The 72,089-nt window shown below is 37.6% G+C and overlaps 4 protein-coding genes across 9 annotated transcripts in view; 2 read left to right on the top strand and 2 right to left on the bottom strand.

Annotated features, from left to right (window-relative positions):
• The first annotated feature begins 37 nt into the window (after positions 1 to 37).
• On the top strand, positions 38 to 460 carry LOC138897793 (uncharacterized). Its single transcript, XM_070183808.1, has one exon. It carries the CDS (start codon positions 38 to 40, stop codon positions 458 to 460), a length of 423 nt encoding a protein of 140 aa, XP_070039909.1.
• A 24,453-nt stretch (positions 461 to 24,913) lies between these two features.
• On the top strand, positions 24,914 to 34,515 carry LOC104110817 (peptidyl-prolyl cis-trans isomerase CYP95). Of its 5 annotated transcripts, none has more exons than XM_033659874.2 (14): positions 24,914 to 25,054; positions 25,901 to 26,020; positions 26,126 to 26,180; positions 27,155 to 27,243; positions 27,551 to 27,575; positions 27,825 to 27,863; positions 28,939 to 29,056; positions 29,168 to 29,295; positions 29,441 to 29,753; positions 29,959 to 30,068; positions 32,582 to 32,789; positions 32,886 to 33,758; positions 33,857 to 33,922; positions 34,002 to 34,515. In XM_033659874.2, exons 2-14 carry the CDS (start codon positions 25,946 to 25,948, stop codon positions 34,294 to 34,296), a joined length of 2,394 nt encoding a protein of 797 aa, XP_033515765.1. In that variant the 5' UTR covers positions 24,914 to 25,054; positions 25,901 to 25,945; the 3' UTR covers positions 34,297 to 34,515. The 5 variants fall into 5 exon arrangements, with proteins under 5 accessions (XP_033515765.1, XP_009618666.1, XP_033515768.1 ...); XM_009620371.4 differs by having other exon boundaries at positions 32,880 to 33,758; XM_033659877.2 differs by lacking the exons at positions 24,914 to 25,054; positions 25,901 to 26,020; positions 26,126 to 26,180 and adding exons at positions 27,385 to 27,433; positions 28,085 to 28,167 and having other exon boundaries at positions 27,149 to 27,243; positions 32,880 to 33,758.
• Positions 34,516 to 53,763: 19,248 nt separating this feature from the next.
• Positions 53,764 to 54,153, bottom strand: LOC104118059 (secreted RxLR effector protein 78-like). Its single transcript, XM_009629233.2, has one exon. It carries the CDS (start codon positions 54,151 to 54,153, stop codon positions 53,764 to 53,766), a length of 390 nt encoding a protein of 129 aa, XP_009627528.2.
• A 12,833-nt stretch (positions 54,154 to 66,986) lies between these two features.
• Positions 66,987 to 72,089, bottom strand: part of LOC104118058 (syntaxin-61) — a 5,774-nt gene continuing 671 nt past the window's right edge. For both annotated transcript variants that reach the window (XM_009629232.4, XM_018778227.3), the window contains exons 3-8: positions 70,098 to 70,211; positions 69,668 to 69,781; positions 69,385 to 69,578; positions 67,532 to 67,622; positions 67,340 to 67,405; positions 66,987 to 67,225 (exon numbers count right to left, since the gene is read on the bottom strand). In XM_009629232.4, coding sequence (XP_009627527.1) covers positions 67,115 to 67,225; positions 67,340 to 67,405; positions 67,532 to 67,622; positions 69,385 to 69,578; positions 69,668 to 69,781; positions 70,098 to 70,211 — 690 coding nt within the window. In that variant the 3' untranslated portion in view covers positions 66,987 to 67,114. The remainder of the gene's footprint in view (positions 67,226 to 67,339; positions 67,406 to 67,531; positions 67,623 to 69,384; positions 69,579 to 69,667; positions 69,782 to 70,097; positions 70,212 to 72,089) is intronic.

Below are 72,089 nucleotides of genomic sequence, written 5' to 3'. Positions count from 1 at the left end.
ACAGGTCGAACAAGAGGAGCCTTAACATGTGATCAACATGATCATTGGGGGAGTAGATATATCCCAAGGGCCAATGATGAAATGCACTAAAGTGTCTATTACGAGGGAAAAATGCACCCGGGATTACGTTCCGGAGGGAGCTATCTCGTTCAGCAATGAAGATGCTGAGGGCATCGTACAACCTCACAATGACGCACTAGTAATATCTGTACTTATCAATAAATCTCAAGTTAAACGTGTGTTGATTGATCCAGGTAGCTTGGCTAACATCATCAGATCGAGGGTTGTAGAGCAACTGGGGTTACAAGATCAAATTGTACCGGCGGTCCAAGTATTGAATGGATTCAACATGGCGTGTGAGACCACGAAAGAAGAGATTACTTTGGTGGTAAACACTGCTGGGACAACCCGAGAAATGAAGTTCTACGTGATTGAAGCAGATATGAGGTACAATGCTTAGTTCGTACGGCCATAGATCCACAACATGAGGGCGGTACCTTCGACTTTACACCAAGCGCTAAAAATTCCCACGTCGAGGGGAGTCAAAATGGTTTACGGAGAATAGCCGACCGCAAGTGAAATGTTTTCTATCGATGAAGTGATTCTGGTGCCCGCGGTCTCAGTATCAAGAAATGCATAACCGACTAAAAGAGAAGAAACTAAATAGCAATCAATGATACTGGCCTCAGTCGAACCGGAGAAACAAAAAGAATAAGGAGCGAATGATGAGGACGATTACAATGTCTTGAGATCATTCATAGCGCCCGATGACATTAACGCCACCAAATCAATGGCGGATGAGTTGGAGCAAGTTATATAATCGAGCATCTACCAGATCGAAAGGTATACCCGGGCACAGGGTTAACACTAGTGCTTAGGAAAAAACTTATTGACTTTCTTAAAGCTAACGACATTTGTTTTCCATGGTCCCATCTAGACATGATAGAGATCCCACCGGAGGTAACCACTTACAAATTGAGTTTGGATCCGAAGTTCCATCTGATCAAGCAAAAGTAAAGGCCACAGTCCAAGATCAAACATGCGTTCATCAAGGATAAGGTATCAAAACTTCTAAAAATAGGTTATATCCGGGAAGTTAAATAACCAGATTGGTTAGCTAATGTAGTGGTAGTACCTAAAAAAGGAAATAAACTAAGGGTGTGTGTAGATTATAAGGACCTAAACAAGGTATGTCCAAATGATTCTTTCCCTTTGCCTAACATCGATCAAATTATTGACGCAACGACCGGACACGAGATACTCAGTTTTCTCGACGACCGCTCCGGGTACAACCAAAGTCGGATGGACCAGGACGATCAAGAAAAGACTTCTTTCATAACAAAGTTTGACACCTATTGCTATAACGTAATGCTGTTTGGATTAGAGAATGTTGATGCCACATACCAATGCCTAGTAAAACGGATGTTCGACGAGCAAATAGGAAAATCAATGGAAGTTTATATTGACGATATGTTGGTCAAGTCCCTACGATCAAAAGACCATTTGAATCATTTGCAGGAAACCTTCAACATATTAAGGATGTATAACATGAAGCTAAACCTAGAGAAGTGTGAATTTGGGGTCAGCTCAGGCAAATTTCTCGGGTTCATGGTATCTAATCGAGGGATAGAGTTCAACCCCGACAAAATAAAGGCCATAGAGGACATCACCGTAGTCGACAACTTGGGGTCGTCTGTCAACTCCGATGAATTCAACTCGTGGGCAGTGGCACAGCTGATGAACTCGGTGGTAGAAGAAGGTCACGCCAAAGTAAACTTGACAAATTTGACTTGGGAGTGGAGAAAAAAAATACATAGACTACCTAAAGACAGGAAAATTGACATCAAATCCCAAGGAATCAAAAGTTCTGCGCACCAAAGCTGTCAGGTTTAGTTTAGTCGAAGGGAAATTGTTCAAAAGATCCTTCTTTGGCCCACTGGCTAGGTGCTTAGGTCATAGAGAGACCGAATACGCCATGAGAGAAATCCATGAGGGCACTGGAACCATTCGAGGGCAGAATCCTTGGTTCAAAAGCTGATTAGAGCCAGCTACTACTGCAATGAAATGAAGAAAGATGCAAAAGACATCTTACGAAAATGCAACGAATGACAAATACACTCCCCGATGATTCATCAACCAGGAAAGATATTTCGCCCAGTCCTGTCGCCATGGCCGTTTATGAAGTGGGTAATATATATCGTCGGTCCCCTGCCATGGGCGCCCGGTAAGGCCAATTACATACCAATTATGTTTCCAAATGGGTCGAGGCTCATGCGTTTTAGGAGGTCCGGGAGAAGGAAGTCATCGACTTCATCTGGGATCACATAATATGTCAATTTGGGATACCGCCCGATATTGTTTGCGATAATGGAAAATAATTCGTCGGCAGCAAGGTAAGTAAGTTTTTTGAAAACCACAAGATCAAGAAGATATTATCAACGCCTTACTACCCTAGTGGGAATGGACAAGCAGAATAGACGAACAAAACTATACTCAAAAACCTGAAAAATAGATTGACTGATTCAAAGGGAAAGTGGAAGGAAACCATTCCCGAAGTCTTGTGGGCATACTGTACTACTTCTTAGTCGAGTACCAGATTAACCCTGTTCTCTCTAGTCTATGGAGCGAAAGTCTTAATACCAATCGAGGTAGGGTAATCGAGCCTCAGGTCCATGACCACGAGCCTAGAAATATTGGATGAAAGGCGGGAAGACGCCTTGGTCCGGTTGGCCGCCCAGTAGTAGCGAGTAGGGAGGTACTAAAACCGAAGAGCCAACCTTCGACATTTTCAAATCGGAAACTTGGTATTGAGAAAAGTAACGCTACACACCAGGAACCCAAACGACAGGAAGCTGGGATCGAATTGGGAAGGACCATATAGAATTACCGGAATAACCGATAAAGGCTAGTATAAATTCGAGTCGGAAAATGATATACAACTACAAAAAAACTGGAACACGACACACTTAAATTGGTACTACTGCTAAGGTATGAACTCAATTCCCTTTTTAATTTCATTATATTACAGACTAACTTATACAGGTACTCGGCCAAGGAGAAATTGTCACGCCCCGAACCTGGGGGACGAGACCGTCACCCGGTGCCTCACCTATCCTTGCATACCAACCTACGACTAAAGGACTCTGAACATATAATGTCATACTTTGGCCATGGGACATATTGCAATGCAATTTGCAAACGCTGACTAAACATCAATATAAAGCCGGGCCGACAAGGTCGTCATAACTACTACAGCAGGCAAACCAACAAAATATACATACAAGGCATACAAGCCCAACATACTGCATTAACTGATAGGATATATCTACAAGTCTCTACTGATGGATGTACTGTGATCGGAACAGGGACCCGACCTATCAATAACATATATATACATATATACACAAGATGTACATAAAACTCTAGACCCGGCAACTCCGAAGGACGCAGAGCTTACCGATCAAACTGAACTCGGGCAACACCTACCAAGGAGATCTACTCGTCTGTCTGTCTGAACCCGCATGCATGAAATGCAGTATTTCCGGCAAAAGAGACATCAATACGAAATAACGTACCGAGTATGTAAGGCAACAGAAAAACTGAAGGCTGAAACTGAACTGATAATATAATAACTAAAAGTAACTGGGAGTCGAAAGATAATTTGAAGATATGCTTAGCTGCTAATACTGACTCACCTCTCTCAATATAGTAAGTAAAATAGATGTCCGACCTTATAGGGCTCGGTATATATAACTTGTCTACCATAGTAGGCTTGCTCATAGGTGTTCGGCCATACTAGGCTCTATATATCGGCCATTCTGGGCTCGCTCATAGGCGCTCGGCCATAGTAGGCTCGGTATATAACTTGCCATCTGATCAGAGATTGCCCAATATAGGCTTGCCCATCGATTATAGCTCGATGGTAATGAAAATACTGTAATACTGTATATATAGGCTCTTTGCTCTCTTGACTGGAAAAAGATAATACTCAATTAAATATGAAGTCCTGATAAGCAGAATACTATAATTTATGAGACTAGGATAATGTATATAAATTTGGGAGTATGAACTTCTCTTTATGCCTCGTTATCAAACATATGTAATTACGAGATCATGCCAAAATGAAGGAAGGGCTTAGCCTTAACATACCTGGGGTAGGAAAAATCAGTATGATATTCTTGAGAAAGATTGCACCGTACTCCCTTAGAATCGCAAAATCACGTTGCCATAACATTACATAGTCTCGTATGAATTTTTTATTGAAGAACTCACGTTACATGTATATACATTTTCTTGTATGAACTTGCTGAAGCAAACTCATGTTAATCTATCTTACTCTGTAAAAGAGTCATATGAATCTTGTTTGAGATTTTCCATCCATAAGTGTCTCACTTAAAGATATATGAAAGTCCTTTACATTTAAGATTTGTGGGCCCCATTTGCATAATGACTAAGCCACCTAAAATCCACCTAACTTTGCCATTTTGCAACATAATTTACGAGTCACTAATTATAGTGATGGGCTGCCACGTTGGGGAAGGATCTAATCTTATCCAATTTCTCTAATTAATCACCCAACAATTCCTTAATTAACTAGGTATTCCCCATTATCCAATAATTAACTAATTACTCACATAGTTAAGAATTATCTCAACTTACTTAAAATACTACTTACTTTTAATATACCTTATACACCATACTATCATAGTCATGTAGTTCCTTGTATGACACTAGTCCATAAGTACCAGGTATTATAGCTTGGACCGTATTTTATCCCTAAATTGCCAAACTTCGACGAAACTCATTTTCTTCGATTCGCTTACCCTCTCTCCTTCACGAATTTACTTATCACTTGTTTGAAATAGCGTAATACTTATAATCTCAAAATAATCTCATTCCCGAGCTTACATCAATTTATTTTATGGCGTACTTTCACGTACGAAGGCATGGGATGTAACATCATTCCCCCCTTTGGAACATTCGTCCTCGAATGTTGATTGACGCATTTATTATTTTCATAACTTATGTCTTCCGAATACTTTAATATTCTCCTTGCCATTTAGGCAACTGTTCTTTGAATAAATCCAAAGTCTAGGGCATTCTCCCCTTTAAGCCTCTTTCTTACACTACGACTTGTAGTCGGAATCCTTCTAATCTCGTACTGTTGCTATCTTCTATCATGCAACCTGTACGACTCTAACTTTGTATGTGCGCCTATGTGACTCTTCTCTTCTCTTTCCTCCAGCTTTTAGCCAATCTCTAGGCTTCACTTTGTGTTCATATATAAAATTATGTCAAGCTGTCCCTCTGGGCATCATCAACTTTACTTCATCTAAGTAGGCCATACTATACCATAATTCTTACTTCGATTTATCGTTACTGAGGTCTGCTACCAAACTCCAGGTTACTCTTGTTGCTTATCCTATATGTATAAATCTAAGTCCTTTAATGCTTCTTCATTACTGTTCATCTTAATAATGATGGCCTAATCTCATCTCGTACTTTGCAGCTTTTACCCATCCATTGTTGATTTACCTCAATTTTGATCTACAATATTCCATTGATAACTTGAAACTTCTTACGTAATATATTGCCACTAGGGTTTACGCTGCATCATGGAACATTTGAAGTGATTTTCCTGATCCACTTGGGGGCGATACTATACTTTCATAACCATCTTTCATAGCATCCCAATGTTATTTTCCTCACGTGAGTATTTTAATCCCGTACAACTCATGAAATCATTACTCAATCGAAGTCCCAAACGTCATCCTTCATTTATCACAATTACACCCTCATTCTACTACCAAGGAAATATTTCATATCTTCTAAATGCTACTAGTCTTAGACTCTTTTGAGTTCACTCAGGCTATACTGAGCTTTCTATAACTTAGAGAGACCATTAGCTCCCTTGTTTTCATGGGCTTAATCCAGAGGACTTATCCATTCTCGTTACCTTCTCACTTGCCCTTTCTTATCCTTACCCCTGCCTTCCTAAAACCTTATCGCTTTACCATACTTTAGCTTGCGACCTCCATATATCTATTTATACTACTCGCAACCTTCCTTCAACTTGCTTGCACCATAGATTCCCTCGTGTTATTATGGAATATCAAGTGAGACACCACATCGTCTCTAACTCTTCTTTACTTTTTTAACTAGACCTCTCGATACATAGAAACCATAGGCTGGAAGGTATGCCACTGACGACGCTGCTATCATTCTGGATACTGAATCCCAGCGCTTCTAGCCTTCTATCTGAAGTATGGACTATTATCGCATCTTTTATCTCTTTCATAAACTTCCTTCTACATAGGTATAATTCACATCTACAACTTGAAGCTCTATTATAATACTTGCATACACAATTCGGTGGGAGCTTCATACTGACTTCTTACGAGGCTGGTACTTCTTCTAACTGGCTTTATCGTAAATCCATTATAGAATATGGTTGTTGTACTATCTCTCTTGTACCTATGATATTAGAGTAATACTGCAATGTTCTTAATCACAATTTCTATAATTTTTTGGGTCTAATAATCAGACTCCTGATTTATTTGATTGATGTAACTCTTTATTTTCCTCTTCCTTCTGATCAGCCTTTATGTAGGCTTGAGATATCTTCCGATTTGTGGCTCCTGGTATTAGTTATTACTTTAGCCTTCCATGGGCGCTATAGAATATCCATGATACAATCTTCTAACAATTCAATTCTTTGTTTATACCCTGGGCTCAATTCTTTCTTTTACCTTATGCCAGAGTCTTCAACGGCTGTATAAATGTCAGTATATATGTTGCATGGATAATATTCCGAAACCGTAAGTGCGTTCATAACTTAACTAACTTTGGATCACTGATCGAATAATTCCTTTCGCTCTTTCTCAACTTTCTTTAAATGTAGGCAATTACTTTTCTTGGTCTTTCTGCCCCTTGTTGCGTGCATACTTAACTTATCTTAGTGACCATACATATTGGAATTCCATACCACTCATATGATCTTGAATCTCACTTCTGATTTTTACTTCCTGTCCGTTAGCCACGGTAGGTGCCACTTTTTTATGGAGTGCATACAACGTTATTGTGAGACTATTGTTATAAGATCATTTACTCTTTAGGTCACTGATCTTAGGTCGAAGCCTTCTTCCTTACTTCCTCAGCTAGTCTTTCATTGTAGTACTTAGGGAGGACTCTCTGATTCTTGCAAGGCTGCGAGCTTATTACATCGCTTACGCAGCGGAATTTTTGATGTTCTTTCTTACTTGTAATTATCTGCTTACTTACCTTCATGCCTTTGTGCTCATAGGGTTGCTTCTGAGCTGATACTTTGATTGTCTTCCCAGTGGCACTCTCTTTTTCCTTCGTAACACTCATACGGTACCTTTAACTACCCCAAATCCTATCTTAATATTTCTCAAGGTTACGATGTCATATCTGCGAGACTGAATTCACTATATTGGGTTTTACTATGTTTATCTTGCACGATCTGCTGATTCGTCTGTAACCACCTGTCTATCCATAACTAGGCTCTTCCTGAGTTAACTACTAACTACTCTTTGGCCCATTTTCATATCAATATTCCACGTAATCTTTCTTGGGTTATTCTTTTTGTCTTAACTCACCTCTCGCATTGGCTCTTTATTTATCAAAAACATCCTGGGCCGGAACCCTTACTTCTTCTCCTTGACATCGTTCTTGCATAATGTTCTAGAATCGTAGCATATCTGTAGGATTTGAATAAGTTCAATCTCATCCTTTTATCATTTTTATCGCATTCTTCCTTTACCATTCCATAGTTACTAGAACCACTTAATTCTAACTTAGTGCCACATCACTCCGTATTCCCCCCTTTAGGGGAGTACTAAGATTTAGTGCTACGATGATCTACATATAGATGTTTTACCTCTTCATCTTTGGCGTCTTTTCACATCATCGATGACCCTTACTCACCTTGCGGTAATCCTTATGTACCAAGGATAATAAATTTCCTTACTCGCGAGAGTGACACTTAGTATAACTGGCACATCCAACCCCTTAAGCTGAACTTTGCTCACATTGCTTGCTTTAGGGAAGTGCCTTCCTGAATGACCATTCTCTGAATTTCTCATGAATCTTCTTCTGTTGTCCATTCTATTATAGCCGGAACGAAATCTGAAATTCTCATGACATCGACCATTATCAAATCATTCAGTCCCTAATTCATGTTTAGTTTATCTTTTTCACCAGCCCATACTGATTTCTATTACTCGGGGTCTAACTTTTCCTTTCTGATAGTCGCGTTGGAGTCACAAACTTATTTCTCGAAATAAGGATATGACTTTATGGCCTATACTCTTTTATTGCCTTCAGGCCTGTCACCTCTTGTCTTTTCCTTCACTTGACTATAGACTCTGTAATACTGTTATCTTTTGATCTACCGTTGTCATGCATGTATCATATCTCACTCATAATGCTTCATTAACTCTTTTCTTATTTCCCGCTAACATTTATGTCTATCACTTCATTCTGAAAACTCGAACAAGACATTCTTTTGCTTTTAGCTCCCCTTTGCTCCATCCAGTGGCTCTTCGGGTTGCTTAACATTCTCGCTCTACTAGGGACGCGAGCCATACTAAGGTAATATTTATCCCTTCCAGAGTGCACCATCTGGGTAACTCTAGAGTGCACCATCTGGGTAACTCGTAATATTCTAGAGTGCACCATCTGGGTAACTCGTAAGGAGATCTATTGGCACCTTTGTAATATCCTTCGGAAATGTCAACTAACACAAACAATACATTCACCATTTTGGGTTACTCTAACCCCAGCAGGATCCTAATTTCCCGTCCTTTTCTTAAACTACACCTATTAGCCCCCAATAGGGTATAACTGAGATGGGTGGGGCCAATTCTACAAACCTCTGTTACTGTTGAATTTAATTCACAATGCTTATATTTTTCTGCCGGAGTTGAAAATACCGATAATCTTCATTAACTGGGTACCTCGTACCCTTCTCATCTTGCTCCTTTTACTTGTTGAAGCTTGTATCTATCTTCTGAATCTCTCATTGCCTTTCACCATATGGGTGGATAGATATTCTTTGCCTTAAGGAACCTTATAAGGAAGCTTACACATCTTAGTATACATATGATCTACTGAAGACCTTACATTTACTCATCATAAGTATTATGCAAAATCGAGTTCCTATGACTCAACTCGTTCACAGCCACTTGCAATCTCTTACCAACCGTCTTTCTAGATGTATGCATCATCGTAGTATGAATAAGATATAGTTTAGGAAATTGAGTTCTTACAACTGAGCTCTACCACACAATCTAGAGTAAGAAGAAAGAGTGACAGTCCTAAATGCTATGTAGCCTCTTGCTTATAAGTGTGGTGCACAACACACCCATAAATAAGACTTTACTAGACACGACTTGTAGGCTCCCTACGACAGAACTGCTCTGATACCACTTCTGTCACGCCCCGAACCTGGGGGACGAGACCGTCACCCGGTGCCTCACCTATCCTTGCGTACCAACTCGCGACTAAAGGACTCTGAACATATAATGTCATACTTTGGCCATGGGCCATATTGCAATGCAATTTGCGAACGCTGACTAAACATCAATATAAAGTTGGGCCGACAAGGTCGTCATAACTACTACAGCTGGCAAACCAACAAAATATACATACAAGGCTTACAAGCCCAACATACTGCACTAACTGATAGGATATGTCTACAAGTCTCTACTGATGGATGTATTGTGATCGGAACAGGGCCCCAACCTATCAATAACATATATATATATATATATATATATATATATATATATATATATATATATATATATATACACACACACACACACACACACACACACACACACACACACACACAAGATGTACATAAAACTCTAGACTCGACAACTTCGAAGGATGCAGAGCTTACCGATCAAACTGAACTCGGGCAACACCTACCGAGGAGGTCTACTCGTCTGTCTGTCTGAACCCGCACGCATGAAATGCAGCGTTCCCGGCAAAAGGGACATCAATACGAAATAACGTACCGAGTATGTAAGGCATCATGATCAATTTTAAAACATAGGGAAGGTACTACACATGCCAAAGCCAAAATATGCTACTATCAAACAAGTCAAGAGCGCCTAGGAATCTCATATTTCTTCCTCCATTTATTTTCTAAATTCTAATCTACTCTAAAAATTGAAAAATTACTACCCGGTTCAAAATACATCCCATGAAAAAGAATTGAGGCTCAAAGAAAAATCACGGGAGATTATTGCTACCTAAGGAAGACTAAAAGGCATATTTTTGTGTCTTTTCTATTTTGCAATTTTTTTGTTTAGACTTTAATCCCTCAAGAAAACTGTCTAGGAGATCCATCGTCAAGAAAGGTACAATATTTTTCATTTTTTTTGTTTTTTTTTAATTTTAAAATTAATCAGATAAAATACTACACTACTATAAAAAACAAAAATATGAAACTAAAAAATAAGATATTAACATGCTAATATAATACTACTAATGATCTAAAGGAATTCTCTCATCCCACACTTAAAAGAATGCAGTGTCCCCAATACACAAATAAAGCAAAAAACATAACGAGGGTGGACAATAAACTCCCTGAAAGGCTAAAGGTTGAAGCAATAGCAGCTCACGGGGCACTCAGACTTCTCCCACGGATGGTCCTTTTTGCAGGTACCTCACACTAGTTCCAACCATCTGGCTCGCTTTTGCACACTTCCAATGGCTTTTCTTCCTATGCTCATAATCATACAAAATAAAAATAAATACTATAAAAATAATATAATAAAAACAAAATCAACAAAAATAAAAGAAAGCAGTAAAGCTGGGTTGCCTCCCAACAAGCGCCTAATTTAACGTCGCGACACGATGTGAACCACTTTTTCCTCCACCTTGAACTTATGAATTGTACCCCTAACATGACATCCAGTCTTCGGCTATGTTCCATTGGAGGGGCTACAAAGATAACTAGGCAAAGTAATAAATTTTTAACTCTGCACTTCTTGGCATTTAGATGAGGAATGTATTTTTTGCTTTTTGGCATGACAAATTCAAGAATATAGGCACTCTCATGCTCGCTCTTTGATTCCTTTATAGGCTCAGATGGCTCGATTACTATCTTACTATCTAAATACAATGTGCAAAAATAATTGGAATGAGGTCTAATGCGCCTTAACTCATGAATTGTACATCTATTTACATCCCCGAATATACACATACTCAATTCTCCAAAAGTAATGTTATTTACTCCCTCATATGACTCTAGAGCACTCTTCTCAATATTGGCATCATCAAGAAAAATATGGTCTAATGATTGGTATTCTTGTTTTAGCTCCTCAATTTGGTCTAGAAGATTTTTTTTTCAGCTTCACACAACTTATCATTAAATTGTTGGATGTTACACGCATCAACCTTTGCACTCAAATATGCTTCTAAGTTATGTATAACCAAGCCAAAATTGTCAATTTTATGTGCAAGCTCAACTCTCTCCTTAGACCAATCATTCACTAATATTGTTAGAAGACAATGTCGTTTCGTATATTCCCATAATCGAGAATATTCGTCTCAATACCATCCCTTACTCCCATATTCAAATTCAGACTTCCCAGAGTTAAGGTCACGACAAGCCCAAAAAGACGGGCCATAAAAGTCTTTCGTCAACTAAGCGTCTTCATCAATAACATTACCTCCGGATATTTCATCCCCAAATGTCATGTTGAGAGAACTAAAAATACACTAAGACAAATATCAAATTGTTATAAAAATAAAAATATTTTAAAAAGGGAAAAAAACTTGTGAAGATAAAAGTAAAAGTCTAATCTAGAAATTAAGCTAATTCTAAGTCCCCGACAACGGCGCCAAAAACTTGTTGAGGCCAAACGCACACGCAAGTATACGCGGTCGTCAAGTAATAAAGTGGCTAACAGTCGGATATCGAACCCATGAGGACTTGTGATTAACTATTAACTAAATTAGACTATCCTAACTATCTAAACAAGAATTAAAACTATAAGTATTTGATTTTAAACTAATTAAAATAAATAAAAACAAATAATGAACTTTGAACAGAGGAAGCTTAGATTTTTATGTTATCAATGTAATGAAAACACGATCCGGGGTTATGGGCTATCTCACATTCCCATTGTATTTTTCAATTGAATTGACTAACTAATTCATCTAGTTCATTGGTTGATAGGGTTAATATTGCCCATAAGAATCTGTCAAGTTCTTACTCGCCTATTCAAGCTAACCTAACACCTATATGTCTATGAAATTAGAACTAACAAGAATGCATTTATAATTCCTCTACATCAACCAAGCGAGGCAATTAGGTATATGTCTATCCTTACTGCGAATATGTTCCCCGATGTCCAGGTTCAAGAACTTGCTCTACTCAATCCTATGTGCAATCTAGAATTCTCACTTTCAAGTTCAATTCTAGATTCGTAAATATTATTCAATATATTGGTGATCAATCAATTAAATAATTAAGCACAAGATTGAATAAATAAACCAATATGATAAATCAAGAAAGCAAAATCAATATCCGAATAACAATATTCATGAAAGAACTACAACCCTAGAACGTGAAGTTTAGCTCCAAATAGACATGGTAGCCAGACAACAACTCATACAAAGAAACATAAAAATTACTATGTTTGGCGGAAGAAAGATGGAATTTGATGAATTTCGGCCTCCACGGCGGCTCTGTTCTTATGTTTTCCTCTCCAAAAACGTTCTCCTCCCTCCAAAATAGGTTTAGGACCCCTTTTATACGAGTTGGGGGTATGTAGAGCCGAAATAACCAAGTCCCAGGCGAAATAGGACAAGTCCTCATCACCAGCGCCCAGGGTAGCATGGGGCGCTAGCCCTGGCGCTGGATATTTTATGCTTCTGGAAACTAGGCCACATGTAGCGCCCCACACTGCATGTGGCGCTCAAATGTGCACTTTTGCCTTTTCCTCCATTTTCGCTCCAATTCGCACACTTTCGTCCCAAATTGCATCTGAATGATTCATACACATAGAAATACCGCAAATTAGCACAAATTATTATATTATACATCCAAAGTCTACTAGACACGAGCACAATGCGAGGCATTATACATAAAAATATGTATACTTTAAGTCGAATATCAACACCCCACACTTAAATGTTGCTCGTCCTCGAGTCAACCAAGAAATTAAGCACTCTACACCAATGACCATGATTGATATCAATAATTAAACTCTAACATATGCAATCACATACACTTCCCTTTATGACGAGCACAAAACACACACTTAAATTGTGCTCGCTAGTCAAAGATAGTATAATATCGTGTCCATAAGGATTGGATTAAAATAGTATTCTTTAAGTTTCTAGCTTGAATGCTATCCGGGAGGATCAACAGTTGAGATTTATATGATTAATAATAAAATTTAACTAAGAATCTAAAAAATCTACAGATATTGGCTAGTGACTATCGAAACAAGGAATACACAATTAAGGTTATCAGTGGAAGAGGATAGGGTTTTGAAAGAATAAGTGCAAGATAATTGTTCGGGATCTAACTCTAGATAATTCACTTCCAATGTTCAAGTGAGTCTCTCGAATTCACTCTATTATTAGTACAAACGTTCAGCAAAAACTCCTCTCTCGATTAAGTCTTAACCTCACGAAATGAACAAATTTAAGCACTATGAATATATTTAAGAATGCGTGGTGGACCGATCTTTAGGAAAACCTCTTTCGATTATTCTCCTAACTAGATTTAATCAGTGATTCAACTAGCCTCTTTCGATTACTTAGAAGAATCTATGAACTCAACCAATAATATAATGCAAAGATATCACAAGTTATGCCTCTTTCGATTACAAGAACAAGTGAATATAGATGCAACAATTAAATCTTCCAAAAACGATTCAAATACATAAAAATAGAGTTATAATCCACAAACAATTATTAATACACCAAATCCATCAAAAACCAAAAGGATCTACTCCATAGACATGGAGAAATTCTTTACAAATGTAACTAAAGTATAGGAAAACATAAATTCAATCCAAAATCGGATCTTGGCTGAGGAAGGAATGATGAAATCTGTGTGCTTGTATTCTTCCAACTCCTCTTTAGCCTCCTTGGCCTCCTTAGGTCAAAATTTTATCAAAAGTAATTCTAAAATAGTGTTTTGATGTATTTAAGCTTCCCCCCAAAATAAACCTCGGACGAAACTACCCTTTCTAGCAGAAATGGGAAGTCACTCTAACATTTTTGTGCTACCGCATCGCGCCCCGCGCCGCCCCATGCGGCGCGCATGTAGGGAATTCCAGAACGTGCCAAAAAATCATTTCTAGCCACTTTTTGCACTATCGCGCCGCCCCATGCGGCGCGGTAGTTTAAATTTTGCCAGAAATTGAATTTTTTTCACTTTGCAGGAACATTGCACCAGCGCTATGACGCCCGCAGAGCTGTAGTGCAATTTCCTTAGAGTGAATTAGCTTTCTCATTTTTTTGATGTCCATACTTAGTTTTCGACCCCCGAACGTGATCCCGGCTTAATTGCTTGGGCTTCTACTCATACTTCAAAGCTCCAAATAGCTCGAATTAGCTCCACAACATCTATATTACTCGAAAATCACTCCTGCACGACATAAAATATATAATAAGTGCAAAACACTTCAAATTGAAACTCAACACAAGTAAAGTGCATTGAATTATAGTAAAATAAGCGACTAAAATACGGGATTATTGTCTACCATCACTTTACTTATGTCATTCTTCAAAAATATTCAAACAAAGACAATACGCTCACAACAATCCTAGCCTCAAAAACTAACTCAATGTCATAATGCACTCATAGCTTGAACACCTAACATCATAGAGAAGTCTAATAACGTTATATATCCCTCGTGAAACCATGTTCCATCACAACAAAAGCATAGAGAGTAAGTATAGGCATGTAATGTGGGTGCAAAATAGAAGTCTATAGGCTCAAAAGAGTTAATTATGGGATAAATTTTATTCGTGGTAAGCAATAAAGTTAAAAAAAATCAAAGAAAGCCTAAAATTATTTTTCAAACCAAACATCACCTAAAATTTCGCTTCAACTCACATACCGGACAAGTTCTAGACACAAGTACAATAGATGGACTAAACAAAACCTCACCACACATGGCACATGACTCACTAAGCACGGTCTCATTCAAACTCTCAATAAATACAAGTATTCACGGAGTCGCAAGATATTAAGCATTAAGCACAAAGTGAGTAATAGTCAAATAAATGAGACATAGGCGTCACAAGACATGCTATCCAATTTATAAAGGCATCATGATCAATTTTAAAACATAGGGAAGGTACTACACATTCCAAGCCTAAATATGCTACTATCAAACAAGTCAAGAGCACCTAGGAATCTCATATTTCTTCCTCTACTTATTTCCTAAATTCTAATCTACTCTAAAAATTGAAAAATTACTACCCGGTTCAAAATACATCCTATGAAAAATAACTGAGGCTCAAAGAAAAACCGCGGGAGATTATTGCTACCTAAGGAAGACTAAAAGGCATATTTTTGTGTTTTTTATATTTTGCAATTTTTTTGTTTAGACTTTAATCCCTCAAGAAAACTGTCTAGGAGATCCATCGTCAGGAAAGGTCCAATATTTTGCATTATTTTTGTTTTTTTTAATTTTAAAATTAATCACAAAAAATACTACACTACTATAAAAAAACAAAAATACGAAACTGAAAAAATAAGAAATTAACATACTAATATAATACTACTAATGATCTAAAGGAATTCTCTCATCCTACACTTAAAAGAGTGCAGTGTCCCCAATACACAAATAAAGCAAAAAAATAACGAGAGTGGACAATAAACTCCCTAAAAGGCTAAAGGTTGAAGCAATAGTAGCTTACGGAACACTCAGACTTCTCCCATGGATGGTCCTTTTTGCAGGTACCTCATACTAGTTCCAACCATCTGGCTCGCTTTTGCACACTTCCAATGGCTTTTCTTCCTATGCTTATAATCATACAAAATAAAAATAAATAATATAAAAATAATATAATAAAAACAAAATCAACAAAAATAAAAGAAAACAGTAAAGCTGGGTTGCCTCCCAACAAGCGCCTAATTTAACGTCGCGGCACGACGTGAACCACTTTTTCCTCCACCTTGAACTTATGAATTGTACCCCTAACATGACATCCAGTCTTCGGCTATGTTCCATTGGAGGAGCTACAAAGATAACTAGGCAAAGTAATAAATTTTTAACTCTGCACTTCTTGGCATTTAGATGAGGAATGTATTTTTTGCTTTTTGGCATGACAAATTCAAGAATATAGGCACTCTCATGCTCGCTCTTTGATTCCTTTATAGGCTCAGATGGCTCGATTACTATCTTACTATCTAAACACAAGCAAAAATGATTGGAATGAGGTCTAATGCGCCTTAACTCATGAATTGTACAACTATTTACATCCCCGAATATACACATACTCAATTCTCCAAAAGTAATGTTATTTACTCCCTCATATGACTCTAGAGCATTCTTCTCAATATTGGCATCATCAAGAAAAATATGGTCTAATGATTGGTATTCTTGTTTTAGCTCCTCAATTTGGTCTAGAAGATTTTTTTTCAGCTTCACACAACTCATCATTAAATTGTTGGACGTTACGCGCATCAATGTAATGAAAACACGATCCAGGGTTATGGGCTATCTAACATTCCTATTGTATTCTTCAATTGAATTGATTAACTAATTCATCTAGTTCATTGGTTGATAGGGTTAATATTGCTCATAAGAATCTGTCGAGTTCTTACTCGCCTATTCAAGCTAACCTAACGCCTATATGTCTATGAAATTAGAACTAACAAGAACGCATTTATAATTCCTCTACATCAACCAAGCAAGGCAATTAGGTATATGTCTATCCTTACTGCGAATATATTCCCCGATGCCCAGGTTCAAAAAACTTGCTCTACTCAATCCTATGTGCAATCTAGAATTCTCACTTTCGAGTTCAATTCTAGATTCGTAAATATTATTCAATATATTGGTGATTCGTATTTTTATTTTATTTTTATTTAATTTTTATTTATTATTTATTTAAAAAAGTTTACTGCTTTAATATTTTTTTCATCTGCCTTTTCAGATCTACAATCATGTTTTTCACTCTAGCTCTAATCACGTTTTTCCAAAATCTAAACCCCTTTTCACTTTTCCCTTATCTCCAAATGCTTTAACTGGTTCCGGCGACCTCCATTTCGTGAAATCACTGGTAGCTTAAAGTTGAGCTCTCTACGTTTTTTTTTTGGTGTGTGTGTGTGTGTGTGTGTGAGAGAGAGAGAGAGAGAGAGAGAGAGAGAGAGAGAGAGAGAGAGAGAATTAGAGGGCGGACCATCTTCTTCTTCCCCTCTCTCTTTCCCTTTCTCTCTCCCCCTCCCTTGTGTGTGTGGGTGCGTTTGTTTCTTTGGACAGGTACAACTTCTTCTCGGCGAGGACAAACTATTTCCTGGTGTGTTCAGATTGCTGATAAGTTTTGTAAATTTCGGCGACTTTCGAACAACTTTCTGGCGTGACACAGCAGGACTTGCCAGTGCTCTTGAGCAGATCCGACACGCTTCAGGAAAACTTGCTCCAGGTTCTTTCGTTATATATCTGGTACTCGTGGTATCAATATTTTTATTGTATTTTTTCTGCTCGCGGGAGTTGGTACCTCTCGTTTTCCAGTTTTCCTTTGTTGTGTGAGTTAAATTGCTAACATCTTACCTCGTACTAGTTTATTTACCGTATTAGTGTGCATGTTGTTGCAACTTGTATTCTTCTGGTTTGGTCTGTTGCCTTGTGTGATAGTGATTTCCCTTACTCTGCCGTAGGTAGAGTGGCTGTGGTCTGGGATGGTCGAGTGAGGTCATGTCCTTAGGGGGAACGGAGGGTGGGGCGGGAGGTAGGGTAGGGTTTAGGGGGTAGGGCGGGAGGCAAGAGAGGTAAAGGGAACAAGGGTGTCTGTAGGTTGAGAATTGGGTCATGAAACGTAGGTACATTAACAGATAAATCTATAGAGTTGGTGAAGATTCTCCAGAAGAGGAGGGTCAATATAGCGTGTGTCCAGGAGACAAGGTGGGTAGGGTCAAGGGCGAGGGATGTGGACGGGTATAAACTTTGGTACTCAGGAGTCCGGAAAGGTAAGAATGGAGTGGGCATCTTGGTGGATAGGGAACTTAGAGAGTCTGTGGTTGAGGTTAGACGAGTGAATGATAGATTGATGATTATTAAGTTGGTGGTTGGAGAGTGCACCCTAAACATCGTTAGCGCCTATGCGCCACATGTGGGCCTAGATGAGGATGTTAAACGACGCTTCTGGGAAGGGTTAGATGAGATTGTGCGTCAGGTTCCGCCTGCTGAGAAGCTATTCATAGGAGGGGATTTCAATAGGCATATTGGGTTGGCCGCAGGTGGTTATGACGAGGTGCATGGAGGCTTTGGTTTTGGGGAGAGTAATAGAGGAGGTACATCGTTGTTGGATTTCGCTAAGGCTTTTGGGTTGGTGATTGCGAACTCTAGCTTTCAGAAGAGGGAGGGGCATTTGGTTACTTTTCAAAATGCAGTGGCGAAGACCCAGATTGACTATATCCTCCTCAGGAGGTGTGGCAGAGGGTTGTGCAAGGATTGCAAGGTGATTCCGGGTGAGATACTCGCGACGCAGCATAGGCTCTTGGTAATGGACGTTGGTATTATGTTAAAGAGAAGGAAAAGGTCTACTCGAGGAAGACCGAGAATCAGGTGGGAAGCCTTAACTAAGGATAAATCCCCAAGCATTGGAGGGGTGGTTGTCGGCTATGGGATCTTGGAGAAGCAGTGGTGACACGAGCATTATGTGGTCAACGACAGCAGACTGTATTAGGGAGGCTGTGAGAGAGGTGTTAGGGGTCTCGACGGGCGTATCTGGTAGGCACAAAGGAGACTGGTGGTGGAATGAAATGGTCCAAGGTAAAGTGGAAGCAAAGAAGGAGGTATACCTGAAGTTAGTGGGGAGCATAGGTGAGGAGGAGAGGCAAGTGTGCATGGATAGGTATAAGCCAGCTAGGAAGGAGGCTAAGGTGGCGATCACAGAGGCTAAGACTGCGGCTTAAGGTCGTATGTACGAGGAATTGGGGGGAAAATGTGGGGAGAAGAAGTTATTCCGGCTGGCCAAGTTGAGAGAGAGGAAGTCTCGGGATTTGGACCAAGTGAGATGCATCAAGGACGAAGATGGTAGAGTATTGATGAAAGATGCATAGATTAAGAGGAGATGGCAGACTTACTTTCATAAACTTCTGAATGAAGAATGGGATCGGGATATTGTGCTAGGCGAATTGGAGCATTCCGAGAGTCACCGTGACTTTGGGTACTGCAGGCGTATCGAGGTTGAGGAGGTCATGGGAGCTATGCGTAAGATGAGTAGGGGAAGAGCGACCGGGCTAGATGAGATTCCGGTGAAATTTTGGAAGTGTGTGGGGAGAGCAGGTTTGGAGTGGTTGACTAGGTTGTTTAATATTATTTTTAAGGGGAAAAAGATGCCGGATGAATGGAGGTGGAGTACGGTAGTTCCATTGTATAAGAACAACGGTGATATCCAGAGTTGTAACAATTATAAGGGTATCAAATTACTGAGTCATACCATAAAAGTGTGGGAGAGGGTGGTTGAAGCGAGGGTGAGGATGACAATGTCTGTATCCAACAACCAGTTCGGGTTCATGCCGGGTCGTTCGACTATAGAAGTTATACACCTTGTTAGAAGGTTGGCGGAACTATACAGAGAGAGGAAGAAGGATCTGCACATGGTGTTTATTGACCTAGAGAAAGTGTATGATAAGGTTCCTAGAGAAATTCTCTGGAGATGCCTGGAGGCAAAAGGTGTATCGGTTCCCTACATTATGGCGATTAAGGACATGTATGATGGGGCCAAGACTCGGGTTAGGACAGTAGGAGGCGACTCTGAGCATTTTTCGGTTGTAATGGGGTTACACCAAGGTTCTGCGCTCAGTCCGTTCTTATTCGCTCTGGTGATGGACGCGTTAACACACCATATTCAAGGGGATGTGCCATGGTGCATGCTATTCGCTGATGACATAGTTCTGATTGATGAGTCGCGAGCCAGTGTTAACGAGAGGCTAGAGGTTTGGAGAGATGCTCTTGAGTCTAAGGGTTTCAAGCTGAGCAGGACGAAGACGGAATACCTGGAGTGTAAGTTCAGCGCTGAGCCACGGGAAGTGGGTGTGGATGTGAGGCTTGATTCGCATGTCATCCCGAATAGAGACAGCTTCAAGTACCTTGGTTCGGTTATCCAGGGGGGAGGGAAGATCGACGAGGATGTCACACATTGTATTGGGGTAGGATGAATAAAGTGGAGGTTAGTATCTGGAGTCTTGTGTGACAAGAGAGTGCCACCGATACTCAAAGGTAAGTTTTATAAAGCGGTGGTTAGACCGGCCATGATGTATTGGGATGAGTGTTGGCCCGTTAAGAACTCACATATCCAAAAGATGAAAGTAGAAGAAATGAGGATGTTGCAGTGGATGTGCGGGCACACTAGGATAGATAAGATTAGGAATGATGATATTCGGGAGAAGGTGCATGTGGCTCCCATTGATGACAAGATGCGGGAATCGAGGCTTAGATGGTTCAGACATGTTCAGAGGAGAAGCCCAGATGCTCCGGTACGGAGGTGTGAAAATCTAGTTACGAAGGGCACGAGAAGAGGTAGAGGGCGGCCTAAGAAGTATTGGGGAGAGGTGATCAGGCAGGATATGGCAAGGCTCAAGATTTCCGAGGACATGACACTTGATAGGAAAATGTGGAGGTCGAGTATTAGGGTTGTAGGTTAGGAGGTAGTTGAGTCGTGCCTTACTTCGTAACATGATGGGACTAGCCATGTAGGATTTTTGTTTAAGATAACTAGTGGGAATGTTGTGGCTTACTATTTTGCTTTTCAGTGCAGGTCCTATTTACTAGCTATCGCTTTTGCTTTACATCTTTCTTCTAGATTTCATGGTGTTCCTATTTTTCTTATGACTGTTGTGGTGATACTAATATTTACTAATATTGTCTCCCTTTACTTTGCGTATTTCTTCTGGATTTCATGGTGTTCCTATTTATCCTATGATTATTGTTGTGATACTAATATTGTCTCCATTTTTGCCCTTTTGTCTTTTTTTTTTAGCCGAGCGTCTTTCGAAAATAACCTCTCTACTCCTTTGGGTAGGGGTAAGGTCTGCGTATACACTACCCTCCCCAGACCCCATTAGTGGAATTTTACTGGGTTGTTGTTATTGTTGTTTATATTGGCGATCAATCAATTAAATAATTAAGCGCAAGATTGAATAAATAAACCAATATGATAAATCAAGAAAATAAAATCAATATCCGAATAACAATATTCATGAAAGAACCACAATCCTAGAACGTGAAGTTTAGCTCCACATAGACATGGTAGCCAAACAACAACTCATACAAAGAAACATAAAAATTACTATGTTTGGCGGAAGAAAGATGGAATTTGATGAATTCCGGCCTCCATGGCAGCTCTGTGCTTATGTTTTCCTCTCCAAAAAGTTTTTCTCCCTCCAAAATAGGTTTAAGGCCCATTTTATACGAGTTGGGGGGGGGGAGGAGGGGTGTACAGCCGAAATAACCAAGTCTTAGGCGAAATAGGACAAGTCCCTATCACCAGTGCCCAGGGTAGCATGAGGCGCTGGATATTTTATGCTTCTGAAAATTGGGCGACAGGTAGCGCCCCACGCTGCCTGTGGCGCTCAAATGTGCACTTTTGCCTTTTTTTCCCATTTTCACTCCAATTCGCACACTTTCATCCCAAATTGCATCCGGATGATTCCTACACATAGAAATACAATAAATTAGCATAAATCATTATATTATACATCCGAAATCTATAAGACATGAGCACAATGCGAGGCAATATACATAAAAATATGTATTCTTTAAGCCGAATATCAACCATACGAGGAGCGATGGGATTTTCCGCAGGTGCGACTAAGCTTGCGAAACTGCAAAAAGGAGGAAGGTCACTGGGTGTCGTAGGCGCAGAAAAGTTTCCGCAGCATCTGCGGGAGGTCAACCAGTGGTGTGTACACTGTCGATGGTCGACCGGCACGAACTAGAGATGCATCTCCAATATACTGCCTAGGCGTTCTATCTTCCTTTTCTTGTTTCCTTTTTCTTTTGACCACTTAAGATAGATAAATATCCAAATTAATTAGCAAGTAGTGTATAATAATAATAATAGAAAAATCTCGAACACACTTGTATAATATTTAAAGAAATGAGAGAAAGAATATTAGTCTATTTCTATAAGCATTTCTTGATATCTTACAATAGAATGAAAGCCTTTATTTATACGCCCCTTAATTATCAATATTAATGTTATAATAAGAGGTAATTAAAAGGTAATAAAGATAAAAAGGTAATAAAGCCTAATAAAGGTTATTGAAGGCTGGAGGAATCATGGAGTCTTGATAACTGGACTAGATCGATTCTTTCATGGGCGAAAGGAAAAATGAGGCGAAACTTCTCAAGTAAAGAGATGAACCTAGCTAATTTAATTACATTCGCGGGATGAATTAGTGTACTTGAAATATTTTATGGAAAAGAAAAATAAATGGGCTAAAATCTACGATACCAATACGATGTGTTTCATCATAATTCACAAAAAAGGATAGAAGGAGACTTGCATACTAGATGAGGCAAGCATTTGTGAGGAGTGATAAAATATGTTTTCTTCTCTTGCTCTAGTTTGCTCGTTTCATGTATATTACAAACTTGCTTGATTTTAGTATTTACGCTCTTTTTTGTCCCTATTCTAAAGTGCATTTTAATTTTTGTTCACACCTTACCCTTATTAGGTATCATGAAAATGTCTAATAATCTTTTCTTCAACTTGGTCCTAAAAAGGGAACTGGTGATGTCTCATGAAAATTTACCCCCGGGAAAGCCTATGATATGATCAACTGCGAGTTTATAGAGGAAGCTTTGAAAGGTTTTGGATTCCTAGACTCTTTCACTAGACTGGTGATGACTTGTGTTACTACCACACAATTTTCTATTAGAGTCAATTAGGAGAGTCGTGGTTATTTTGAAGGGAGAAGGGGACTTAGGCAAGGGGATCCTATATCATCCCTCTTATTTGCTCTAGTTATGGAGTATCTCTCAAGGGTGCTAAGCAAGATGAATGATCTTCCTAACTTCATATATCACCCCACGTGCAAGAATACAAGGCTGACACACTTCGTATTTGCAGTTGATCTCGTGATATTCTACAAAGTGAACTTAAAATCTGTAGCTAGAGTTATGGAAGCACTGCAACATTTCGGTGATGTTACAGGGTTGGAGGCAAATATGAAAAAATCTAGCATATTTATAGTAGGTGTGGATGATATTACTAAATAAAATATTCTTAGTATAACAGGATTCACTCTAGGAACTTTGCCTATAAGGTACATAGGCCTTCCACTTACTTCAAGAAAATGAAACAAGATGGTTTGTAAATAATTAGTTGACAAGATCACAAACAAAATTACTGCATATACAAGGCAACTGTCATATGTTGGGGGATTGAAAATTATCATGGCAATATTGTTCTCTATATATAACTTCTGGAGTGCAGTATTCATACTACCTCAAAGTGTAGTAACGCAAGTTGACAAGAAATGCAGGGATTTTATATGGGGTGCTGCAGAGGATAAAAGAAAAAATTACCTTGTTGTATGGGACAAGGTATGTACTCCAAAGAAAAATGTACGATTAAACATTAAAGGCTGTTGCAATTGGAATACTGCTACTGTTGGTAAGTTACTCTGGAAACTTTATAGAAAAAATATGAGATTGTAGCTGGTATCGGAATAAACTGAATTCCCTCAAAGTTCAAATGACAGGATGGTATAAAAGAGATAAATATTTGTTAACCTCAACAGGAGAATATTCAATGTCCAGAAGCTATCAACACATGCTAGGCTCTCTACCTAGAGTTAAGGAAACTAATCTAATGTGGGGCTTAGTTATGCTCCCTAAGATTTCTAGTGTGGTTAGCATGCCAAAATAAACTGTTAACCAAGGAGAGATTAACTAGAGTTTCTGATTCATGTAGACGATCAACATTTCTGCTTATGTGATTAGACATAGATGGAGACACAGGCTCATATCTTTGGTCAGTGTAAGTGAATTTCAAAACTGAGAGAAAAATTGAGTATTTGGCGGGGCATCAAGATTCATAACAGTGAAGTTAAGTCAGGTGATCAAGTAAATCAAAAGGAGAAATGGAGCCAATTCCAAAAGGAAATGGTTGCTGCAGTATGGGGTGCCATGATATACTACACTTGGCAAGCAAGAAACTCGAGAATTTTTAGGAAAGTAAATGTAGATAGAGAATTTATATTTGCTCAATTTAAGAAAGAGATCTTAGATAGATTGGATATATTGTGTAAGACTAAAAGAGCTAGAAAAAATCAGCTATTGATCAGAAGCTATGTAATTAGATTGTTTAGAGATCTAAAGTCTAGAGCACCCTTCCTAGAAGGTGGCAAAGGACACTAGAAGCTCTTTATGATATAAATTGTTTTGATTGTTATGGTAATATTCACATTTATTACAAAAAAAAAAAAAAATTGGTCCTAAGAATTGGAAATTCATCTAGAACAATTGTGTAGTTTTTTTTGTTTTGTTTTTGTGTGTGAATAAATCACAACAAATTTTTTAGTTTAAAAGATCAATTTAGTTGAGAGAAAAGAAGTGCCTACTTCATACATGGTGTACTTTGTTGTCTTGACAATTATGCCCCTAACAGGAATTGTCGCATCTTCCAAACTGTTTTCTTTTTTTTTCCTCTCGAAGGGCCTATAATTATAAAATCTGATATAGTAAAGAAATTAGAGAAGATAAATTTAGACGAGTGAGAGAGAAACCCTAAAGCTTCATAGCTTTATCGCCGCTCTCCTCCTTACATCTCACTCTAAGCTTCCTTCATCTTCTTGATGTCCAGTTTTCAGGTACACATCTTTCCCTTCTGCTCAATTTTGAGATAATATTGTTTTTTTTTTTTTTGTGACTGCTTTCTATCATTATTTTCTTAATTTCCTTGCTGATTATTGTAAAACTGGGGTGAGTTTGCGGTATTAGCTATTTGGTTATCGGTGTTGGTAGCTGACCCTATTAACTATGAAATTGTGTGAATATGTTTTCTCTTAAAATGCTGTATTTAGTAGTAATTGTCTTTTGTAGTTAATTGGTTGTTGTTAAGTGAAATTAGGGTATGTGAGAGACTGTAGAGTTTTTGGTAGTGAGTAGGATATCCCCGTGATTGAAATTTATGACAGGATGTGATTTCTGTTTGCAGATCCTGTATAATATAACTAACTAGCTAAAGATATTGAATGAACCTGTAGGGATATTCAGGATGCGTTTACTCAAAAGTTTTTCAAGTTTCTGAGTTTTATTGAGAACATGTTTAGTTTTTCATCAATGATGAATTGCTCAAGGTTGTTTTTTGTTTGAGACACTCTCCTTCCACTCACAAATATTAAACAACAGCAACAATAACCCAGTATAATTTCACTAGTAGGCTCTGGGGAGGGTAGTGCGTATGCAGACCTTACCCCTACCCTGGGGTAGAGAGGTTCTCGAACTCACAACCTCTTGGTTGTAAGTAGAGCAACCCACTCTTGTCCACTCACAAATATTAAAGAAAGAAAGAAAAAGCTACAGCTATCCAAGCACATTTATCTGCTACAAACGTCTTGTATCTCCTTAAGTTGTGTCTTTCATTGTCATAGTCAAAGCAGAATTGCAACCTTCTTCATATTTCACGCCTTTACTTATCTCTTTCATTGCTGAAGATATACCTGCCAGCTTGAGGTCGTGAAGCAACAAGTATCATAAACATGAGTAAGAAGAAACAACTGGTGTTCCTTGATGTTTCTATTGATGGCGATCCAGTTGAAAGAATGGTTTTTGAGGTATCAAGCTATCCAATAGCTGAATTTGTTATCCCTAAATATAAGCATTTGAACTCACAAAACGAGATACTTACAGTTAACTCCCGTGAGTTCTCTTATTTGCAGCTTTTCACAGATATTGCTCCAAAAACCGCAGAAAACTTTCGTGCACTTTGTACAGGTGACAACTACAAGAGTGCTGCTTGTGTATCATATTAAAGTCTTAAGCTTTTCAGATTGGTTTTCTAGTTTCATTCTATTGTGTGGCCTCTTGTCCTGTCTGTATTCCGCTGAATTCTTCCCATTAACATACTTCTAACCTGCATTCAGACGTTATTTGTATTTTGATTGTCTTGTGGTTCCATCACATGAAGCACATTTTATATCTATAAAGCTACTCTATGGGGCTTAGTGCTACAAATTGTTGTCCCAAATGTGGAAATTATAAATGGTAAACTTAATCAGATATAGTAGGGATTCACTTTGAGTAGTTGTTAGTTCTCTCTTTTTGAAAGATCCAAAGCCATATATTTTTGGTGCCAAACTGTAACATACCATTACATAGTGAAATCTCTCAACCTTTCTTGCTGTCTTTCAATTCTCTCTTTATTGTGCTAAAAATATATGATGCTTGCTCATGTTAAGGTAACTACCCATGAAAAGAAGGATAGGTACTGTGCTTTATCAAAAGACAAAAAAGGAGGATATATAGTGAACTTACTGGAAGGACATATGTTGTGAACTAACTGGCAACTGCACATAAAACGAAAATGTACAGTGTGTAGCAAACAATTTATGGATCAAGAACTACTCACAATGCACATTACAGGAACAGGTAGATAAGACACCCTCTAGTTCGTCACTTTCTTCCTGGAAGTTTGGCAGCTCAATCGTAATATTTTTGTCTAGGAAAATAAAGTATAGAGAAATGGTTCGGTCACCTTAACAAGTGCTATGTATTGGCTGGTTGCTGTTGGATGTTGGTTCAAGGTGCCTGGGTTATTGATTCCTTATGTTATAGATAATTTCGTGACATGACTAGTCATCTAGTGGGGAAGTGATCTTTATCTTCTTCCTTTTCTTGGATGCTTGTCCATCTCCATGTTAAGTGCTTGGTATCCTCAACTGATATAGGAAGAAATTGTTTCTCTTCAGGGGAGAAAGGAGTCAGCTCTAAGACTGGAAAACCGTTGCATTATAAAGGAACATTTTTCCATCGCATTGTCAAGGGATCTGTGGCTCAGGTATGTTTGTAGGCTCTGGAGGTGCAGGTTCTATTCACATGTAGTTTGAATGTGTTCCACTGCATAGTTCTTAGCTCTGTGGTCGAGCACGGCTAAGAAGTGGCGTTTCATTTTAGTCAGATATCCTTGTTTATGCTGTAGGATGCAGGGCTGATGGTCACGACTGCATATCTTGTGATGTAGTTTTAAGGTTGTGTTAACTGAGTTGTTTGTCCTCTGTATTGATGAGCTTCAGCATATAATAAGGCTCTCCGTTTATGCACTTTAATGGTAGTTAACTAATTGTTTTTTCCCTTATCTATTTCAGGCTGGCGACTTGCTGAGACAAGATGGTATGCCTTTGATCAACATACTGCATTAAGTTTTGTTTATAACTATTGATCAGCAATAATCCAGTGTTTGTTTGACTTATATTAATTGCTTCCTAAGTACTAGTGGGTCAGCTTATCTTTTTGGTTTTAATTTTGAGCTTTACGTGTTAGCCCAGTAAGAATCTCTTGACTCAGTCAAACATGCCAGTCCGAGACTCAGGAACAGGTTCTGGTTAAAATTCCGGAGTTAATATGCCTACTTCTTTGCAGGGAACTATGGGGAAAGTATCTATGGAGGAAAGTTTCCAGGTGAGACCTCTCTTTCATTATTCCGACCTTTATTTTGAAATTTGCCTCAACTTTTATGACCGCTTGATGATTGTCTCATGTATTGAATGCATGGCCTAATTCTTTTGGTAGACTAGGATATAATGAGTAGTAAATCCACGCAAACAACAGTGTGTATTTCTTTTAGCAAAAAATCATTTATCTTGAAAGAAAATGGGTTTCCTTTTGTATTGCCTGTGAAGGTTGGGGCTGACTTTGATCTAATTCTACGCTGCATGGGAGCTTCAATCCATTGATATTGGACATTGTTTCCTCTCAGACAATGGTAGGGGACATGAATGCTATGTTGCCTGTGCTTTTGTTGATATTGTTTTTGGTTTTCTACTTAATGATAGTTTGAGAATTGGAAATTTAATTGAAGTTTGTTTTCTTTCCTAGAGATTAAGCCTTGTTTTGATTGTTCTGTGTGGTTCATTTGTTCAGAAAAATCCCAGGGAACTCTATTATAACTATACTGCAGAACTGAGGTAATTGGTTATCGGTTCAGAACAGTACTCAACTGTGTGGTAGAATTTCTGATTAGTTATCATTACCTAGAAACCTGTCATGAGAGCCAAAATGTGGATTGGCAAAGCTGCAATTTGCTGGGTAATAATACTTGTGTTATCTGTATATTGACATCATATGTTCGCTATATATTGACACCCAAACTATTCTCTCGATCTAGGTAATTGTCTTGGAAAATATCTTTGGGGAAGGTTCATTAATGAATCCCTTTTATCATTTTACGCAAAACCAGAATTTTACAAGCAATTGTAGTATAGGTTATGTTACTTCTGGAAATACTGGCTAGTGAGAGAGCATACGTTGCAAATTACAATTATCTTGTTGGTCTCAGTTTGTAATTCATGGTATAGTGCACTTTCTTCATATGCAATTAGTTGCCTGTCAATTGTAGCATCACCTTTTGGAGGTGCAATATTTGCAATGTCCTGTAGATTTATTACTTTGATGTGATATCCTGAACTAATAAATTACATTTTTGAGAGAAAACAAGACAGGATTTATAACAAGTGTAATCTTTTGAATATTTCAGATGAGGTGCCGAAGCTAAAACATGATGCCCAAGGTCTACTATCTATGGCAATTGCTGATCGTGATGCACGTGGTTCTATATTTTCTATCACCTTTCAGGCTGACCATCATCTTGACAGGTTTGTTATAATTGTAGTTACAAGTATACTGCCGCTTGTGGATGCTGGTTGATATTTTCTGCTCTGCTGGAAGCTTGCTTTTATGAACTGCTTCATTAACTTTCTTAACAGGAAATGCATTGTCTTTGGGATACTTATTGATGGCCTTGAAGTTCTTAAGAAGATTGAGAGTGTGGGAAATGAAGAGGGAAAACCTAATGTAACTGTGAAGATAATCAACTGCGGCGAGTTACCTGATTGTGAGACTTCTGAAGTTTCATTTCTCTTGGCAGCTTGCTTTAAAACATTTCTTTACTGTCATATTGTTTCCCTTCTAGTTTTTGTTAATTGAGTATGCTGTTTGTGTTGTGAGGCTTTATTTGATTTTACTTCTTCTTGGTGCAGATAAGAGAAAATTAAACAAATTGAAAAATGGGAAGCACAAAAAATCCTCCAAAGAAAGAAGAAAAAAGAGAAGGAGATACTACACATCGGAATCAGAGAGCTCTACAGATAGTGATACTGAGTCTTCTGAGTCTGATAGTGATTCTGACTTGGATGTATCTTCTGAATCAGAAATTAGCTCATCCAGTGATGATAGGCGGAGGAAGAGGAAGAGATCTAAAAGAGACAGGCATAGACGTGCTAAAAGAAAGGAGAAGCGACGTGAGAAAAGGCGCAAAAGGCGTGATAAGAAATCAAAACGCAGATCAAAAAGGTTGCTTTTCTGTGTTCTATCTTGTGTCCCATATGTTGTTAAGTTGTAGAATTTTAGATGCCATATGTTCAATAATGGGTGGTAACAGTTGTAATATTTTCATAATTTCCTAAGTTAATGATAACTTGCCATCTCTTAAGTACGTGAGTGAATTTAGGAGGCTGAAGTTCTTTTTCTTCTTTTCTTTCCAATATTCTTTTTCCAGGGCATCAGATAGTCTTTCAGAAAATGAGAATGGACATGATAGTAGTTCTGAAGATGATGGTGTAAAACGAGGTTCTGAAGGGAAGCACAAAAGTATGGAAAAGAAAACTGGTATTTCCTGAACCTTATAATTGCAGGTCTCTACGCCTTCTGTTACACAGACGTGCTCCTTGATCATCTCTGGTATCAGGAGTCAATTGTGTAGTCATATATGTGTCTCAGCATTTACTTTTTTGTATGCATGGAAAACTCTCGTAACTTGGGAGGCATAAAAGACGAGCACCTGAATTTTGCATGCTTTTGAACTCCATAAGATGGTTCCGTCCAGTATAATTGCTGCAATAGGCCATAAAATAGTGGCGAGAGTTGTTAATTAACTGTAAAATAATCTTGTGTATAGTTACGCAATAAGAACAACAATTTGTTACTGATGTTAAGGTTTATCTGTATTATATTGCACATGTGGAATGGGAAGTCTAATATCTATTCAAAGGCAAGCAAGTATAAGGTTACTTCAAATAATAAGCTTAACTGCATGATCCCCCCAGAGCCACTGTATTTTCGAAGTCTTATTCTGTTAAAAATTATTTCAATCTTTTCGTAGTCAGCGTTCTGTGTTAGGTGTGTGCGGTTGCACCCTTGGAGTTTTTTTCACATCAGCCGAGGTTCCAAGCCTATTAGTGAACAATTCTCATTCAGGATGGAGCAGTTAAGGTGTGTTTGGAAACCACTGTGTTGTTACTAGGCTATGTGATTACTAGGGTAGTAATTGCACAACCTAGTAATTATACAATATAGTAATTGCAAAGACTTGTTTGTTTGCATTAATGTAATTATAGTGTAATTCCCAGTGTCATGTTTGGTTGTACAAGTTATAATTACATGTTTAGATATTTTTATTTTAAAATAAAAGTTAATAATAAAAAATTTAAATGAACTTTTTTTAGATGAAGTAAATAAACTTTTATGTGACAAATATGTGTATATAAGAAATATTACATATCATTTATTACTACGTATTTAGAATGAATTATTTTCTTAAAGGTATATTAAATAATTATAAATTGGTAACCTTTAAATTAATTATAAATTGGTAATAATATCATGAAGAATAATCGGTATCTTCCAATTCATGTGAATACAATATGAAATTCATGATTAGTACTTTTTAAAGAGCAAAAATATGTATAGGAGTTTCCAAAGTATTTTTCTATAACAAATATCTATATTAATGAACAAAAAACAAAGCTAGTAAAACATGGAATTATTTTAAGTAAGTGCTCCTCATATATATATATATATTTTGATAACCGTGGTGTCCGGGCCAACTTGCGCTCGACTAATTCCACGGGGTACCTGCCACCTCCCACCAGCAACAGGTACCAGGTAACTCTATCCACTAAGGCTTGGATAGATGGGAAGAAAACACCTTGTATTTGCCTCCGCTGGGATTTGAACCTGAGACCTCATGGTTCTCACCCACTTCATTGACCACTAGGCCACACCCTTGGGTGCAGTGCTCCTCATATATTTGAAATGAAATGGTGTGTAAAAAGAATAATATACTTGAAAAAGAAAAATAGAAGAGAATTGAAAGTTACCTTGTAATTACGACATGTAATTACCAGCAATTCTCACCTCTCCCTTGATAACTGGAAGGTGTAATTGTCCATTCTGACCAAGTAATTAGTTGGCCGGACCACATGCCAAAACAATGTAATTATACCCAATTACAGCCAAATCTAATTACAAGTTGGCCTTCCAAATAGGCTCTCGATAGTTTAAGTGATTGACATTGTTGTTTAGTGTTCTTTTATACACACCAATTATCCCAGAAACTTCACCTGTAATTTCTATTACTGAACTTTGTGATTTTTCATGATAATTAGATATTTTCTTGGGCTCTCCATTTCCCTTTCTTTTTCTCTGTGTATTTCCTTTTCTTCACTTGTTGCTGTCAACTCTTGATCCCTTCTATTTTATAATTTTTTCTAAAATTTCTGGAGTTTTATAACATTGCTTCTGGTTTTCTATAAGTTCTTTTCCGTGATGGTACTTCTGATTCTTCATCTCCATCAAAAAGCTATTGTTGTACACACTTTCTAGTTAAAAGTATTGGATATAGTCTCCTACTCACTCCTTTTCCCTGTTCTACTATTTCAAGATCCTTTTCATCGGGGAGAATTAAGTGTCTGATTGGATATTGGAGAACGAACTAGGGTTTGTGGTTGCCGTTGTTAAGGAAGAAAGTAGAATCATGGTCAGTACGGGTATCAGTGTAATTTGGTGTCCCAAAGGCCACTTGCTGTTTATGCATAATTTCTACTTACTCTGTTTAAATGCATAGGCAGATTTATTTCTAAAAATTTGAGTGAATCCCCATGAAATCCTGTATGGGTTATGAAACATAAGTAGATTCTGCTTCTAACTTTGTTGAACTGTCTACCCTTGTTTCATATGTGTACTATTATGGATTGACTACTGAATTCTACAGATTTATTTTTGCGTTTACAGTATGCAAGTGACATTTAATCTAACTGGTCATAATGCAATCTTCTTGCTTCTTTGAAAAATCTGTATGATGTAACTTGCTTGTGGGTAACTGGTTTATGGACATTTTGCAGAAGGCAATCGTTCTCCTTCACTTGAGGAGGGAGAAGCAGTTTCTCTTCATGACAAGAAAGAGGCAACTGACATTTTTGAAGGAGAGGAGGCAGACTTGCCCAAGGAAAATGGAGAGCGTCAAAGCAATCATACCAAAGTAGAAGATAGATCTGATAAATATGTTGATAGGCAGCCTGATGTAGTGGATGATCACCCTGGCAAATCTAGGTTCATTCTACATTTCTCATTGCACCTCAGTTATTGTTTATGCTTATGGATTCTTCCAGATCCAGAATTTTATTAGAAGTCATTGAGCAGGAGCAGAAGCATAAGTCCCAAAAGGACAATGAGTAGGAGTATGAGCATTAGTCCTCGGAGGAGTCTGAGCAGAAGTCGAAGTGTTAGCCCAAAACACAGTGTGAGCAGGAGTCCAAGTGTTAGATCCAGACGCAGTGCAAGCAGAAGTCCAAGTCGCAGTGGAAGTCCTCGTCGCGTCTCGCATAGGAGCATCAGCGTGGTTAAAAGTGGTAGCAGTAGTCCAGCACGAAGCATTAGTAGAAGCCCAGTGAGAGTCAAGAGGGGAGCAAGTGTCAGTGTGAGTCCTCCAGTGAGAGCTCATTCACGACGAAGGAGCAGCAGGAGTCCCTCAGCGTCTCCCAGAAGGCGACTTAGCCCGAGTCCACCCAGAACCTCATCGAGGAAATCATGGAAATCAAAAAGTCGAAGCCCAGTTGGATCTTATAGGAGGAGTCCAAGCAGAAGCCCTGTTAGGCCTTCTCGAAGGAGCCCAAGCAGAAGTCCTGTTAGGTCTTCGCGGAGGAGTATAAGCAGAAGTTCGGGCAGGGTTCCTTCTAGGGTTAGGCCTTCAGGAAGGAGCCCAAGCAGAAGCCCTGTTAGGTCTTCTCGACGGAGTGCAAGCAGAAGTTCGGGTAGGGTTCCTTCTAGGCGAAGCCCAAGCCGAAGTCCAGGTAGGGTTCCTAGCAGAAACAATAGACGCAGCTATTCAAGAAGTCCTGTAAGTGCAGGTCGTAGGGTAAGATCCCCAGCAAGGAGCTCTTCAAGAAGCGCTTCAGTGGATGGATCTCCCAAGCGCATCAGGAGGGGAAGGGGCTTTAGTGAGCGTTACTCTTATGTTCGTAGATACAGGAGTCGATCTCCTGATCGGTCCCCTGTTAGGCCATACCGTTATGGTGACAGGTGAGCAGCACAAGCCTATCTAACTCTTACAGGAATTGAAATAGAAACTTTTTCTCATTAATATACGAATCCACCTAACTGTTTGGCTTTTTTGAAAGATATTCGAGATACAGAAGGTCACCTAGACGTTACAGGAGTCCACCTAGAGGAAGAACGCCACCCAGGTCTGGGATTTCTGCTATCTGCTATTATTGTTAGACTTATCTTTGTCAGAGATGCTAACCTAGAACTCCCTAAATGCAGATACAGAGGCAGAAGAAGCCGAAGCCTATCTCGTAGTCCTGTGCGTCACCGTGCTCGTCGTTATAGCCGAAGTCCCGTGAATAGTCGTTCTCCTGTGGACAGATATCGCAGGTCGCCATCTGCTGATCGGCGTAAATCACCTTCTCGGAGCAGAAGCCGATCAGAGTCGAGGTCATCTCGGGATTCTCAGTCACCAAAGCAAGGCAGCAAAGATAAGTCAAGATCATCTTCGGCGAGTCCCCCTGGGAAGGCAGGTCTGGTTTCCTATGGAGATGGATCTCCTGATTCAGGATAGGGAGTAGAACCATGTGTAGTTGCTAGGTATCAAGTACTTTGGACATAGTTGGTTTTTCACCATTCTACGACTATGGTTATACTCATATGGATAGACTGCCCCTCTGTATTGGGGTCTGGACAGCATGTTGGATATTTATTACTTGAGTGTTCCGGTGTGTGCTTCTGATTTATGGTTGAATAATTTGTTATGCACGTCTATTATAATTGGTTTCACTGGTAGATGTAGCTAGTGTTTAGGCTGTTTGCGTGCAAGGAAAAGGATGATCATGCGAGTATCTTCGATTCCTTCCACAGAGGAATTTTTGGATGTGAGCTATTTATGATCTGTTAGTGAATGAATATTTTGGACAAGTCATTTGGTGATGTTTGCTAGCCTCGACAACTTTTGTGATTTAATTTGCAGCTGCAGAACATCTTTACTCGGGTCTCACTGATCTTTTTCATATTTGGATGGATCTGCAATCTTCCTACTATTCTTTCCGTGCACTTCAAATAGTTCTCGTCTTTGCTGTTTATTTTGTTGGAATCATAATACTTGGAGGATTGCGAATGCCATTCATGGGATTGTAGGCTACACTACGTGTTAGGGGAAGCTCAAAGAATTTTGGCAACACCGCCTTAAATCTGCATGTTTTTGTTTGATATATTGCAAGAAGCGATTGATTCATTGGTTGTGGCTACTCTAGTCAAAATATAAACCTAGTAAGTGGATGATCGATTGTTGTCAAGTTGTCTCTTGTTTGTCCCTGGATTCAGCAGCAGTTTAATAAGTTGCCTACATCGAAAATCTCGAAATCACAATTTATTTCTAAGGGCAAATACAATAGACACTTGAAGTATGCCTAAAATGCATCTATTGAACACCTCAGTGACACTCAATTCCCAAAACTAGAGCGCACGCAGTTTACACAATTGTGTGGCCAAAACAACGAATGAAAGGCCAACACGTGTCTTTTCCAACATTATCTATTGTTTTCTCTTCATTTTTCAAACAGAGCCTTTCTTCCAGCTTTCACCGGCAAGAATTCTCGCGCTGCAACTCTTTCATCTTCAAGAAAAATAATACATCAACACATACAAGTTCATACCATGCTGCTTGTCTTCAATTGTCCTTCAACACCCGCCTCCTCTTTTCCCCTCACCCAACTCCACATTTTCTAATTCTCACTCCACAACACACATTTCGCCCTTTATGAGCTGTTGATCCAATAGTTTTAATTTCTGAAACAGAGTGAAATTTCGTTCAAAATAAGAGCACTTTTAAAAATTGAGTGAGAAAGAAATGGAGATTTCAGATATGGTCGTGGGAATTAGCGATATTTGTTTTCTTGATGGAGGTACTCGCAGCAATGAAGGCTTATAGTTTGTGACTGGTCGTAGTTGTAAAGGAGGATTTGAAAAATATGTTTGTTTGGAGTAAAAGAAATTATGATTTGTACATGTTCGCGCGCCTATAAAGAGGTGAGAAGCAGATTTTTGCCATGTCAGCAAACTGTGTTTAATAGATACATTTAGGCATATTTCAAGTGTCTGATAGGTCACACCTCTTGTTAAGGTGTCTAAATGAAAAATTGTGTTAAGTTCGAGGGGTTGTCTATGTATTAACTTCCCATAGGATTTTAACCCACCTGTCTTGAAGATATCCATTCGGTGAATTTGATACTTCTAAGGTTTTCTTCCCGCTAGTCTTCACAATTACTCCACTTTCCTAATTATCTGAGATACCCGAAATTATATGATTATCTCATCGTATCTAAATGAGTGAGACATCAAAGTTTGACACATACATCCTTTTCTAGCCGGAGATAGAGGAAAATTGAAAGATATGAACTTTCAATCAAGCGACGCAACCTCTACGTATTGCCCATTCACCATCCTTGGTGAGTCCGATTTTCTGAAGTTAGATTGAATATTGAGAAAGCCGGCCATGCGAGATCCGAAAGTGGAGAACGCATAGCATTCTATGGATACATAAGACCAAACGTAGCGCTCTCTTGGCAGAGTTTTAGGTGGCAAGAGACAGACGAATTCTCTCTATTATTGCCTCTTATTCTTAAGGGAGTGATCGAAACTAATCCGCATGACGAAAAAATACTATTCGCTCTTTGGGGTGGGCCTTTCATACTCAAATCCGTACGGGAACAAGACAATTATTCAGAGCATTAAAATATAGTGAATGAGGTTCCATATTCATAAAAATTCAGATTTGAACGGAACCAAGACAACCTATCTTACTTATAATAAGAAAGGGTTAAGGGCCTCCAACTCACTTGCACGAAGAATTCAAGTGAAATTATTTTTGAGTTCAAAGAAAACGCCTCCAACTACTTAGTGGAACCCACTTTTGCGTTCGATTAGGGGCCCCTGCCATCCATTCTCTCAAGTACCTCTTCGCTTCTGGTAAGAGGGTGACACATCAATTAGCTAAACTATCCATTTCATCATCAATGAGGATGGTTATAGGAGGTTCCTGAATAAAATTTCTCTAATAAACCATGGAGTTCGTACATGTATGTAAGGTTAGCTAGTGTGGATTCGCGTAAAGCTGTCAAACAACTTACATTCGCGGAAAAACCTGCTGGTAATAGAGCCAATGCACAAGCCAGCCGGTGTGGTGGCGAACATGCTGTGCTCTAAGCTAAGCTATTTACCTTATAGACGGAAGAGATATAGAAAGTGTACCGTGCTTGATTCATAAGATTCTATAATCAATATCACCAGTATATTATTTTATTTAGCATGGGAATCCTATTCTAGGAGTTCTCTAAAACCATATCCCATATAAAAGAGAAAAGCTATTAACGCTCTATCCTAAGAATAGATCTTATGAAAAGAAAAAAATGATCGTCAGCGGAGACTGTAATACAAAGTTTTTTAGACATAATCCCAGCATCAGAGAATTTCAGAGATTTTCTCTATTTAAAGTAGGAGATAGCCGGGTATTCCCACAGAGAAGTCTTGCTTGCATACAAGTGCTTACATTTTCCTAAGGATTCTAAGATCCGATCACCCGTCAAAGAAATTTATGTTTATGAACTAAGGTTGACAAGTGTTAATTCCCGGTTGAAATTGATTTGACCCGGTACTAGGGTCAGCCTGACGAGGAGTAGGTACACTTGTCCCCTCGGCCAAGGCTTTCATACGAAGATATTTGGCTTTATCTTGAGGGTGTATCAATATGTGTCTAGCCAAAGTTCCCCCCTCCCCCCGACCTCCAAAATATTTAAAAGTTAATTCCTTGCCACAAGTTTTACACTTAGCCTTATTTTGTAAAATTAGTTGAGTAAAAAGTGTTCAAACAATTAATGTTTCTGTCCGTTTGGTACGTTGTCTAGAAAAAATAGGGGTAGTAACAAGAGTAAGACGAGGCATCATTTGGATTATCATTAGTTGGGTTAACTTCAGGAGCAGGACTAGTGGGTGTATCGTCATCCGGTTGCGTTTCATCAAAGTCTATTTCCTCCTCATCATTTTCATCAATAGTTGGATTAAAATAAAGAGCATTCATTAATTCATGGTCTAATTGTTCACCAGCTCCAACATTATGGCAAAATTGATTCTCAGTAAATTATAATAAACTATTATCAATATCAAGAATAGCAGGTGTAGGACGGGTACGGGGTTTGGGTCGGGGAGCCGGGGGAAGTGGAGGAGGAACAGATTGGCCACTAGATTCACCACTCTTGAATTTTTCATTATTTTTACCAAAATTTTTTTTTAAGGAAGACATCGTAATTTATCAAATAATAGAAAATAAATAAAATAAATAAATCTATAATATTAAAAAATGAGAGTTGGAACGAGTTTATCGAATTGACGAACAACTTATTGAAAATTGATTATCGTTGAAGACTTGAAGATTTTAATTCACCAACTTCACAATTTTTTCACAAATTGTAACAATAAAGTAAACAATAGTAGCAATTATAGAAGAAAATTAGAGAGAGATTGATGGTTTTGTGAGAAAAATAAAAGAATGAGGAGGTATTTATAGTTGAAAAAAGGGAAAAAATATAATTATAAAAAGTTTGGGGTTAAAACAAGGGGGGAGGAGTTAAATGGCTATTTTATAAATTGCCAACGACCAGATTTTTGCAATCCCAAACGGTCAGATTTTTTTTTTTAAATTATGACCGTTGGGACTGTTTGGGACCGTTTAGGCCCGCCAAGGACCGGTCCCGGTCTCAAACGGTTCCGATCTCGCAGGCTCAATGTGAAGGACCGACCCAGAAGACCGGCCCACCTCCATGGTCACGGACTTATCCGATTAAGGACCGTTTAGGCCCAGAAACCAACATGAGTCGCGGTCCCGGACCTGAACCGGCCCATTTGTCAGCCTTATTATGAACTCTTCTCGCTCGCTTGAGAGTGCAAGATATCGTTACAAAGACAAAGCTTGAAAGCTTTTTTGAAGGCGCCCTCTAATCCGAGCGCAAGATATCGTTACAAAGACAAAGCTTGAAAGCTTTTTTGAACGCGCCCTCTAATCCGTCTCATGCGTGCCTAGGTGTCCTTCAAATCTGTCATGCCTTTGATGAGATGAAGGATGAGTTCACATGTATGGACCATCAAAAATCTTTCTAAAAGCTAGTGGCCTCCCCCTTTTCGTAGTCGTTAATGGCGTAAGTGTTGTCCAATATTACAACTAGCTGATGAATGCGCACAAGAGCTAAGAAAAAAAATTCTATAACATAAAATAAGAGTAAGAGTCATCAAGTCCATATTCTGTTCGGCTTATGGCTTTATTCTTTGAGTAAGGAGAAAGAAGACACAATGCCGGGGAATAGCTCCGAGAGGGACTTATTTGAGTAAAAGATAATTAAAGGTAAGAGTCATTCCAATTGAGTAGGTGAAGAGTCTTTTTCAAGCTAGATCCTTTACAACGCCTAACTAAATGAAAGAAAGTAAGAGAGAGTGGTCGCCTATTTCTTAAATGAAAATAAAGGATTTTCTTATCCTAAGGCTGTCACTGAATGAATCTGGTAACTAACACTACTAAAAATTCGGCAAAAACTGACCAAGGTCGACCGACCAACTTTGGTCGGTCAAAAAACCGACCAAAGTTGGTCGGTTTTTTAAAATATATATATATTTTTTTTTTTGAAACCGACCAACTTTGGTCGGTTTTCTTTAGCGCAAAAATGCGGGAAACTATTTTTGAGTCCCGCAAAATTTATGTTTCAAGAAACCGACCAACTTTGGTCGATTTTTCAATTAAAATAAATAAAAATTAATATTAAAAAAATTGACCAAAATTGGTCGGTTAATTCGGCGGGTCATTTAAAAAAACCGATCAATTTTGGTCAGTAATTTTACTTTTTAATAAAATCGACCAACTTTGGTCGGTTATTTTCGTGCGAAAATACAATTAAAGAGTATAAATCAAATAAAAGACAATCTTAAAACAAAATGTACCAATGGTCTAGTGGTAGAATAGTATCCTGCCACAGTACAGACCCCGGTTCGATTCCCAGATGGTGAATCTTTTTATTACATAATTAAAATACCGACCAACTTTGGTCGGTTTTTTTTGCAATATTTTTTTTTGAATTTAATTGACCGACCAAAGTTGGTCGGTAATTTCCGACCAACTTTGGTCGGTATTCCTTTCCGACCACAAAAATACCGTCCACACGTAAATGGTCGCGTTTTGGTCGGTTTTTGGTCATTACCGACCAACGTTGGTCGGTTTTTACCGAATTTCTAGTAGTGTAATGTTGCGAGAGAGGCTGAGGTGAGTATCATCGCATCGCCTCCGACAACTTTTGTTCCCGCCAGCAGAAGAGGGGATTTGATTCCCGGGCTTTTCCCTGCATGAGATGAGCCTAGTGCATTAGACCGATGGATAGGAGAACTGAGTTGGCCTAAAAAGCGCTTGGGCAAGTACATTTCAATCGCTAATTCATGAAATTCTTTGAGCATTTTCCTTCTCACTATCTCTATCTGAATGGCCTATTCATTTTCTTCGACATATACAATTATACCTTTCTATACCAACAATCTTTTGTAATAATATTTTAATATATTCTTTAAAATTTATTTTTATGGTACATTCACTTTTATAATAACTATTTACCTATAACAGTAAATCATATAGCAGTATACTCTTTGTAAAATTACCTATTTATAATAACCTTAGTAAAAAACTAGGTATTTGCATTTTGTAGTGACCAAAATGCAATATGTTAATTACATTTCATTAGAGACGAACATCAATAAATTTTTGTAAGCTCTAGCAAGGAAACTGGAACGTCCAAAGTTCCTGTGAGCTTAGAACATGAGAAATTTAGAGATGACGTTGAGACTTTTTATTCAAACTAGTTTCTCGGCACGTGCGTTGCACGTGTATGCCGAATTATACATATGAAAAAATATTTGAAAAAATAATTATGATGAAAGAAATAAAGTATAAATTTGTGCGAATGATTAATATTGGGCCGTCGTATGGTAAATTTTAAGTCAGTATCAAGGTGATTGGATATTGTCTGAACATAAGAAGATGAACAATCAAATTTTAATTAGATATATGTGTTTTTTGCTGCTTATTTTAATGTTGTGAGGTACAAACATATAATAAATATATTTCACATAATATTTTCTTATAGATGATATTCCTGCTATATATTTCTTTTCATCTGTTTCGGTTGATCCGTCGTGAACATCAACATTTATATCATTCTTAAAGTTGCAACATAAAGTTAGTCATGAGAGAAAATATATTACAGTAAATGTAATCCAACATTGGGGATTGATTCTACTTAGATAGTGTAGGTGGACAAACAAAAATAAAATATATAATGAACAATGTAAGATTAGGTTATGTTCTTTCTATTACAATTTAACATTCTTGTTTAAAATAGAAAAACAATTTTAAAAAAGTTAAAAACTTTAATTTCTTGCGCTAGCAATAGCTATTATTATTTTAGTTAGTATATTGAAAGAATTCTAGTATGCAAAAATTATAAATATTACCAGTTGTGCAACCGAGTAATCCAAGCAACCTGTTAGAAGAGCGCAAAATAAATTTACATTAGATGCAATACCAAATCTGGTGGGAAACAAATAATAATTTCAAATAAAAGTTTTTTTTTGAAATAAAACTTTGAAAAAGAATAATACACTTTAAACAAACAATATGATACGTGAATGTGGTGCAAGGGCTAAAAAGACGAAACATAAGCTCTCACCCACGTCTTCATAAAAATAAATGTATGAAACAAAACTGATTAGATTAGCAATTTAATATTTCACATAAAAACTTCTAAGGCTAATCAACGGAATAATAAATTTGAAATATCTTATTTAGTAATTAGTTGAAAATATCTTATTTTGAGATTATTTGAAAGGGTCTGTTCTTTCTTTTCTTTTAATGTTAGAAGTATTAATTCATTATCTCCATTAAACTACATAAAATAATAATAATAATTCTCTTTTCAAGTTAACAATTTTGTTATTTGCTAAATGTGAGTAATCTAGTTTCGGATAACTTGATGATCAAAAAGCTACAATGTGAATCACAATATTATGAATGTGAATACCTAATTTTTGTACTATTTTAACACCTCCTAAAGTCATTAGTGTTTTGTTGCTTTAATTATATTTCCCAATTTTTGTGTCTTTGATTGCATATTTCCTATCATAAAACTACCAAAAAATAGTTCTTTCTTTATTTGTGCATTTTAGGAATTAACTAACTATTCAATTGGTGAATTAATCTAGTTAATTGATCATTTGAATAAGTTACTTAATTAATTTATTTGTTTGTGTAAATTTAATTTAATAAGTAGGATTAAGAAAGAAATTGAGCTAAATTTGAAAGAGAAAGTGGCCAAAAGTGCAAGATAAGGGGCTGCCTTTGAAAGGGTCCGGAACGACGTAGTTTTGCCTCAAAACTACGTCGTTTCATTAAGTGACCCAAGATCAAATCTCATCCATTGATCATCCATTGATCTAATGGTCCATATTTGATCTCTCAAGAGGTATTTAAAGCCTCAAAAATCTGAAAAATTCCCTCGTTTCACCCATAACTCTTTCTCTCTTCTCTCTCTCTCTCTCTCTTCTCTCTCTTCTCTTTCTTCTCTCTCTTCTCTCCACCGCCGTCGGAAATCACCCACCGGCGGCGGACCACCTCCAAACACCTCCAAATTAACACCATATAATCTCCACAACCTCCTCTTCCCATATCTCCAAACCAATTCCTTTAAAAAACCCTCAAACTCCTTGAATTGTAGATCTAAGAAACTTTAGCCGTTATTTTTTGGTCCAAATTCTTGAAGCTCCGGGCAACACCACCCTACAACACATACATGAATGGATAGAGCTCCACGAGACCTATCTTTTCCTACCTATTTCACCCCCAAAATCTCCGTCGCCGCCGGCCCGCTCCTCGCCGCCGCCACGGCTCCGCCGCCTCACCACCGCCAAAATGCCCCGAACCCCCATTTTAGCTATTTTCGATTCAAAGACACTCGTTTCTTTTGGCGAGATGCTGAAACGCATTTCGTTCTAGCATCTACCCGAAAGAAACATGCATTTCGGAGTCGGGTAGTCGCCTTTTAGCATCTTCGGCATCTTCTCGTGGCTCGAACGGCTTCAAGCATACTTGTTAGGTATAATCGTCATCTCTTTAATTAATTTCTGATTTTTTTAAATTTAGTAGATTAGTTTCTGATTTTTATTTTATTTTATTTTATTTTTTATTTTTCTGTTTTGGTTATTTTTTGTTAATTAGAGTTTCAAGTTAGGTTTATTTAATTAGCTATCTCTATTTAGTTTAGTGGTTTGTTAGATTCGTTATTGATTTAAACATGATCTTTAGTGTATTAGTTAAATCGTTCACTTAGTTAGTCGATTATTTAATTGTTGTTAGTCGTTGTCCGATTATTAACGATGCTCGTTCTGTTTTGAGCATTAGTTTGTGAATTTAGTTGTTTGTTTAGTAATTAGTTTGCACAAATCGAATTCATTCCCATCAGGGTGGTTTGAATACTTAGTTCAATTACGTTTTTAGTCTCGTCTATGCTTTATCAGTTCATAGTTGTCCAAGTTTGATTTGTGTTGAGCAAGTAGTTTATTGTTGGTGGTTAAAATATGAAGTTAGTTTATTTTATCATAAAATAGGGTAATAGTAGCTTACTTTTACTAGTAGGGTGGCTGAAAGGATATTTTTTCTCTTTGCTTCTGACACAACAGATTTTCAGGCTGTCCTTTCACCTTTGGGACAGACCTTGAATAATGTTTAGCACACAAAGTCAGTCTTTGTCCAAAAATCTAACTTTATTTGCCTATTGAAAGGGTTGCTTTTATCCTATAAAAGGGACTCTCTTACACTTAGAATGGGGAGGCTTAATGACTGAAAAAAGAACACACACTCTCTTATACTTAGAAGACAGAGGCATTTCTCACTCTAAGTAAAATACACAACTTTAAGAGTAAAAGGCATCAGCTGAACAACAAAGTAAACTGAAAAACTGAAAGTTTGTGAGTGATTCTTTTGAAAGCTAATACCTTGTAAAAAATAACTTAAGCTCTTAAGGTTAGCCGAGTTCTTGTTTCCTTTTTCAAGACACTGAACTTCTGTTTTGAGTTCCCGGGTCACTTCGGGTTAAAAGATTGCTGTTTGGTTGCTCTTTTCACTGCTGAAAGTTTGCTAGTTCGCTGTTGTTCGTTAGTTTGTTCTTCCGGTGTTCCATCTTTGCTATAGTTTTGATTTTCAGCCATTCAGGTAACTTTTAAGCTATTGTAATGCAGATTTTCAATATCTATGAACATGTTTCTGTTATTTGAGCATGCTTGAAGAGACCTAATGAAGAAAGAAATATTTAAATGCTGCATGTATATCTCAAAGTGTGCGGAATTCTGGATAAGTTAAAACTTCAATCTTCCTTTCAGATCAGCTGAAACAGTATCTCGTTGGTCTACTGTTTGTTTTTTAAGAATAGTATATCATAAGTTTTTGGGCTCTTAAGTTTAATCTTCTTTAATGATTGTTGGAATCTGTACTATTGGTTCAAAGCAGAAGTGGTATTTTTTAAACTAGAAGGTTATGTAGTAATAAAAGTAGCTTTTTGTTTTTTATTTTTTTTGTTACAACTAAATTGCAAAAGCATTTTTATATGTGTTCTAGTAAGATACTCTTCCATATGAGTAATTTCTCTTCTTTACATTGTTATAATAGATTATATTTTTTTTAAATGTCATAGGTTGCCTCCCTGCTCTATGCTTTTGGTAATTAATGAAAAGTTTAAGTTTTTTTTTTGGGGCTTGTTCTTTCGTTCTCATAATGCCCAAATATATATATATATATATATATATATATATATATTTTCGTCAAAAGAAGAATAAAAACCTGTTAGAGTAATTGATTAAAGGATTTTGAACATGGATTGCTATTGGGTTGTTGTATTAATCTCCAGAAACATGGGCTTTTGAACTTAGAAAATTCATATAAAGGCCATAAAAGTGCTCACTTTGGTTAGGCCCAATAGCTAAACCCAAAGTTTGATCCATTTTATTTTCTTTAATAGCAACATCCCAACATCAATATAATTCCATAGCTGCCTATTTTCTTTTTCTTTTAAAAAAAAATAATATTATAATAATAATAACAAGTTGGACCAAGCTTTAAAGTGTCATTCTAATAAAAAAAAAAATCAGATTTTGTTACTAATTAATTAGCTCATTTCCTTAATAATTAATTTAAGCGATTGGCAATTTTAGGCACGTTTGAGATGTAGACCATGTGTTCATACACGATCCTTGGTCGATATTTATTTAATAAAGTAGCCATGTGTGCATTCCCGCTCCTTGACTCTTCAAAATTAATTATATTTAAACCATATGTACCGACACGTTTCTTGTTTTAGTACATATAATCAAATAAAACCTTGTGTGCTTATACGCTACAAGGCAAAATTAATAAAATTTAATTATTAATTTTTAAGCGACATTAGACGATAGTAATTCAAGGCTAATAAAATGCACTTTATCCAAAATTAATTCAAGCCAAATTTTAGTCAATAAAAGCGACCGTGCTAGAACCACGGAATTCGGAGAATGCCTTACACCTTCTCCCCGGTTAACAGAATTCCTTACCCGGATTTTATTTTCGCAGACCAATAATAATAGAGTCAAATCTTTCTTTGATTAGGGATTCAAATAAAAGGTGACTTGGAACACCAATAAAATCAATTCCAAGTGGCGACTCTGTAAATAAAATAATCCCTACTCAATTTTGTCACTTTAATTGAAAAAACCCTTTAATCCACACAATATTATTTTACGGGTAGAAAATGGGGTGTGACAATGAATAAGAGATTTAATCATATATGCAATAGAAATACTTGTTGTCATGCTTTTTAATATGTTGTAATTGTTTTTTGTATTAATGAACAACATACATGAAGAACTATAATTTAAAAAAAAACTTCAATTACATATTGTTGTACAATCGTTAATTTTTTTTTCTGCCAACCATTTATTTTCCGACAACGAACTAATATTTTCTTTTACATTTTTTGATTGTCAAATATTATAATTATCATAATAACAAAGAATCTAAAATAAAAGAAAATCAATATTTAAAGTAGCATAATCATTAATTGAATTAAACAAAGAAACGCATAGATTGAAAAATTATATTACAACTCACAATGTATTGTAATGGAAGTTTGTTTGACAAAAGAAGAGACGAGCAGCCGCCTGTGAAAATTTAACAATCAAGAAGACAAGAGAAGAAAAAAATGTGAGAAATTTAAACAAATATTTGAAGTGGGTATGAAAATAATATAGTGTTAAAATAAGAGCAAGGGTTGTTAATTAATTTATTTTGATATCAGCGGAAAGACGTTGAAGTATATCTTAAAAGTTGTTTGTAAGGCATCGGAAAATTAATAACCTTTTATTAGAAATGCTCTTTAATATTGCTAGTTTTCAAATAAGAACAAAAAGACTAATCAGGATAGTATAACTAATATGCTTGGGATAGAGGAGTGTCTTTTAATGACATCTAATTAAATGGTATTATAATCCCTAGTAATCCAAATGTGAGGTCTAAAACCGACCGAACACTAATATTAGTTACTAATCTGAAGGGTTGTATCCTTTCAAATAAATTTGTTGTTTTTGTTTAATTTCTTTTACGTAAATTATTTAAACTATTTAGAAGGACATTTTAGTAACTTAACTTTAACTTTTGGGGTTCCCACTTTTATAATAATATAGATAAATATTCTCCGGGCATTCGACTTTACATCCCCTCAGGTAATTCTGCATTATTCAATGTCATGTGGGGTCTAAAGATTAACCCATTCATTTAGAACCAAAGGTAGTATTATGCTAATACAAAGATTATAATCTTAAAATCACCCACAAATAATTAAAGGAAAAATTTGCACTTGCTCTTCGTAAAAATTGAAAAGATCATTCTTTAGGTAATTTGTACCTACAAAAATCAAATAAGATTCAAATATCAAGTGTCATTGTATGTGCGCAATAACCAAGCACTATAAACGAAATTTTTATATAGAAGTTTAACGGTAACCTTCATTCATTTTCGTAAGTTCCAAGCAAGTTTGGCCTATTGCTTTCACAAGTATAATTCTATTAAAATTTTACTATCTAGGCTTAGTAAGTAGTCAATTCTTCAACATACTTCAAAATAATATTATCACCCCCAAAACAAAAAAGAAAAACTTGTTTAACTTGGTTCAAAATCTCTCATATATTGTAGTAGTATAAAGTATAATTACAATAGTAAAATAAGAAGCAGAGAAGACGGGCTTCTCTCTCCCGATGCAGTTTAACTAACATGCGCTTAACCATGGGAAAGAGAGCTCGAATTCCATCCCCAAAAGCTCTACTGGCACAAGAGGATGCTTCAAAAGGAAAGGGTAATACACCACGAGGGAATCAAGGTTCGCAGGTAGAGAAAACACAAGGAATACGAGTTGAACATGGATCCAATGCAATGGTAACTCCAATCAATTTCTACAAAAGTGAATGAAATACAAATCAATTATGCTCTGGTCGCAGAGGTAGCCTCATCCTCTATAACCACGAGGAACATTCTAAGCAAACATGTCGAAAATTCAGAAGCAATTTCAGAGATAATGGAGGAAACACGAACTGATGCTAACAAGGTTCAAGTACTACGTCAATGGACTGAGATTGTGTAGAATTTCTCTAACACGGGAAGGAATTCTCCAAATAATAATGGAAGGACGTTGAGGGCTGATGAAGTTGAGGAGGAACTGGATTCTCAACCTCCGAGATGCTCTATACGGTACAATTTTGATATTACAGAGATCAATAAAGCTGGATTCAATCTTGAATATGTTGCTCCTCATGTGCATGGTGAGTCCTCTATCACACACATAGAATTATAGGACATTACCTCAGAAATAAAGTATTGGAATTCTGCTGTAGTATGGGGAGTTCATCCCCCATTTGCAGTGATAAAAGAATATATTCAGAGACTCTGGAACAAACATGGCATAAGTAAGATAGCAATGCTTAAGAATGGCATTGTTTTGGTTCGATTTGACTGTTGCACGGAAAAATAATGTTCTCCCAGGGAATATCTTCCATTTTTATAATAAGCCATTTATTGTCAAATTCTGGAATCCTGATACGGAGTTCTCTAAGGAGAAAATACAAACTGTACCTATATGGATTAAACTTTAAGTATTGTAGTCCAAAGGGATTGAGCAAGATTGGTAGCCGTGTTGGTAGGCATCTCATGGTGGATCAGAACACAAAGAGGAAGGTTGGATTGAGGTTTGCTAGTTTATTGGTAAAAGTAGGAATGGATATTAACCTACCAGATTCTGTGGTATTTAGGAATGAGAAGGGTTGCCTTATGAAGCAGAAGGTCCTATATGATTGGAGGCCCACCTTGTGCAAGTTGTCTTCAATATGGGCAAGATGTTACAGATTGTAGAAAGAAGAAGGTCAAAACTGTCCCTCATCCACAAGGGAACCAACATGTTGCACCACAAGAGCAACTAGGTATACCCCCAAATGTGGCTCAACAAGAGAAGCATGGGACAGGGATGGTGCAAGACACTGGACCAACTGAGGAAAAACAACATATTCATAAAGACAAATGAACTCAACCACTAGGGCAGCCAACAATAAGGACTCAGAAAGGGCAAGCAAATACTGGTTGGGTCACACCTATGAGAGAAGCAAGGAATGAGTCTAAAGTACAGCCAATGGAAGGGAGCAACTCCTTTCAAGTATTACAAAAACCAAATGTTAGCAAAGACCCAAATACTGCACATGGGAGAACCGAGAGTAGTCTAGCTATTCCCACATCTCGGAATGGTTAGGATCCCATATTGGAATGTGAGGGGGCTTATGGCCCAAATAAGCAGAAGGAGATTCAACTCCTCTGCAATAATAAAAATATAGGATTTGTGAAATTGCTGGAAATAAAAGTAAAGATCGAGCGCATAGTTAATAAGATGTTTGGAGGGTAGAATTATATCACTAATCTTGAGGCACACTATAATGGGAGAGTGATAATTGTTTGGAGGACAGACTACAATAATGTAGTACCTATCTCTATTGATGCTCCGGTAGTGACATGTGAGGTGTATCATAATCCTTCACAGGTTACTTGTATGATTTCTTTTGTGTATGCTTTTAATACAAAAGAGGAAAGAAGACAACTATGGGATGAATTAGTAGCACATACTGTAAAGAGTACTATACCATGGCTAGTGGTTGGTGACCTCAATTCAGTGCTAAATAATGATAATAGGCTTGGAGAAAATCCTGTTACCTGGCAAGAACTTATAGATTTCCAGACATGTATTGATACATGTGGTCTGATGGAGTTAGCTCACAATGGTTAGAGGCATACTTGGAATAATAAAGGTTCTAATTAAAGAATATATTCTAAGATAGATTGATGTTCATAAATAATGAATGGCTTCACACTATGCATGCATGTAAGGCTATGTACTTGGTTGAGTGTACTGATGATAATTGCTCTACCTAAGCCACCTTTCAAGACAATATTGTGAAACCTAGAAGAGCCTTCAAGTATTCTAATATTTGGTCTAAACACCCTCAATTCATGAGGATGATTGAAACATGATGGGATGCTCACATAATTGATTGTAAGATGCTACAAGTAGTAAGATAATTGAAAATGCTTAAGAAAGAATTAAGAAGACTAAAGTCACAACACTTCGGGAAATTGCATCTGAATCAAATGAGGATAGAGTGGCATTATAGTGTGCACATGAACAACTTCATCTAGACCTTGGTAACCAAATACTTTAACAACCGGAAAAGGAGTAATAACAGAAATTAAGACATTCATCATACTTGGCTGAGATGTACCTGCAACACAGAAGTAAAGCCAATTAGATCAGACTTGGAGTTGATAACACCATGTATTTTTATTCTGTCACATAGCATAGTAAATTGAAGCATGTTATTACTCAGTTGAAAGAAAACCAAGGCATCTGGCAAACCGAACAAATACACATTGCTAGATTGTTTGTCCAGTATTATGAGGACCTCCTACGGTAAAATGTGAGAATAGGGTCAGTGCTTTTAGAGGTTTTTTGTAAAGCAAAAAAGCAGTCTATTAGAAAAGTTATGGAGGTATTGGATCATTTCACAAAAGTCACTGGTATGATAGCAAATATGAAAAAATTAAATATCTTTATTGCAAGGGTGGATGAACATACTAAGAAGAATCTACTAAACACTACAAGGTTCTCAATAGGGACCTTTTCTATTAGATACCTGGGATTACCACTCTCTTCAAAAAAGTAGAGTAAGTTGGAGTGTCACCAACTGACTGACAAGATCACTTAAAGGATTAATAATAGTTATGCTAAACAACTTTTCTATACTGGGAGTTTACAAATTATTAATGCAATATTATTTTCTATACATAACTTCTGGGGGCTATTTTTATTCTTCTACAAAATGTGCTAAAAGAAGTTGACAAACTATACATGGAGTATTTATTTGGGGGGGGGGGGGGGGGTGTTATTTAGGAGAAGCCCTCACTAGTTTCTTGGGTCAAAGTGTGTGTTCCAACTTCTAACAAAATATGGGAGATTAAACATAAAAGGCTGTAGAACTTGGAATGTCGCATCAGTTGGCAAACTATTGTGGAAACTATCAGAGAAGCAAGATTCTCTGTGGTTTAAATGGATCCATGAATTATATATGAAGAATGATAATAACATTTGGATGGATAAATCTCCTACAGACTGCAGTTAACATTGGAAGAAACTTAATAAATTGCAAAATGATATGATCAATTGGTACTCTAATGGCAGGTATACTCGACTTCTGGAGGAAGATACTCTATTACCAGAAGTTATAATATACTAAAGGACACTCATACTAGATTAACGATAAATGACTTAGTTTAAACTGCAATAGCTCAGCCAAAGCATAGATTTACTCTTTGGCTAGTTGTGCAAAAAAGGTTATCAACAAAGGAGAGGCTCAAACACTTATTCATGTTGATACTGTTGAATGCTGCCTATGTACAGTACATACTGCACTTGAATATTCATGTCGATATTGCTGAATGTTGCCTATGTACTATACATACTGCAGAAATATCCCTCCATCTGTTTGCAGAATGTGCATGGACTAAACAACTAACAAATGAGCTATGTAGCTGGTTGTGCATTCAACTTCAATCTGCAAAAGTGTAGATGGTTATAGAAAGGGTCAAAAGAAAGCTCCAGAAGCAATTCAAAAAAGCAAATTGTGGCTGCTATATAGGGAGAAATCATCTACCATACTTGAGGGCAAGAAACTGGACAATTTTCAAAAACTAGAGTGTACATATTGAGAAAGTTTTTACATATATTTAAAGATTAGATCTTCTTATGCTGACTAGAGAAGCTAGTAGTTGTTATAGAGTATAGACTGATCCAAAGACTTCTTTGTAATTAGTTTATATGATGGAGGCCAAAGTTTTCATCACATCAATCTTTCTAAAAGGGATATGTAAGATTAGGTGCTCTGTTGGTGTACTTGTTACTTATGTTTGTTGGTACGGTAATATTCGTAGTTGTTAAAAAAAACTAAGAGGTAATTTGGAGCTAATATTGCCCATGTAATTACAAAAAAAGGCTTGTTTTTTTGTTCTTGATCTATAAAAGAGTTTCAATATAAATATAACATTAATTATACATGGAGGATAATATTTAATACTCCCCCCCTAGTTTGAGGAGGAGGAGAAGCCCTCACTAGTTTCTTGGGAGAAAGTGTGTGTTCCAATAAAATATGGGGGATTGAACATAAAAGGCTGTAAACTTGGAATGGTACATCAGGTGACAAACTATTGTGGCAACTATCAGAGAAGCAAGATTCTATGTGGGTTAAATGGGTCCATGGATTATATATGAAGAATGATAATAACATTTGGATGCATAAACCTCCTACTGACTGCAGTTGATATTGGAAGAAACTTAATAAATTGCAAAATGATATGATTAACTGGTACTCTAATGTCAGGTACACTCTGACTTCTGTAGGAAGGTACTCTACTATCAGAAGTCATAATATACTAAAGGGCACTTATACTAGATGGAGGATAAATGACTTAGTTTAAACTGCAATAGGTCAGCCAAACATAGATTTATTCTTTGGCTAGCTGCGCAGAAAAGGTTATTAACAAAGGAGAGGCTCAGACACTTGAATATTCATTTTGATACTGCTGAATGCTACCTATGTACTGCACATACTGCAGAAACATCCCTCCATCTGTTTGCAGAATGTGCATGGACTAAACAGCTAAGAAATAAGCTATCTAGCTGGTTGAGCATTCAACTTAAAGTTGCGGAAGTGCATATGGTTATGGAAAGAATCATAAGGAAGCACTGGAAGCAATTCAAAAAAGAAAATTATGGCTGCTGCATAGGGAGCAATCATCTATCATACTTGAGGGCAAGGAACTAGACAATTTTCAAAAACAAGAGTGTACATATTGAGATAGTTTTGACATAGATTAAAAAGGAAATTGTAGAAAAATTAGATCTTCTTATGCTGACTAGGAAAGCTAGTAGTTGTAATAGGCAGATCCAAAAACTTCTTTGTAATTAGTTTTTATGGTGGAGGCCTAAGTTTCTTCACGACAATCTTTCTACAAGAGGGGGTGTGAGATTAGGTGCTCTGTAGGTGTATTTGTTGCTTATGTTTGTTGGTATGGTAATATTCGCAGTTGTTACAAACAAACATTAAATAAATAAAAATATTGAGGGGTAATTTTGAGCTAATATTACCCATGTAGTTACAAAAAAGGCTTATTCTTTGTTCTTGATTTCTAGAGGAGTTTCACTCTAACAACAACAACGACATAGTGAAATTTCACTAGTGGGGTTCGGGGAGGGTAGTGTGTACTCATACCTTACCCCTACCCCGAAGGGGTAGAGAGGCTATTTTCGATAGACCCTCGGCTCAAGAAGACGAAAAGAGGCAATATATCAGTACCATCAATACAAACCAAAGAACAACATAACATCATCACAAGAACCAGAAAATAGATGAAAAGTAAAATAATAACCAATAGATAAAGCCCAACTCTAAGAGGAACGAAAGAGTAGTGTGAACTCAACATTAACCACTAGCAGTCTAAGACTAAATTCTAACAGACTAGCCTCACTCTGGTGCGCCGTAGAAATATTCACAACTAACTTCTAACCAACAACCTTAATTCTCGACCTCTACAACTTCCTGTCTAGGGTCATGTCCTCGAAAATCTGAAGCCACGCTATGTCCTGCCTAATCGCCTCTCCCCAATAATTCTTAGGCCGCCATCTACCTCTTCTCGTACCCACTAAATCCAGTCACTCACACCTCCTTACCGGGTCATCTGGGCTACTCCCCTGAACGTGCTCGAACCATCTAAGCCTTGTTTCCCGCAGCTTATCATCCATGGGGGCCACACCCACCTTCTCCCGAATATCTTCATTCCTTATCTTATCTATCTTAGTGTGTACACACATTCACCTCAACATCCTCATTTCTGCTATATTCATCTTCTGGATATGTGAGTTCTTAACTGGCCAACACTCAGCCTCATACAATATGGTCGGTCTAACCACCGCTTTATAAAACTTACCTTTTAGTATCAGTGGTACTTTCTTGTCACACAGGACTCTAGACGTTAACCTCCACTCTATCCACCCCACCCCTATATGGTGTGTGACATCTTCATCGATCTCACCATCCCCATGTATAACCGACCCAAGGTACTTGAAACTATCCCTCTTGGGGATGACCTGTGATTCAAGCCTCACGTCCACTCCCGCTTCCGTCGGCTCGATGCTGAACTTACACTCTAGGTATTCCATTTTAGTCCTGCTCAACTTGAAACTCTTAGACTTAAGGACCTATCTCCAAACCTCCAGCCTCTCATTGACGTCGCCTAGCGTCTCATCAATTAGAACTATGTCGTCAACAAATAACATACACCATGTCACCCTTGGATGTGTGTCAATGCATCCATCACCGGGTAAAATAGGAATGGGCTGAGCGCATACCCTTGGTGTAACCCCATAACAACCAGAAAATGCTCCGAATCACCTCCCACTATCCTAACCCAAGTCTTAGCTCCATCATACATGTCCTTAATCACCCTAATGTAAGCAACCAACATACCTTTTGCCTCCAGACATCTCCATAGAACCTCTCTAGGAACCTTGTCATACACTTTCTCCAGATCAATAAACATTATGTACAGATCCTTCTTTCTATCCCTGTACTGTTCCACCAACCTCCTAATAAGGTGGATATCTTCCGTGGTAGATCGCCCCTGCATGAACTCAAACTGGTTGTCTAAAATAGACACCGTCCTCCTCACCCTCATTTCTACCACCCTCTCCCAAACTTTCATGATATGACTCAGTAATTTGATATAGAGGTGTCAATGGTTCGGTTCAGCCAGTTATTTTATAAAATTTATACCGTACCAATTTTTCGGTTATTCTACTATGTATTACCATAATTAGACTTTTCAAAACCGTCCCAATTATGTTGGTTTCTCTTCGGTATTCGTACGGTTCGGTTAATTTTCGATAATTATTTTAAACGTCATGTAAAAGTCACTAGTAGGAGTAGAATGAAATAACATACGTACTTTTATAGAACTTAGCAAAAATCTCTAGATTTTTTTATAATTTAAAAGGCGATGAATTAAAAAAAATAAAAGATGACTAGAGTATATATCCATCAACTATTCTACAACATCGTAAAAGAAACTAAGCAAATACAAAAAAAATATTAATCACACAAGTGGAAAGATATTAACCAAGTTGAGATTCAAGAATAAAATCTATAGAAGATAAAACTTTCAGAAAGATAAATCTAAATCAAATGAATGAAAACATATTCAATACATTGTAGTTTGCTACACATAATAACTACAATACCTTGTGTCTTACTAGTGAATATGCTGGAAATAATCTAGTTTCAATAGAAGTAGCATAATAGGTTTGGGAATTAGGATTTTGAGTTTAATTACTTGTTGGCTTGTAACAGTTTCATAATTCCAAGGCCCAAGAAAAAATTTAATGCTTTATTATTTTTAAACTTAATATATAAATATATTTTTCACATTGTAAATTTATTCGGCACGGTTCGTATTTTTTCGGTTTATTTTGATAAAATAAAAAACCTACCCTAATTATTGGTACAATTATAGATTTATATAAAAAACTACGATTTTATTAAAATAAACCTAAAAATCGGTTCGGTATGGTACTATTCGGTCGATTTAGTCGGTTTTTAAATATCCATTGTCACCCCTAATTTGAAACCCTTATAGTTGTTACATCTCTGGATATCACCTTTGTTCTTGTACAACGGAACCACCGTACACCATCTCCACTCCTCCGACATCCTCTTCGTCTTGAAAATAATAGTAAATAGCCCAGTCAGCCACTCCAAGCCTACTCTACCCACACACCTCCAAAATTCTACTGAAATTTCGTCTGGTCCTGTAGCTCTTCCCCTACTCATCTTACACATAGCCTCCACGACCTCCTCAACCTTGATTCACCTACAATACATAAAGTCACGGTGACTCTCGGAATACCCCAATTCAAATAGCAAAATATCTCGATCCCCTTATTCATTAAGAAGTTTATGAAAGTAGGTCTGCCATCTCCGCTTAATCTGGTCCTCCCCCATCAAAACTCTACTGTGCTCGTATTTAATGCAGCTCACTTGGTCCACATCCCTCGCCTTCCTCTCCCTCGCCTTGGCCAGCCGGAATAACATCTTCTCCCCGTCTTTGTCCCCCACTTCCTTGTACAGACGAGCAAAAGCCATAGTCTTGGCCTCAGTGACCGCCAGCTTTGCCTCCTTCCTCCTTATCATAATACTGACTTCCATTACCAAGAGCCTATGTTGCGTCGTGAGGGTCTCACCCGGGATAACCTTGCTATCATGACCCAAAATCCACTATAGGACGTGATGGTGCCTAACGCCACCGTCAGGCAATCCAACGGTGATTGATCAATTTAATTACTTATTTTATTACTTTTGAAATCATAAATTTTAATAAGGAAGGAAACTTACACTTTTAAATCCATGGGAACGTACAAAAATTATAGTTTATAAGAGAAATGAAATGCGATGATAATATACAGAACCGTAAATATCAACTAGTATATCCCAAAACCTAATGTCACAAGTGCATGAGCATTTACTAGAGAATACAACAACAATAATACAACATCTGTCTCGAATGTAAATAAGACAGAATAAAGTAAATGGTACGATGAAGACTCTTTGGGATGCGATGCATAGCCTGGAATGCAGCTCACAATAAAGTCTCCTCAGCAGCTGCGCCTACGCGTCAAGATGACCACCAAATGAACCTGTCGGATCCTGCATATTTAGTGCAGAAGTGCAGCATGAGTACGTAAATCAACGCGTACCCAGTAAGTATCTAGCCTAACTCTGGAGAAGTAGTGACGAGGGGTCGACATCGACACTTACTAGTGCTCTAATAAATCAATATGGTAAATTATAAACAGATAAGAAGCACAACAGTAGTAGTGAGGTAAATCTGTATTTAACACAATCTCCAAAAATTTCTTTAAACGATATCAATTTCTCATCTCGTATTCTATCTCAACAGCTCAGAAAATACCTAGTGCCAATATCAAATAAATAAGAAATACCATATAAAATGCAAGGCATCAGTGGAAGGAAAATCTCATGAATATTCGGACTGCTAGCGATATAACGCACGATTAAGCCGAAGTTGTACGACCAGATTTCAGAAAGAATATGATACTGCTGAGGCGATCGGCCTGATCCCATCACAACGTGTACATTGTGTCACGTCCCAAAACCGAGGAGTGCGACCGGCGCTCAACCGAGTGAACCCGACCAAGCAAGCATGTTAGATTCCTTCTATCCAAACTCATTCATGAATAAAGAAAATATATGTTTTCCTTAATTAAACAATAAAGTGGTCATGCTGCCTCACCCCAATGTATGCGAGTGGAGGTGTATCACAATCACAATCTCTACACAACTTGTCATAATACCTTTCACATAAATTACGACTAGAAATTATAACATGTGGATACGCAATCCATAGTTTGGGACACATCCTCAATTTATAATGCAATATGATAAGAGCATTTGAAATACGAATTGGACATATATCTTCATCACAAAACTTATTGGAATACTCGATTTATAATCAACATCTCGGAACTCACAAGGATAATGAGAATTCCAACTCTTAAAGAAGAGTTTAGCCAACATACCTCACTTGAGCTTCCTTACACTCTAAATATTTCGGAATTCTTAGCAACTTCAATCTCTAGGATGAAGACCTAGTGAGTTTCCCTTCTCAATATTCCAAAACTTGGGCAAGAATTGAAGAACAATTATTGGAGAACACCTTCTCACTCTAGGGCACCCTTTCTCACTCTAAAATGTCAGATAATAGCTCAAAAATGACACAAAGAGTGTATTTAACGAAATAGGGTCGGGTTTTAAAAACTCAAAAATGAAGCTCCGGAACAGGTTCTGCGGTCGCATATGCGACCGCATACCGATCGCATAATTGCTGACAAAATGATCAAAAAGGCTGCCTGTGTATGCGGTCACTATGCGGTCCGCATAACTGTTATGCGGTCGCATAATACACCGCATAACAGTTATGCGGTCGTATAGTCAACCGTATAGTTGCATCCAACCGACCCAATTAACTGCCTCACTCTGCGGCCATTATGCGGTCCGCAGAGTGATTCTGCGGTCGCATAATGGACCGCAGAAATGCACATTTCCGCCAAAAAATTTCTTTTACTTTCCGGTGCATTGTTCAACCCAAAAAGTCCTCAATACGTAAGCCTAGTCCGGCACCATAAAATATTATTTTCTTTGCAAATTTTACCAGGCTTTACACTTAAGAACTTCAAAATTTTCCGGGGTGCTACACATTGCCGAGGGTCGAGCGGCACAGACTATAGATGCATCTATTATACTGCCAAGGCGAACAAACCGCTCCCATGAGAGTGTGGTACATAGTCCTGCCGAGGCGTTCGACCCGCTCCACAAGAAAGGAAATGAATTATCGAATAACGAGATACAAGCTTACAGTACAGTATATGAACACAAGGTGAGTATAACCTTTATCGTTTCTCAAATAACTTACCAATAACTCAAGGTAATAAAGCTCGGCCTAATTTATATATATATATTTCTAAATCAAGTTCAATTATAATTTCAATTAATTAAGCCAGCAGAATGAATTCAAATATTTTAAATATTACATGGTAAAGTCCTAAGTCTACCCGGACATAAATATGTTTTAGCTACGTATGAATTCTCGTCACCTCGTGCGTACGTAGCACCCACAACTAATAGCACATGACAATTACATCACCTAGGGGGTAGTTTCCTTCTCACAAGGTTATACATGAGACTTACCTCACTTCGAAGTTCCATAACCGGCTCCAACGCCTCTCTAACACATTAACTAAAAGCCAAACGTCCCGAAACTAGTCAAACAATATGCAAATCAATCAAAATATACTCCAATACTTATAATTAATCAATTTATAATAATTTTCAACTCCGCTCAAAACGTCAATAAAGTCAACCCTCAGGCCCACGTGCCCGGATTCCAAAAATTATTGAAAATAAATATTACCCATAACTCATATGGTCTATATCCAGAAAATCATCCAATTGCGTCCATGAATCGACCCTCAAATCAAGGATTTACCATTTCTCAACTATGGGGGTCAAAATCCCAATTTCTACAATCCAAACACGGATAAAAATAATAACCAACAGAAATAATCACCTCAAACAGAGCTCTAAAACTCAAGATATGTCCAAAATACTAAAATTCTCTGTTTAAAACACCGTCGAGATGATTTTTCTTCATCGCCTTCGCGTTCGCGAAGAGCAATTTTTCGCGTTGACCGGTCAACCCATAAATCCTTCTTCGTGTTCACGGAACCTCTCTCGCGTTCGCGAAGAACAAAACTTCGCACCAAGAACAAGCAATTTTGTCTGACATGGAAATGGGCATAACTCTCTTATACGACATCAGAATTCGACGATTCTTATTGTTATGGCTCCGTAATTTTGATACGGATCTTATAGTTCAATCCAATCACTAATCAACGGTCGTTTGATCAATATAGTGCCCTTTATGCCCAAAGAAACGATGTTGAAATATCAAATAAGAGCACGACACAACCCAACCACCTCCGAAACACACTCGAGGCCCCCGGGATCCGGTCCAACTTCACAAACCAGTCCCAAAACATAACACGAACCTGCTTGAGGTCTTAAATCACACCAAACAATATCAAAACTACGAATCGACGATCGAAACCTTTCTTTAAACTTCCAAACATTCAAACTTCGACGAACGTGTCCGATTCATTCTTAAACATTCCGGAATGACGCCAAACTTTACGCACAAATCACAAATCACGATACGAACCTATTCCAAGGCTCGAAACCTCAAACAGACACAGATAACACCAAAGTCCACTTCAAATCAAACTTAAAAAATTTTAAAACCTTCAAAATGCCAACTTTTCATATTAAGCGCTGAGATGCTTCCGGACCACCCGATACTCAACTCGAACATATGCCCAAGTAAGAAATCATCATACGAACCTATTGGAACCTTCAAATCCCGATTCTGAGATCGTTTACTCAAAAGTCAAACCTTAGTTCATTTTTCCAGCTTAAAGTTCCGAAAATTAAAATTTTCCTTCTGAATCAAATCCGACCTTCCCAAAAATTCAATTCCGACCACATGTACAAGTCGTAATACATGAAGTGACGCTACGCAAGGCCTCAAACTACCGAACGACACGCTAGAGCTCAAAACGACCGGCTGAGTCGTTACATTCTCCCTTACTTAAACATACGTTCGTCCTCGAATGTGCCAAGAACTGTTCCGGAGTTGTCCAAAATCACTGTTTAACACCTAGTGCACCTACCCGTTCCACCACAACCTAGTTGAGCACACTATCTCAAGTCAAACTGAAGATCCTCCCTTTTATTTAGTCAATAAGCCTTAGAACCAAATTCCAACCTCCGAATTTCTCTACAAGACCTGATTCTAACATTTGAACAACGTATCAATCACTACACACTGTACCAAAACATGATCATGCACCTATGCTGAAATCACACCATGCACCACATAAGTCGGTTGCCCATAATAATATCTTCCGACCACAATAGCTGGAATTTCACGAATATGATGCCCGCAATACACTTCATAATGCATATGAGCCCTGTTCCAACTCTCTCAGTACTGCCACGACAGAAGAGATGTGTAGAAACTCATAACCACCTGCCGACTCAACAAACCATGGAGTCTCTCCTCCTGACAAGGACCATTACCTCATTCTGAACTGAATAACGATATTTGCTCTTTAATATACCTTATATAAATTTAATTGCACTAATTTCAGGTCCAATAATCTCGTCTCACACAGTACAAGCTGCTCAGGCAATAAGCCACCTCAAATATTGACCAAGATCTCATATGACGCCATCAATGCGCCGACAAGCCATAACTTGAATATGATGCATAAGGAGGAACGGACTCTGGAAAAGAACTACCCAGCTTGCGTAATGAATAAAACGGTCGAACAAATATTATGAACCCTTCTCAGAGAATGAGAAACAAAATACACAAGAATAGATATAGGGAACCGTACTCAACATCTCACTGTTGCGGCGTGCAACCCGATCCACACATGATACCATTGCGGCGTGCAACCTGATCCAAACAACATACCCGTGGCGGCGTCCACCCGATCCACACATAACAATAAATAAGGAAATACCCATCAAGACATAATGCTTACACCTACGAAATACTCGAATATCGACCACAAGCATGCCAAGTGCAAAAATACAACCCTAGGGAGACGGATAGAGCCATAAGCTACAAAACCCAAGCATGACTATAGTGAAATAAATGACCTACATCTCGAGAACCATCCTGCTCATATAATATCACAAGCCACATGGGACCACAACACTTGTACGAATAATCATGTCGTCTCACAACCAACATGGCACAATAGAGTATTACATGGAATAGACGACAGCGGGAATAACATCCAATACCCAAAGACTCCTCCATAAGCAACGCTATGCTGAATGAACACATGCGCCCTGATGTCCCATCAACGGACCCCAAGCCGATTCCGATCATCCCATACTAGGCCAACAACCTTTTAAAGATCCACAATGGCCCCATTCATGACACACACGAGTAGCCGTCCTAATCCGGAACAAACTCCCGCAGTTTATAAAAAAATGGATAGAGCGCCTCCCAGGCATAAACTCCCACATTAACGATAGTACCATAATCTCCATGCTTGGTTTCAATCTTTAATAATCAAGTGACAAACATGCCACACTTATACAAATTTCCTCGTGTGATACGCTCCCACGACCTTCCGCACCAGGTAGCAAGGTCTGCACCTCCATACCACCAACAGTGCTAATGCTATAAAGCAAATCGAGAATTCACAAATCAGTACACAAAGCCTCTTACGTAGGACACCGTTCTCGGGTGACACTAAAGAAAAATACCAACTTACTCTGAACATCTGAATTCTTTCCTGCTCATCCGAGCTCATGACATTCTTGTCAACACCGAATCGCAACCTTGGTCAACATCAAATTCCCATACCGCTCACTGTACCTATCATGCTGCAACGCGAGAGTACAAGAATTTCATCATAACGCCTGAACCACCAATAGAATAAACACTTCATCATCTAGAACCCCTTTCACTTAACACATTTCAGAGGAACGATGGCAACGCGCAACCGAATTCCTATAACCGCAGAAAATACAAACCTCAAGTTGTGGTTTAAACCACCATAACTTTTTTAGGATCCATCTACACATAATGGGCCATTACAATCAAATACCTCCAAATCAATCAAATTACGGTGGTTGTCAAGCCCGCACGTACCGCCACAATTCACCTGTATAACATTAACACGCCGAAGGAACTGATCATTGCCTCAATCACGCTAATTCAAACCATTACCAACCGACCTAACTTCCTCCGATTTACTCTTGACCTGCCTTAGAAATAATAATAGCTCCATTCAAAAACATAACGAAACTTGATAAACACTCATCTCGAGTGACCCAAATCACGAGATCACGTTGTCTTAATACCCACTGCAAAACCTTGATCTTTAACTACACAACGGACCCAAAATTCTTAAACACCGCACTTACATCCTTGAACCCATTAGAACTACTATTGAGAGCAACCCACTCTGTCCTGGTCCCGAATATAACCAAACTCCAACGCTTTGCTAGCACGTGAACACCCTCTCAAAGAAGCAAACGACCGAATTCTTTTCCTTGTACATCACATCCACGAGAAGCATAAACTCCGAGTCTTCCCAAAACCGCATATGAATCGATGAGGCAAAGTATAGCACACATTCATCAAGTTCTTCGCTCGAATTACCCATGATGTTTTATTTTTCTTAGTCATAATAACCCACCAATGCACCGATAACCAGAAACTGCACAAGCACACAACCACGTGCTCCAATCGTAGACGGTGGTCTCCCCCACTTAGCTTTAAGCTATAATTACATAAATCTAGAACTCGCAAAGATTCCTCCTTCTCAATTACCATGATCTCGCACCTTTACCCCGCCAAATTTCTCGAAATCTTTTGCTAAATATTTCATGAACATTTCGAATCATCAGCCACAATCACATATTTGACCTCTTGCCGGTAGCAAGTAGAATTCTTCGTAGAAGCTTCATCAAACTCAAGCATTTGCTGACCTGCTCACAGGAGATAGTCCACCTGTGGAATTTCCATACCGACATCTTCCAACGACACTGCACTGGACATAACTACCACGAAATCAGTAAACCCTCTAAAGTCCATACTCGTCCGCCAACTGTAAAAGTCGGTTTATTCCCCATAGTCATCAACTGAAAGTCCGACAATATATTCGAAACTTGAAGTCATGTCGCATCCTATAACGATAATCAAGCTTTTACACCCCTATTCATTCCAAGCAAACTCCTTTCTATCATATTAATCCTTCCTCAGTGCAGTAGCCACCGACCCAAATGGCATTTATGGACTTGGTCATTGTCCAACATGATTCCCAAATCGTTCTAAACTTTTCTCAAGGCATGTGGCTATCCTACCACAAAATCCATATGCTACTTTGCCACTCCCACTTCGGTTAAACCATATTCTTTAAGAAACCTCTCGACCTCTGTTTTTCATACTTGACCTGTTAGCAATTCAACCACCACGAGACACCTCCCACCATGTCCTTCCTCATTCTTCGCTACCTAAATACTGCCTTAAATCAAAATCCATCTCTGTAGCACCTGAACTAATAAATTGCTACCAACTCTAATCCTTCTCGAAGATCATATTTCTCGATCCATCATCATTAAAAATACCGATTCGATTCTGAAACCGCTACACACTGCCATCTCTGACAACCGCTTCTTAGGCAATATTTCACAACACCCTGCCCCGAGGGCAAATCAAAGAAGACCATAACACCGACGAACCTTAATACGTTCAAACAAGGACAACGACACCACATCACAAATGAGAATTCCACCACGCTTGAAATATTAAGTCTTGTTACTCCATCAACCAAAGCCTGAACATCCATAGTCCGATTGCCTTTCCTCCGCTGGAATTAAATGTCGAACCTCAAAACCATGCACTGAGAAATCCTCCTCCGAGTCATTCACTACCTTGATACATAAACAAGCACCCTACCATTACACCAACACTGTGCAATAATAACGCATGAACATCATAATAATCTGTGTATAGCATCGAAACCATAGGAAATACAGATACTGGGCTGAAACGACAGTACACTCTTCCGCAAGGCGACGATAATAGCCTGCCCGAATACGCAGGAGAAACATCCTGCACCATGTCTGCAGTACCACTACAACTCCTTGATCCCCAATTGATAACAAGCATTCCACGTCGCATAAGATTGAGTAGGAAGTAAAATGAAGGCATAAGCTTCAATGGAATCAAATCGCACGAAGAGAAATCAAGAAGGGAAGTGCTCCTAACATCCATGTAGCCTCACGAAGATAAGTTCACACGTCTTCGTACTGATCCTCAAGACTCTACTAGACTTGCTCATGATTCGTGAGACCCAAGTGAACCTAGAGCTCTGATACCAAGCTATCACGACCCAAAATCCATCATAGGTCGTGATGGCGCCTAACACCGCCATAAGGCAAGCCAACAGTGATTGATTTATTACTTTCGAAATCATAAATTTTAATAAGGAAGGAAATTTACACTTTTAAATCCACGGAAACGTACAAAAATTGTAATTTATAAGAGAAATGAAAGGCGATGATAATATACAGAACCGTAAGCATCAATTAGTATATCCCAAAACCCGGTGTCACAAGTGAATGAGCATTTACTAGGGAGTACAACAATAATAATACAACATCTGTCTGGAATGTAAATAAGACAGAATAAAGTAAATGGTACGATGAAGACTCTTTGGGATGCGATGCATAGCCTGGAATGCAGCTCACAATAAAGTCTCCTCAGCAGCTGCGCCTACGCACCAAGATGACCACCAAATGAACCTGTCGGATCCTGCATATTAAGTGCAGAAGTGCAGCATGAGTACATAAATCAACGCGTACCCAGTAAGTATCTAGCCTAACTCTGGAGAAGTAGTGACGAGGGGTCGACATCGATACTTACTAGTGCTCTAATAAATCAATATGGCAAATTATAAACAGATAAGAAGCACAATAGTAGTAGTGAGGTAAATCTGTATTTAACACAATCTCCAAAAATTTCTTTAAACGATATCAATTTCTCATCTCGTATTCTATTCCAACAGCTCAGAAAATACCTAGTGCCAATATCAAATAAATAAGAAATACCATATAAAATGCAAGGCATCAGTGAAAGAAAAATCTCATGAATATTCGGACTGCTAGCGATATAACGCATGATTACGCCGAAGTCGTACGACCAGATTTCAGAAAGAATATGATACTGCCGAGGCGATCGGCCCGATCCCATCATAACGTGTACACTGTCGAGGGTCGAGCAGCACGAACCATAGATGTATTTATTATAGTGCCGAGATGAGTAGCCCGCTCCCATGAGAGTGTGGTACATAATCCTGCTAAAGCGTTCGGCCCTCTCCACAAGAAAGAAAAGGAATTATCGAATTACGAGACACGAGCTTACGGTACAATATATGAACACAAGGTGAGTATAACCTTTACCGTTTCTCAAATAACTTGCTAATAACTCAAGGTAATAAAGCTCGACCTAATATATATATATATATATATATATATATATATATATATATATATATATATATTTCTAAATCAAGTTCAATTATAATTTTAATTAATTAAGCGAGCAGAATGAATTCAAATATTTTAAATATTACATGATAAAGTCCGAAGTCTACCCAGATATAAACATGCTTTAGTTACGTATGGACTCTCGTGCGTACGTAGCTCCCACAATTAATAGCACATGACAATTACATCACATAGAGGGTAGTTTCCCCCTCACAAGGTTAGATAGAAGACTTACCTCGCTCCAAAGTTCCATAACCGGCTCCAACACCTCTCTAACACCTCAACTCAAAGCCAAACATCCTGAAACTAGTCAAACAATATGTAAATCAATCAAAATATACTCCAATGCTTATAATTAATCAATTTATAATAATTTTCAACTCCGCTCGAAAAGTCAATAAAGTCAACCCTCGGGCCCACGTGCCCGGATTCCGAAAATTATTGAAAATAAATATTACCCATAACTCATATGGTCTATATCCATAAAATCATCCAATTTCGTCTATGAACCGACCCTCAAATCAAGGATTTACCATTTCTCAACTTTGGGGCTTAAAGTCCCAATTTCTACAATCCAAACAAGGATAAAAATATTAACTAACGGAAATAATCATGGAGAAACATCAAAATTAAGGTCATATATTTACCCCCTTGTTGATACGAGAAAAACGCCGCGAAAATCACCTCACACAGAGCTGTAGAACTCAAAATATGCCCAAAATACTAAGGACCCGTTAGGCCATAGATTTTGCCAAAATAAATTTGGGTTTTATTTGGCAAATACATGTTTGGCCATAGATTTTACCTATATTTTGGCAAAATCCCAAATCCCAAAACCAGCTCAATAGCTGATTTTGGGCCAAAATATCACTATTGCATTTTTTTAAAATTGCCCCCAACTTTTATATTTTATAAAAGAGCCCGCCATATATTATTTTGTAACAATGTTGCTTCGTCTTCTCGGTCACCTGATAGTGTATCATGTAGTTTATTATAAAAATAATAATTTTGTATCAAATTTATTTATGTTCAGGACTATGGTTTGCGATAATATAATGAATGTTATTGATAATGGTATTGTTGGGTATTTGTGATAGTTTTTAGAATTTGTGGGTATAAGTCATGTTTCATGTTTTTCCAAAATAAATTTGGGAAATATATTTTGAAAACTGATGTCCAAACACATTTTCATCTTCAAACCAAACTTTACCCAAATCAGATTTTTCAGAACAAATTTGAGAATCTATTGACAAACGCTAGATAAAATTCTCGGTTTAAAACACTGTCCAGATGATTTTTCTTCATCGCCTTCGTGGGAGATCTTCGCGTTCGCGAAGTGCAATTTTTCGCGTTGACCGGTCAACCCATAAATCCTTCTTCGCATTCGCGGAACCACTCTCGCGATGAACAAAACTTCGCACCAGAAACCAATAATTTTGTCTGACACAGAAATAGGCATAACTCTCTCATACGACATCGAAATTCGACAATTCTTATTGCTATGGCTCCGTAATTACGATACTGATCTAATGGTTCAATCCAATCACAAATCAAAGGTCGTTTGATTTTAAATTTAACCAGGCAGTGTTTGCATCAAACAGGGGATACGGACTCCATTAGATGATTTGAATAACGTAGTTGCAACTTGCAAGCATAGCCATTTCAACTGGTTCGACGAACTGAAAAATAAAAAAGAATCTGGCAATAAGGGGCGCCTCTCAACTAACACAAATCGCAGACAAGTCCAAAGTAATATACTAATATTTGGCTTTTTGCAAAAGGATGAGAACATTTATATGAGTGTCATCGCCAAGATTTTCAATTCATTTATGCTGTATGGAAGCCAGTTTATTCATAACAATACATACATAAACTAGGTCGAGAAAACCAGAATGAATTAAAAAAACAAAACTATCATAAAACAAATGAAACTAGGTCAAGAAAACTAGAACGAAAAGAACAATAAATAAAACTATCAGAAAACAAATCATCATCATCTGTCCCTTGACGCTGGCCTTCTTCATTACCATGGCTACCTTTTTCTGCACCAAATTGTGGTTTCCACATGATCAGAATACTATAAGAGTGATAAACGTTCATACGGATGTGGCTAAGACGGAGAGAATTCTGAGAACTAGAGAAGCACTAGTGATCACCTGAACGAATTCAAGACGATTAGATGTACTTTCCATCTCCGTGCCCAATTCATTAATGATCTTGTCCTGCAAGGAAAATATACTGATTTTAACTATATTTCGCCTTTAAAGACGTTGAGTAGAAGCTTGAGAAAATTATTAGAAGTGCTGCATTTGTTAAGTGACTAGAAATTCAAGGAACCGATTAATAACCTGTTGAAGAAGTTCATCATGTATGGTGAGCCCAACATCTCCGATTCTAACTACGCTAGCACTAAGCTCGTCTAGCTCTTCATCCTGTTGCCTGCACAGGGCATCCAATCCGTTGTCAGATGTGAAAGACCCAGAAAATAGTTCCAATCTACTCCAAGACTAAATAACAGGCTTTTTGGAAGTTTACACAATGACTGAACTAAATAGATGTGACAACCATAATAATGCCATAGTACCATATCAATAGATCCAAGATTCTACTACATCCTCTAAATTTTGAAGTTAATTAAGGTTTTCCTGACATAATTTAAGGAAGTGCGATATAAGTTGGCAGAAGTAGACTGCTAACCCTTTTAATCTAAGTTGCTCGGACTCTTCACTTTCAGTGCCGCACCCGTGTCGACACGACGTGGGTGTGGGTCATGTGTGGGATCCGTGTCGGATCTGGTCAACCGATTTTGGGTACTTTGACCAAAATCAACGGAAAAATTTGGGACAGATACAATGATTTTTGAAAACAAATCAAAAGGTAGGGTGATATGGAAGAAAATGGAATACCCTATATATATAAATTTCTATGTAAGTCCTTTTCCTTTTATCTCCTTCTAAAATTCTACTCTTGTTCAATATTTTCTCCTTCTCGGAATACCTTGTAAGTTTTTCACATAATGTCTCATAATTTAGACATATTTTTATATCTCTATTTTTAAATAATTGAATTATTTTTAGCCGAATCCCCACACCCGTATCTGTACCTGGATCCGTACCCCGAATCTTTAAATTTAGATCATGAAGGATATGACCTCTAGATCCGCACCCGTATCGGACACCCGCACCCGAGTCCGAGCAACTTAGCTTTTAATAGGTACTAAAGCTAATAAAGACTATTCCACTTAGGGGCACCTATGGTTCGGTTTGGATCAGTTTTCATTTAAACCGAAATCAAACCAACTATGTCGGTTTGTCAAACATACAAACCAAACCAAAACAAAACAAATAGAGTCGGTATTTTTTATTTGGCTTTTCTTTTCACACGATATACAAATTCATTTCATTCAATCTACAAGAGCTAAAGACATAATTTCTCAAATGTTGATGTATGTGTAGCAAGAATCGAGAAAATTAATTAATCTATTATCTATTGAAACATCTATATGAAAGAATTTTTCTGGAAAACATGACAATTATTTACTTTCGTAGATCAAAAAGCAATAGTTTCTCCATATAAATCTTACCTTAATGATTAAGATAACAAATAAATTACTCCTAAATAACTAGAAGAATAGAAAACTCAAGAAAGCACCATGAATATGTCTATACAGCTTTTTCATGGCTAAAAATATATAAAGTATCTTTATAAAAGTAAATATTTATGGTCATAAAATTTATAAACTAGTATACTTACAAAGTCGATTTGATTTGTTTTTTAAACTTAAATACGAACCGAACCGAAAAAAATATTGTCGGGCTTTTAAAATTGAAAGCCAAGTCAAAAAATACATCAGTGTTTACTCGGTTTGGTTTGGTTTGGTTTTTCGATTTTTCTTGAACACCCCTAGTTCCAGTATAAATGAAGTTGAGTAGACAAAATCAGAAAGCCAAAATGACATGGCAGAATGGCTATGACTAGGACATAAAAATCTTGGGGAAGTTGATATTACACATATCGTCCTTCCATAAATATACAAATCAAGGGGTACAGATTACATAGTAAAGATTGAGAAGCATTAAGCAGGTTTCTCTATAAATGGATCAAGTGCGTGCAACATTTCCACTAAGATTGAATATAAAATTGATCAGTCTAAGAAACATGACAAACGAAGAGTAGATGCAAAGAAATGGAAGGAAGATACCTCATAAGAAGTAATTGCCTATCTGATTCTGATGATATGAAATCATCATTATCTCGGGCAGAGTATGCATTGGATCTCTCTTTCTGATCAGAATCTGGCAGTCTCAACAGTTCTCGCCGCATCCCATTGAGATTAGATGTACTTGTCCCATAAGACTCCTTTCCAGTTACTATTGACTTCTTCACGCTTCCCACCTGGTTAAAGGCAATTGATTTAGCTCTTTTACTTTAAGGAACTAAGGACCAAAAGAATATACATGTGGCATCAACAGAATCAGCTATACTTGAGCTCGGGCATTGCTGGTCCATCTTCTTCTTCTATCAAGCTCACTTTCATTAATACCATACCAAGAGGGATCTTTTGCTGCAACAGCGATTGTTTTGTCCAATTCATCCACCTTCTCAACAAGAACACAGGAATTCAGCATTGATAAAAGGATATGAAGTTAGTCAAAGTTGCAGAAGGTCAATTTCAAATCACATTGACAGAAGATCATTTTCTTAAGTGAAAAGATCAACATATCTGACAGTACAAATCATAACATGAATTAAGACACATGCAACGCATCAAACAAGAAATTGCATCTGGCTCTGAAATCATCATTATTCATTCATGTACAGGCAATCAGGAAGACATACAATGAGAATTTAACAAAACAAACAGCAATAAATATCGATTAATCATGTTTAAAGGAGCTATGTTTTGGCCCATACCTGCCACTCAATGCTCTCACATGCAGCAAGAAGTTCCTTTGTAAGATGTACTTGCTCACCACTATTTGCAGGAGTTTGCTCCCATTGATGAAACGTGGACAAGAGCTTGTCAATCTAACTAAGCAGGCATTTTAAGAGTTAGATTCTGCAGTCAACAAACTAGAGCAGTAATGAGAAATTGAAGAAAAACTAGATTCTAACAGTGAGAAAATTCCTGGTTAATCTGTTTTTTTTTTTTTAACAGTAAAAAGAGATAGAAAACCTTTTTTTGTCTTGCCCCCTAATTGATTTTTCTACGAAAATACCAAAATTAGCTTGCTTACTTTTTCTTCTTTTTCCTCTATCATCATTTATTCTCCTTTTCAATAGGAGATGGCTTTACAAGAAAAACACAAGAGTTACATTTTGCAGGTTTTCTTTTTTGATAAGGGATAACTATATTTTGATAGTGAAACAAAGCTAAGCAGGCTTCTCAGATGTTTTTCATCAATTACTAATTTACCATGTAAACAATATCGAAGCATGTTTATAAAAAATTATTGTGCATATAAAGAGAAATACAACAAACATAGCCGAAATACAATAGGATCTTCTCAAATCAAAACCAGATGCAGATGAACAACACTTGAGGCCTTTCCTACCACAGAACACACCTCAAAAGTTTTACCTAATAGAAATTACTTTGCATTTTTTTTTTGTGTGTGTTTTTTTTTTTTTGGGGGGGGGGGTTGTGATAAGCAGATTACTTTGCATTCTTCGGTAAAACAAAACAAACAATAGATTGAGTCTTCTAATTATGTTCTGTAATCACAGGATCACGCAGCCAAGAAAAATCTGGTCTAATGATTCAGCAGTTGCAGGAATCTACGAGGCAAAAAATGAAAGAAACCAAGGAAATCAGGGGCACCAACAGGCTGGGAGATATAAGGGAAAGAAGAAACTTTTGATTAATATTTGAAAGATCTAGAGTCTGACTTCTGCTTCTGGAAGTGGTAACTTAGTAAGATGCAAGATCAGTCTTCCTGCAATTTAATCTCTAATCTTCATCTCACATTCACATTGATTCTTACATATTCCAAGTATAATAGCATGTAATCATGAAGAAATTATTTTAGGATTTCCAGTGGCTTATTTTTCAAGCTATACCAAAAATTTCTTCTATCATACATATCAGTGAAGGATATACACAAAGAATAACAGCCAATGTGAATGAATGCCTGAAAGGCATAGTGGCATACTTAGAAAATAATGTTATTAGACACTCCTTTGTTGGTGAACTAGACAGTTTGAAAATGCTCTATGCATATCCTGGTTTGTACAGCTATTTGCATCCCCCCGATGCTTCTATTAAATAATATTGCATTCCTTGATAAAAAAATCTCAATACATATCCAGACACTATAGATCTCATCGCTCTAGAGAGTTGAGGCCAGAATCTATTTTTAGGCTTTTAGCCAACTGTTGGAGGCTTCTCTGGGTTTACCTTATAAGTGGATCCCTGTGATACTCGCAATATTAATCTCACCTACATTGACAGTACAACTTCCTATAAAATTTTACTATCGACAAGCATTAATTAGGCCATGCCTGAAATAACATAATTTGAAGTGGAAAATTAAACAATAAAAGTATTCTATATCTTATCTCATGTATTATCTTCTTTAATGACAGAATTTTGAGCTCAACCAAGTTCAAATTGTAAATATCTTGAAATGATGTTTGGTTTTCTTTGCTCATGACAGTAATATGATTAGTTTCTTCTGCAGTTAACTCATCTCTTATGATCTGTTAAGTAAGGCAGGCAGAGGAAGGAAAGTATAATGCATGTAGAGGCTAACTTCCAAGTATCACTACAACAAGTGATCATGCAACTGATCCATTACTGGAGTAGTTTATCTTAATCCATAGTTTATAAGAACTCTACATTGTCCCATAAATACAGCAGCTCACACAGACTAGTTAAAAGGCAAAGGTTAAACAAATGAGATTTAC

Source organism: Nicotiana tomentosiformis, chromosome 8 (genome assembly GCF_000390325.3).
Source record: "Nicotiana tomentosiformis chromosome 8, ASM39032v3, whole genome shotgun sequence".
Lineage (NCBI taxonomy): Eukaryota > Viridiplantae > Streptophyta > Magnoliopsida > Solanales > Solanaceae > Nicotiana > Nicotiana tomentosiformis.
Note: the sequence above shows the minus strand (reverse complement) of the source record. Positions and strands in the feature narration are given on the sequence as shown.

Bases quoted from the DNA above. Each gene is read 5' to 3' on its own strand.
- LOC138897793 (XM_070183808.1), top strand. From the start codon at position 38: ATGATCATTGGGGGAGTAGATATATCCCAAGGGCCAATGATGAAATGC.
- LOC104110817 (XM_009620371.4), top strand. From the start codon at position 25,946: ATGAGTAAGAAGAAACAACTGGTGTTCCTTGATGTTTCTATTGATGGC. The intron at 30,069-32,581 runs GTATTTCCTGAA...GACATTTTGCAG, and splicing joins AAGTATGGAAAAGAAAACTG to AAGGCAATCGTTCTCCTTCA. The intron at 33,923-34,001 runs GTCTGGGATTTC...CCCTAAATGCAG, and splicing joins AGAGGAAGAACGCCACCCAG to ATACAGAGGCAGAAGAAGCC.
- LOC104118059 (XM_009629233.2), bottom strand. From the start codon at position 54,153: ATGAGGGTGAGGAGGACGGTGTCTATTTTAGACAACCAGTTTGAGTTC.